General features: G+C 42.2%; 1 protein-coding gene across 2 annotated transcripts; it reads right to left on the bottom strand.

Annotated features, from left to right (window-relative positions):
• Positions 1 to 43,709: 43,709 nt before the first annotated feature.
• TFAP2B (transcription factor AP-2 beta) lies at positions 43,710 to 70,879 on the bottom strand. Of its 2 annotated transcripts, XM_041426157.1 has the most exons (8): positions 70,799 to 70,879; positions 66,954 to 66,980; positions 65,121 to 65,579; positions 59,721 to 59,781; positions 51,477 to 51,696; positions 48,840 to 48,958; positions 46,017 to 46,158; positions 43,713 to 44,013 (listed from the first exon to the last, which is right to left on the bottom strand). In XM_041426157.1, the coding sequence occupies exons 1-8, from the start codon at positions 70,877 to 70,879 to the stop codon at positions 43,713 to 43,715; spliced, it is 1,410 nt and encodes a 469-aa protein (XP_041282091.1). The 2 variants fall into 2 exon arrangements, with proteins under 2 accessions (XP_041282093.1, XP_041282091.1); XM_041426159.1 differs by lacking the exon at positions 66,954 to 66,980 and having other exon boundaries at positions 43,710 to 44,013.
• Between the last annotated feature and the right edge of the window lie 1,210 nt (positions 70,880 to 72,089).

Here is a 72,089-nt window from a genome sequence, read left to right as displayed (position 1 = left end):
TTTCCTTTCGTCATAAAAATTAAAAGCAATCCTAAAATATTAGTATAAAATATTTAATATATACACTGATTCCACAGGCTTTATAATGAGCAGGTTGTTTGCAGGAGTAAAACTTGTGTATGTGAGATTTTGAGGCTGCATGCTTGCTTTAAAAGCATATTTTTAATTTTCATTTGGGATTGTTTGAGTTATGAGGCTGGCTTTAAAAATATTCAGGTCAACTTGTCTTTTCCTCCAACTCTCAAAGGGTTAAGCCCCTGGCTGATAACTCCCTTTGCAAGCCAGATCCTTCATTACAAATAGAATCCTTCGAAGAGGACATATTTCATTTTTTAACTGGAGCATATCTAATGATCCAGGGGAAAGCCCTGCCTCGTAACATTTGATGTAGCCTCATACAAGAAGAGCAAGGTGGCATCAGCCTCCTCCTATTCAGTCATGAGCCAAGGAGCTGCACCAGTGTACAAGTGACACGCAGAACACATGCATCAAAGTAGCAGCTCAATCTGTACGGCAAATAACCCTCTTTGGTGGCTCAGCATGGTTGCTGGCCCTGAGCTGTACTTCCAGTAATTGACATAGTTGCCCAATGCTAGAAAACAAACTCGGAAACTATTCTCATTAGACGTCCCCCTGGTTTGCTACTCCGTTATTGTAAAACCCAAACACTGAGCTTCCTACCAGCGTGGCTCTGTTTTTAATTAGTTCTGATGGCACTGGGCGACGCGCCAAGGAAAAAAATGAACTTCCTGTGATTGAGGTTTGTTGCTCAGTATGTTGCTTCCTCCACACAGAGATTGTTTTCACAACATTTTCTGAAAAGGAGCTACTGACAGAAATAATATAAGTTTTTACTGCTTTTGATATTTTTTTTTTTTATTCTGCCTTCCATGGTTATAAAAGGCTACTCAAAGTCAAGGTTCCCTAAAGTTACTGTGCCATTATTTTGCCTTTGTGTGACTCAGCTGATTAGAGACATCCTAGCAGATTAATTTTTTAATAGAATAAGCACAGGATCCTGTTAAAAAAATTTAAGACCAAGGACTTTTTAATGGTTTAAATAAATTAATTTGGATATGTTCAAGCATGGACTGGGGAGGGACTTGAGGCTTATATTCAACAGCATAAGTTGTCACAGTGTGAGTAGAGGTAAGGGAAATAGCAGATAAATGTGATTCAAAAGCAGAATTAGTATCTCCATGTGGGAATGTGATGACTCCTAGCAGTCTCCTTCACTTCTTCTTATGAGGCTTCTCAAGTGAATTTGTTATGAAAGGCTCAAACATGATCACTTTGTTCCAGTGAACTGTAGGTGGGATTCAGAACCAGACCCTTACATTTAAGGGTCTCAGAAGGGCATGTCTGTGTTTGTGCTGTCCCTGATTTCAGTCAGAGGAGGTGAAAATCCAGTTGATACCATCACTGGAGTCCAGAGAGAAGTTGACCTGACCAAATGCATGTAGGTAATCCTTGTGTGAACTGAATTGTTTGCCAGGCTCCATTGTCTTGTCTGAGCAGAACCTCCACTAATCATGATGGGTTAGACAGAAAGAGCAGATGAACACATCCAAATTTCAGATTCTTGACTGCAGACCTACATAGGAGTAGGCATCTGCCTTCAGGTGTGTGTCTGCTCTCCAGACTCCCATTGACAATACTGATAAATGCTTGATTAACCACCCACACACAGGTATCCAGTGCTGTCTGAGGTGCCCCCAAGCCTCATCCTGCATCCTGCTGTCTCTAGAAAAGCCTGGCTCTCCTGTAAGTCCAGGGTTATATCTACAAATCCTATATTGGTGTCTCACAGTGCCTTGAATGTCTCAGGTGGGCACCAAAAAACTATGTCGAGTCAGATTTGAGCTCTCAATTTTCAGAGACAGCAATGAGAAGATGGGCACCAAGTGCACATACAAATTCCCATGCTACAATTATCAGAATTAAACAGCTGCAGCAGGGGAGGTATCTCACCTGCCATGGAACTTTCCCTGGATTGGTGCTACTTTATTTGATACACCAGTAATTCTTTCATAACTAATTCTGTGCTTTACAAATTTCATATTAAATGATGATTTAGGAGAACAGAGGAAAACTCATCCTGAAAGCTTCTTGAACCTGGTTTGTAGAGTTGGATGTCAGCTGTGACAGCCTGATTGCCATTGCTCAAGTGCTTTGTGGCAGCCTCATTTCTATTGGTATACAAAGAGATAAAAGAATCAATCCAGCCAGTCCAATTATAATGTCAGTCAAGTCAGAATAAAAACAGAAAGAGTGCTTTTCTTTGTCTGTGTACTTCTGGAATTACTTGTTTTACTTTTTTTTAAAAAAGAGTATGAATTGCATCAAAGCACATTAATGTATAGGGATCACTCTGTTGAAAGCACAACATGCCAGGTTTCAGAAATGACCACTACTACAGTGGGTATAAAATGGCATCTGCACACCATGTAAATAACTGGAGCACTAAACAGGATAACTTATCTTAATACTATTCCTTAGTTCTGCTTATATTTAATTAATTAATTAATTTTTAGGTAAAAGACAATCTCTCAGAAATACGACTGCAAATATAGAATATAATCACCTCTTCAAGTAAATTTTCTTCTCCTTTGAAAAAAGCTTAAAAGGATGTTGTGACATGTAGGAAAATGTATAAAATTCTACCAAAAACTAATAAATAAAAAGACTACAGAAATTCCTAAGGCATGGATCATGAGAAGCAGGAAGAACTACCTAGGAATGAGTGCCCTGTACTTGGCACATTATACAAGTCCTTATGCACCCTTTATTGAGCTCAGTGAAACGCAGGACATTTCACCAGCAGACCCACTTTGCATTCAGCCCATACTGAGCTGACATTTTCCTCATGTTCCTTGGGAATATTTTCTTACCTGATTTTGAGTAATGGCAGCTACAGCTGAGACAAATGATGCTTTCCTTCTGCCTTTGATAGTCCTGAAAAGATCACCAGTCAGGATGAGGAAAACTCAAGTCCTTCATCTCAGATCACTGATTTTGGATTCTGAAGGAGTTTAAGAATATGGAGAGTCTTGAGAGAAAATTCTATGAGCAGATTTTTATGCTTTTCAATATTCCAAGGCCTACAAATACCAATACAATTGGCCTATCAGCCATATTCCAAAATATGGTTCTTCCTACTATCCTTATACAAAAACGTGAGCTTGGCTTCCAGCCACTCTTAAGGAAGAAAATTTGAGGATACAGAATCACAGAATTGTTGAGATTGGAACATCTGAAGATCATCTTGTCCCATATATCTCTTCAAGCAGACAAGCAGACACCGGCAGCAGGCTGCATATTATCAAATCACAAAAAAAAAAAAAAGTTGGCTCTGGTTGAGTAATGTCCCAATAATGGGACATGTTGGCATCCCACATCCAAGGCAAGACTTTGAGTGCAGAAGTCATGAGTCACAGGATGAAGTTGCTTCTGGACTCAAAATCAGCATATTGGTTTGTCTTGGCACAGGCACCAAGATGTAGCTAAAATCAGATGCAAGGCCAGCTGCTCTTTTCATAGTTTCATTCATTTATGGGTAAAAGTAAGGGGGTATATTTAGTCTGGGTTTGGAAAATATAGCTTAAGTCCTACCTGGAAAAGCAAATGTGAACTAGACAGGATACCAACACCTTATTTATCTCAAAAGCTGCTGGCCCTGTGTCTGGGCAACTGAACTGAGCCCAGAGGGTTCCCAAAATCAAAGAACAGCAGAGTTTGGAAGGGATGTCTCCACATCATCTAACCCATCCCCCTTGCACAGAGCATGGTCACCTTGAACAGGTTGCTCAGTGCTGTGTGCAGTCAGCTTCTGAGAAGGGTCTGCTTCCGTCTCATTTTCCCTCACCCAGGAACCTTCTCTTCTCCAACCCAAATAACCCCCATTTTATTCCTCTGTGTGAGAAGTTAAAGAGAAGGTTTTGAATTCATATCTTATTATGTCCCGTAGCTACATCTTGAGTTTGGTCTAAACTTGAGATCCAGGCAGTGATGAGTGGGACACACCAAGGTCCTGCTGTGCAGAACTCATCCATGAGCCGGATTTTCTCTCCCAGTACCACTCTGGCCATTATTTACCATCCCTTAATGGTAAATGGTAAACCCTTAATGGTTGTGAAATGGTTTCTCTGTTCTACTGTAGCTCCAGCAGGAAATCAAGCATAATGGTATTTCAAGAGCAGAAGGCTCCAGGGAAGCCTTAGAATCCCTTCTAATAACTAAAGGATCTCCAAGAGAGATGGAGAGGATCTTTGGACAAGGGCTTGAAATGACAGGATGAGGAGGAATGGCTGTAAACCAAAAAAAAAAAAAAAAAAAAAAAAAAAAAAATTTAGATTAGATATTAGGAAGAAATTCTTCAGTGTGAAGGTGGTAAGAAACTGGAACAGATTTCTCAGAGAAGCTTAGGAGGGTTAGTAGGAGCTGAGATTTATTGTCCCTTCCAATCCACACAATTCTATAATTTTTGCAGTATTTTTTAAAAGAAAACACTTCTGAGCAAAAGCAATCCAACCATAAAACCTTTATGACTTTTTTATTAAAATCTTGTGCCTTTGTTCTGATATTTTTCATTTTCCTACCCTAGTTTTGGCTCCTTTTCCTACAAGTATTTCACAGAAAAGCCCTTTCAAATCATGCTTTTTCTGTTTTAGTTCTCCAAGGACTTTGCTGAAAGGTGGTATTTTATCCTCCTGATGGTATTTTATATGCCTAACCCCAAAAAGCATGTAATTCTATCAGCCTCCTTTATAAATCTCAATTTTCAAATGGTTTTGCAGGAACTATACAGGTTGGCTTAATTTCCAGTGTTCTGCCCCAACTGAACAGGGTATCTATCAGAATCTAGTCCTCAAAACCTGTGCATTTAGGTTTACTTGCACAGAGCAAGTCACAATCTTCAGTGCTGAAATTCTGAAGCAGGCACTGGAATTACACAAGGGATTAATTTGATTCTGTATTTAGATTAACAGTACTTGTATAAATACTGAGTTAGAGCTGATGTCAATCTTTTATGCTAATTGCTAGTTAGACCCATACAAAGACAAGCTTTGCTTGGACCACTTTTGTGAGATTGCTATCTGTCTACTGTGGAGAGATTTACATTTGCTTTCCATTAACATTAATAGGAGCTGTCCACATAAATCACTCATCGCCTGTAAGAAAAGATAAAGTCCTACTAAGTTCAGAGAACACAGGCTTTCCCAATTGAAAAATCTATTAATAGTAAAACCCCTACCATGTAAATATCTGACATCTGAACTATATAGTAAATAAAGTGGTCCATGAAGTGATTGCTTCAAGGGGAAGCAATGCTTGACTAGTTCCAAACCATTTTTAAAAACTCATATAAATCCTCTGGTATTGGTAAAAACATAAATAAAGCAAATAGCTGCAGAGAAAGGAGGAGGAGCAGGAGCATAGTAATTTCAATTGTTATTTTTATTGGCCTTTATTTTGTTCTACGAGGTAGTGACAGATCCAATAAAACACCTTGTTTTACACACAGAGAGGACAAAGATTACTAGAAATGATACAGAAACCTCTTAGCTAATCCAGATGTAACAGGCCATGAGCTCATTTAGGCTGAGAAGTTAAAGGTGAGCAGATGCAACGCTTGCTGCTTTTCTCCTTGTTGCTGCTCCTTACAAAATTGATGCAATTTATCTCACTAGGCCAGGAAAACACAGAGATCACTGGCCAGGACTCCCTGGTACTTCACACTGATCCAGCCTCCATTATAAGCTGTGTAATAACTCTACAATATGATGACACACAAAAGACAAAAGCAGAATTGTTTTCTCCTTTCTGGTGATGTAAACCTAGATTGATTCTAGTGGGGTTAGAGTAAAGTACCAGTGAATAATCAAAAGAACCAAGTTTTGTCCATTGTGCTGCCATCATTTACTTCTCTCTGCACCGAGTGCTGTTTTTCCAAGGGATTCTATAAATGGATTGCCAAAAGATTTTATCTGTGTTTTAAAATATACTCACACACCTATTGTTTTGTCTTTCCTTCCATCCTTAAAAGGGCATCATTGAGCATTAATTAGAAGATGGCACAGCACTGTGCCACTAAAAGTCACCTATTAGAAGGCAAACTGGATGCAACATTACATTTTGCAATTAATGCCTAATCACTTGACACTAATGAAATGAGCATAGTGAACATTGTGGGCATACCTGGTGTGTGAGAGAGGGGAAGTTTCTCTTCAGAAAACACCTTATTGTCTGAACTAAAATACCTTATGGGAATATAACCATTTAAAAATACACTTTTTGAGTTTCACAGGTGAGTGTCTATCAAAATTATTCTGGTTATTTATGATTAATGTCTTGCAGAGAGCACATAATTTTGGCCAAATATCTTCTTGGAAAAGATAAGCAACCCTAAAGAAATAAAATCTTTAGAAGCAACTGCTTCCCCTGAAAAGTTACCCTGATGGATCCAGGGAGCTTTTGGCTGGAAAACTGAGATTTCAGTTTATTCAACCACAAGATCTCTGGATCTAATGTCTCTGTCACAATAAAAAGCCTTCCAGTGTGGCATGAAACCTCCCAGGAGAGGCAATTCGGGTTGTGCTGATGCAGTTCATGAACTGATTTACACCATTTGGGGTCTGGCCAAGGTTTTACCACTGGCCTTGGTTATTAGGTGGAGAGGAACAATTCCTCTCTCCTAAGGAACACTGTGGCAGCCAAAGTTTAGATTGATTTTGGCTGCCATACAGCAACATCTTTCCACTTTATCAAAGGCCTGATAAGCTTGGATTCACTCTTGATACTCAGTCAAAATATCCATTAGGTTTGTGAAGGAAGTTGGTTGGAAAGAAGCAACCAGAAGTGTGATAATTTAGGAAAACTTGTACACCTCCAGGAATGGATGGGCAGGGTGGGAGTGAAGTGTTGCACTTGGCAAGGAAATGAGAGGGGAAAAAAGGAGAATAAAAATAAAAGCTGGTAAATTCTTACATATTATGACTTGCAACATAATATTCTGAATAAATTGCTGGCCTGCACTCATATTTTTAGGGGTTTCTGAGGTCCTCACAGAAGAAGCATTGCTGGTCAGGATGCATCATAAGGAAATAAAGATGGGCAGGCAAAGAGACAGGTAGGCACCCTAAATATCTTTGTAGTCTCCCTTTTAGCACAGTCCCACAATGGGATTTATAGCACAGTGCCAGAGTGCAGAGCCCTAGATGTTATTTACACAGCTAAAATGTAAATGTGAAGAAATCATGGTGTAAATGCAAAAAGCCATGGAACTTGTTCTTATCTAAACAGAAGTATATGAATGTATTTCTGGTAATAATAATTTAATTAGGAAGCTTTATTTGTTACAGATACAGGTCATTCTTCTGGTGCACAAAAGGATTCAGCAGACCAAAAATAATAAAAATAATGATTACAATAAACCTTCCAAAACAGAAGAGGCTGACTATGAAAAAGAAAGCTTTGTCCTGTGAGTGCTAAAAATAACAATACACAGCGCCTTTAGTAAAAGTGTAGCATTGATATTTTACATCTAAAGGCTTTCAACCAACAATGTTGAGCCCTTCCATAAAAAATAAACAAAAAATACAATGATTGCAAGTCTATGTAGACAGACAGGTGTGTTGAAAAAAGTGATGTTGTGATAGAAGAAGAAAATCAAAAGAAGAATGGAAATGGCCGATTCTTTCTTTGTGACATATTTTCTCTCTCATCCTTGCATATTTGCATTAAAGTGATTGTGAATAATGTACATTTGACCAGTGCTGTCTGCGGAACTAATGCCTATTAAAGTGATGGGAAGTAGCATATGTTGTGCCTTGGGCAGAGAAAGTCCAATCACCCCCACTGTGTGCAAGTCTCCAACTAAAATGCAGGACAGCCTGGGTTTTATCCTAAATGAACCCAGCAGGGAGAAGCAGGACATAGTCTCTCATTCCACATTTAAGCTTCTAAACTAAGGCTTAAAGAGTTAGATTTGGAAAAAGGGAACTGTAACATCCATCATTTAATTTACTCATGGAGCTAATGCTATTTTATCTTTTTCTGGTGCTAGGAATACAAAGGAAAGTGGTGAGGTAGGGAAAGTGGATGTGTATGCAGGTTGTTTCAAGAACTGAGATGCATTTTCTTTATTTGTAGCAAGGGAAAGAAAAAAGGAAGGGGGGAAAAAGGACAAAAAAGAAAGAAAAGAGAGGGGGAAAAAACCCCCTTCTCCATTCCTGTTATGCTTTCACATTTTTTTGCCAGTGCACGATTTTGTCAGTAATTGCAAAATGGTTTGGGTCTGTTTGGTTTCATTTTTATGTTCCTGCACTGTACTAGAAATGTTCTATTATTTGAACAGTTTGTAAAGCTTTTTTGAGTTGTATTACATAATCTTCCCAACGACCTCCAGCATCAAGTTCAGATCTAAAGCAGTCTTTCTTCTACCTGTGTGATCTCAATAGCTGGGGAAAAAAAAAAAAATGCAATTACAGAGCTGTATGAGAATAACAAATTCAGCTGAACTAAGGAAATAAAAATTGCCGAATTGTCATGTTTAGATCTGTAGTAACAAATTTTTCTTCATTACCTTCAGCATTACAAAAAGGAGAGGGGGCAGGGGGTAGAAGGGAAAGGAGGTAAAACCTTTTTTTTTTTTTTGTATATGTATATAGTATTCATAGAAGGACTTAATTTCCCTTTCCCATGAAATAAATCTGTCTTAAAAAGAAGTGTATCTCTTAGTGATGTGGAAAAACATTTGCTGCCAATGTAAATCAGGAGCAGTGGCAGTGAAATGAATGGATTGGCATGAGATCCCAATTACAGCAGTGCGCAGTCTGTCTGTCCCACCCAATCCAGACTAGGGCTCAGAAGAGAGATCAAAACTTCTTTTTTTCAGTGTAAAGGTAAACTGAAAAACTATTCAATCTATTTTGTAATCTTGACAGCAGGTTATTAGCAGGTCTTAAACATTAGTTATAGCTGGGTGAGAGTTTTGGAGTTGATGCTTTCCACTGTCTCTTCATAGGGTCTAAACTAAAAGTTCTGACATCAGCTAGAGTCAAACCCTTTCTTAGAACTACCACTGAAATTCAGATGAAGGTTTGAAGTCTGAAATTCAATTACATCCCAGCTTCAAAATCCAAAGTGATCTGCTTATTTGCACTTCTGCTCAGCTAGTGACTGTAGATAGAAAATATCTCCATTTTTTCCTATTTATTGCTGATGCTATTTAACATAAAAAGGTAATGGGTAAAGAGAAAAAGAAAAACAGAATGTATTGCTGAGATAATTGCAAGAAGAGGCTATTCCCATTAACAGAGCTTAAATGATATGATTAGATTTCTTTTATTTTCCTCACTGTTGCCTAGGAAATGTACACTGGTTTTGGAGGAATTGTTCTAAATTTTATTTCCTCCTTTTTCTTATCTTCCCTGAATAGTTCTTTAATACCAGCAATAACAATAGCCCTACTGAATGTTCAGACACTCAGCTGTATTCCAGCACAGTGAGCATCCTGCATCCACACTCTAGGGCTCAGCATTGCTTTCAGCTGCTCCAAGCACATTTGCCCATAAATATTGGCCGTGTCATCCAAGGCTTTTCTGCCCTTTCCCTTGCTGTTATCATCTGGGGCTATGGAATTCCACCCTGAGCTGGATCCCCAAGCTATGGAACCCCACTCTGATCTTGCTAAAGAAGATGAAGAGAGGGAGAAAATGAAAGTTCAGGCAAATAATTCAGATGATTGCTCAGTGAAAAACAACAGTCACAACAAAAGAACACAAACCCAACCAAACAGCGTGAAAGGGAGGTGTGTGTCTTCAGGTGGATGGTCTTCATACTGCAATACAGAAAGCAGTTTAGTCAGTTAAGAGCAACTGTGAGATCACAGCTCTGACAAACAAATCTTATTCAATCATCTGCCAGACTGAACAGGCCAAGAAAAGTGCTGTTTTACCCTTGACAGGAGCTGAAGCACTTGCTGACCTGAGCCTAGCCCTGCCTGGCTGTGTCCAATCCTGGTTACATTCACTGGACCTGATCCTGACTCCAGCTCCTGGGCTCTCGTTCCCATCCCCAAAGAGGTGCCTGGCGCCCTGGGCTGCAGGCTGCCCCCATCCTTCTCCAGAGGTGGGATTCAGCTCAAGATTAAGAGACTCAACTTTGATGTCTACAAGCAGTGTCTAAGCAGGCAAGAGTTGTTTCTGTTCCTATCATCAGTGGAGATATAAACAGTATAGTCAGTAAAGTCGTGCCACAGTAATTTTGCCAACAGACACATTTTAGCCAGAGTATGGATTTAAACTCTCCCAGCCTCCAAAATGAGATGGGCAGATTCAACCTCTGTTTAGAAGACTTCTGTCTGTGGCTGTGCCTATTCAGCCAAAACCATTTCCACCCTTGAATCCTGGCAGTGTTTTATTTCCTAGAATAGATATTGCTTAGATATCTGGCTTAAAAGAAGATGAATTGTTCTCCAAGCTCCACTGACTGTGTTAACTAAGAGCTGGACTCAAGTGCTCAGCCATAGGTGTCTAGTGCCACTTGTAATAATGCGGGATATTTAATCAAAAGAGTCCAGGTCTCTTATATGTCCTGTGTCACATTATAGGACCACAGACTGGATGGGCTTGGGAGAGACCTTAAAGACCATGTAGTTCCACTCCCCTGCCATGGACAGGGACACCTTCCACTAGAGCAGGTTGCTCAGTAGCTAATAACCTCACTGGGATGTAGCCAGCAAATCAGCAGCATCATGGATTCAGATGACTCAGTAAAGCTTGGTTTGGGATATAGTTATCTAGAATAAATTTATATAAATTATTCAGAAAGGGAATCCCACATTAGAATTCCTTAGTTCACCATTCCCTCTACCACCTAAAGAAGATGGCAGTGAAGGGACACTAGCTCCTGATGCAGTTGGTGAGAGTAAACTTGCAATGGAGGAGAAATTCAACACTGCAAAAATTTCTCTCCTTTTACACTGTGAGTAGGGCTTAATCCTTCAGGCCTATAAAAAAATCTAAATCAATCCATCGCTATTTTAAGTTAATATGTTCTCATAGTCAGATTAGAGACCCAAAAGTGGCTATTTGAACACATCCATCTCTTTCTCTTGCTTATTCCCACACAAAACAATACCTAAATATGTTCCTATTCATCTTGTGCCTCTGAAACTAGTGGAGAACAAGGAGCAAAGTCCAGAACCAAAGGTGCATGAAATCTGAATAATTCTAGGCATCAACTTTGACCCCACTTAGAGGGCAACCATCCTTCCCCTGCATCACTGGATGCTCAGGTTGGATACAGACTGTGGCTACTTCAAACCCATGATATAATGTTAAGGCACTTTAAATACAAATGATTCAGGTATTTAAGACTTAGAGTTGAAGACCCTTCTTGCTGCAAAAGCCCAGAGGGAAAAGATTTTAAGATTTCTGAGTGATGAGAACAAAAGGCCAGTTGTCCCTCGCAAAGTTAAATCACTTCATAGGGGCCTGTGCCATTTCTATCTTTGAGTTTAACCTCGATGCTTTAAGTGGCCTCATTCCCTAGTTTATTTTGACTGTCTCTTCCCAGTCTTTGTTTTTATATACTTACCCATTATTAGTTCACTTCTCATAATTACAGCTGCACTTTGGGTGGTATGTTTTAACTGCTTCCCTGGCACTGGTGTTGCAGCATGAAAGAGTCTCTGGGCACCCTCTTTGGTGTATGTCCTCCTTAAATATTTTTTCTTGGTTCTGAGATGCACTCACTGCTGCTTGCCTTATGTTTCTGTCACGTTTCTGTCTTTCCCTCATTCTGCAGACGTTTTAGTTTATATTTAAGGACTGGGACAGGAAGAAAAAAAAAGGAGGATGGTTGTGAATTACAGCCTTAAACAAAGAGGTGGCTAAGACAATAAAAAATCCTTACAATTATCCAATCTGACTTTACACATACATCTGAAAGCTATGTAACATGATCATTTATGATAACCTTCTCCAGACCTATTAAGCTATGTAATGATGAAAACAAAATTATTAAACCAAGATGAAGGGTTGGGAACCAAAGCTGGTTCAAAATTTCAACTCATACTCCACCCTAAGATAATTAAGCTTTTTAAGAACCAAATTGATGAAGTTTAGGTGCTTCAATTCTATTCACAATTGCAAAAACTGTTCACAAATGCATACCAAAATTGAATACAGCCTTGGAGCAGTGCTCAGTGAGTGAACTCTTGTATTTTTTGAAGTCAAAAAGACTTTCACCATTAACATCAACTGTCCCAAAATTTCTTTCCTGGTGCTTTTTGTACAAGCACTGCTACAGTTTTGAAGAAAGGCAACTATTCTGTGACAAACTGAGCTCATAGCTTGGTAGCTCTTTTGCCCCATGGGAATATTGTACCTCAGTGCTAAAAATCTTTATAATAAAGTGTAGGAGATGGTACACATAGACTCAGTGATGCCACCAGGTCAGTAGAAAAAAAAACTAATTCCTTCAAAGATGGCTGGACAGTTCCACGTCTTGCATGGATTTTTGGTCTTATTTATTGCTAATTTCAAAATGCATCTATTTGTCCTGGGAGTGGATGTGTTTGGCAAAGAAATTACAAGCAGCTACCACCGAGCACAGATGTTCATTGTCATCATTGATAGCAACAAATATCATCAGTCCAAACCAAGATCACTCCTCTAATGGGAAAGTATATATAGCTATCATTCAAAAACCTCAGCCTCAGATCCTTGATAGTTCAGTAACTCACAGTTTTGCCAGTGGGGATGATAGAAGTTTCTTTGTTGTGATGGATGCATTTGCCATTACTCACCATACCGGTTCTCCCCTCCCCTCCAGCTGTTTTACTGTGGTATAATATCCAAAACCCATGAATCTTGCAGTATCCTAGCAGCCCGTTCCGTAACATTCCAGCCTGACAAAATTGGAGCTAATAGTTCAAACAAGCTGAAACATCAAGTGGGAAAGGGTCAAAATAGACTTTTCATTAAAGGCATTGACTATTGGGGAACTGGGAGATAAATGGTGATCCAGCAACCGTCCTTGTCTAATCAGAGGGTGTCAATGTATTGATTTCCTCATTGTCACTGAATTAATTATGGCTCTATCTCTCTCTAGATATTTAACTTATAGCTTGACATTAGGACTTGCTTTCCTTGACAAAATGGTGAGGTTTTGTTTCAAGATTCTCTGAAGTTTTAAGTTTGTATTTGTGGGGATTTTTATTGGTTTTATCTTTTCCTTTCCAACATGAATTGTATGTTTTGCAAAAGGATGGTGACCTGGAAAATTAATCTCTGCTTATCCATGCAAACAGACACAATATCTCTGCAAATTTCCAGTCTGCCAGCTCCTTCTGAGATATTTCTGTGAATCTACAACTAGAAGAAAAAGGACTTTAATCTATTTCACTGGAATTGGTATGACTCTATATTGACAATGTGAGGGAGTCCAATGACTGTGATGTGCCTGTTGGTAACAAAGGGACTGCATTAGGAAAGCAAATTTAGCCCATGTGATCAAGCAGGTGGTCACAGCTCTACAGAAAAGTGAATTTCAAAGACCTCCAAACAAAGCACCACTTCCTGTTTATATGTATATCCAGTTTTTGCAAGATCAGCTACCTTCAGTCTGGGGTTCTACCAAAACTGAATTGTTCCCACTTAAAGCCAACAGCAGTAGGAAAACTATTCAAGGTCTAGAACAGGCTGTCCAGGGCAGTGGAGAATTCACCATCCCTGGAAGGGCTTTAAGCCCTTTAAGATGTGTAGATGTGGCACTTGGGAACCTGTGGTGAATTTGGCAGCTCTGGGGGAAGGCTTGGACTCAATGACCTTAGAAATCTTTTCCATCCTAAACAATTCTATGTTTCTATAAGATAATAGTGCACTGCATTAAATGTAGCATTTCAGAACAGGAGTTCTGTGTGAAATAATAGTTTGTGAATTTTTACTTCCACTTTTTTTAGCAATTTTTCTTTAATTTACTTGGTTAGCATTGTTATATTTGATAGAAACGATCTGATGTGTCATCTCATCATTCATTTTATTTCCAAGTGCCCACGTAGACAGATATGGGAATACTGGCATGGGAAGATTAGGTATCTTTTCTAAGTTCTTTCAGGAAAATAACCATAGGTGCAAACCAGCTTGGGTGTCTGAATAGACAAGGCAGCTTGGTTTTCAGTAAGCTCTTTTCTCTTTCTATGATATTATCAAACATCACTTAGGTGTCTTATTTATGTTCTTATTTTTAAATTATTTATTTTCTACTTTGATCTTTGGAGGTGTCATAATGAATAGGGTGAAATCTAATATTGAATCATATCTGCAGGTACATCAGAGCAATTGTTAAGAAATCCAATGGTGTTAGACTTTGCAGACTCATTTAATTTTGTTTTAATACTGTAAAATAAACAGTTGGAGAAGAAAACAAAAATACATAATTTTCTAATGTGGGAAGGTGCAGGACTTTCATGGGTGCTTATAATTTTGACTGTTTTTACACAGGGGATACAATTAATGCGTGATTAGTTCTTTCTTTTTTTTCTGGTTTTTTTTTTTTTGGTTGGTTTTTTGGTTTTTTTTTTTGTTTGTTTTTGTTTGTTTGGTTGGTTTTTGGGGGTTTTTTTTTTTTTTTTGTGGGTTTTTGGGGTTTTTTTTTTGTTTTTTGGGAGGTTTTTTGTGATTTTTTAAGGTAAAACTGTATTCATTGTTTGATTTCAGGTCCAGAGTGAAAGACAAAGAGATACACAACTTTACTTTCCAGGTTCAGCTGTGGAGATCATGTTGCTGAAGGAGAACCAAAGAGGGTCATAATTGGCAAACTGTCTCAAATCACTCCTTAACTACACATTCCTTCATCTGGGTTTCATTCACAACTTCTTTCACCCCAAACATATTTACAGCTTTTGGAGGCTGAATCCTGTTAAACTGCACCATTGGTAGCTCCTCCACATGCAGAAACCATACTTGATCTTAGCTGTGTGCTGCAAGAGTGCAGAAACCACAAAATCTAAATTGAAAAACATCCCTTTCCTGCCACTTTAAGTGCTGGACAATCCTGCTCACTGGCAGAGGAAGAGAGGGATTATTATCCTTTGAAGGAAGCAGCCTAAGAAACCATGGCCATGCAGCCTGAGAGCAGACAGACACTTGTTGGCTGTGTTGAATTTTTATCTACAATTTGCATTAGGCTTTGTCTGTTTAGGAGCAATAGTAAGGGAGACACTTCTTAATCCAGATCTTTACTACAACACCTCCCATCACTTTCATCCATCTCAGTATCTGTGAGTTCTTTCTTTTCTATAATCAAGTACAACTTGTAGAATAATAATTATTACCTCAAGAGACAGATATGAAGCTTAATTAAATAAAAGCTGATTATCAGAAACTTGGAGCATGTGCAGAGCCTATTTGCTATAGCTTTTCTATTGCTAAAGCTTTTCTGCAGATCAAGCCTGGGCTGTACAAGAAGTGATATGAATCATCTGTATCAAAAGAAATATGACTTATTCAAGGCAGAGCCATCCAAGATCATAAACAAGACATTATTTTGATAATGAGAGATTTATAGAGGAGACACAGAGAGAAGGATCTCCTGGTTCTTTTAACCCAACCCCTATTCTAGGCCCCTACACAATCTCCTTAAAAATGCAATAATCCTCACTTGAACATCTTGACTGAGAAGGACTAGCCAGCAATTCATACAAGATAGAAAGCAGATGAGCCTCAGTCATTTTTACACCTAAACTCAAACCAGACTTCATAAAGTTCCTCTGTTCTTTTACTGCTGGTTGCAAGCTGAGACTGGAAGTGGAAATGCCAAAGCATCCCAAAGATGGACAGCATTTGTGATGGGATGAGAAGCAGATGTTGAAGAAATCTCTGAAGAGATGATCTTCTCACAGAAATTCCAATGTTTTTTTGCACAATTCAAGCCCAAGACTTCAAGAAACAGGTGTATGCAGCCTCCACTCCAAAAGAACTCTGTTTAGAATATTTTTTGTGGCATATCCAACAGCTCCATAGTCATTGGAAATATCCTGGTGCATCTCACAGGGATGAGGACCAACATGTGAGTCACTAACCCAAGTCATCAGTGTATCATGATTTTAACTACCCAACTGAAGATAAGTTAAACCAGTCTGGTGAAGGCACCCTGCTCATATCAGGGACATGAAACAAGACCATCTTTAAGCTCCCTTCAAACTCAAAGCCCCATCCAGCCTGGCCTTGAACACCCTCAGGGATGGGAATGTGTCTTGAGTTAAGAACAGACTGAAATCCATCCCTCTCCTGTACCATTGTCTGTCTTTGTGGTATCAAATTGGATGTTGGGTCAAAATTCTTACTACATTTTAATTTCCATGGAACTTAATTGACTTACTGGCACCCAGTTGTGAAGTTAACTACACTGAAGATTGGTCAGCTTCTGTGGTGAGACACTTAAGTAACTATTGTGACTCAAACATGGTCAAATAGAGAAATCCATTGTATTGTCTCATTTTAAAAAATGGAAGCCGTAGGTGGGATTCATCTTACCTGAGTGTGTTTAAAGTCGTGATGACTTTAGTCATGCTAACACACCTAAAGGTATAGTGGTTACTTGCAATTAAAATTGTAGGTTTCCCAACTAAGAAAAATAGACTCTTTCAGCAAGTCTTTCATCTCAGCTATGTTAAATGCATATTTTAGGTCTATTGATCTCAGAATTACCTCTCTTCCCTACTGCATACTAAGGGAATCCATAACAACCTCCCTAAATTTAGACTTTGAAACTATAAACACCTAAATTACATCTGAAAAAAGCATTGAGGCATAATTTAACACCTTAACTCTAACCAAAAACCTGGCTGCAAGCATCTTCTGCCAGGATATTTACAATAAGATATTTGTTCATGGAAAACTATTTTTTTAAGAAAAAAAAAAGAATGAATGAGTTATATTGAAAGTTTTATGGGTCTACAAGGAGCTAACACAACATAACACTTTTACTCAAGGGTTTTTAAGAGTGATCAAACCAAATGGGTATTAAGTGAGGATACTGTAAACACATTCATAAAATATTATTTCTTTCTATGTGTGCATTATCTTTATGGTTACCATATACCTAAGTATATTTTTGCCTTGAATTCTTGCAAAATCTCAGAGTGCATTATAGCAATTAATTGATTGACTGATTGGTTAAGTATAGCTCAAACTCATTCTCTTGGATAGAAAACCACTTAGTGGGTTCCCTAAAGTATGGAGTCCCTTATGGTTGGTGAAGAAGTGGGGGGAAAAAGGAAATCTGTTTTCCTCCTGCTTTGCCCCCGGGAAGACACTTTCACTGTGCACCACAGGGCTCAGGCTACAGTTTTTCATCCCAACCCTTTTGACCAGTTACCTGTGAATATCTAAAGCTGCTGGTGGAAGGGTTCATAAAACGAAGAGCAGCTTCACATTCCACCAAGCACATTGTTTTAAAATAAATAGATACTTCATTCCCATTTATTAAAGCCAAAAGGGATTTGGGAACAAATTTCATTTCCTAAACAACTGAAGATTTCTCAATAGATTTGAGGTATTTCTATCTCTGAGGGACATGTGAAGCTCATCTCACTAACACCTATGAAAGGCAGCACTAAAGTCAGTGTTAAGCGCTTGGACCAAGCCAGTCTTCCAGTTTCTGAGTATGGATTCAATGCCAAAGAAGTAGGAACCTCCAGACAGTGAATCACTCCATCCTAAAGCAGGTTGCTTGTTGATTAAACATAGCTAGGAGTCTAAGCTATATACAACCAGCATGAAGAGAGCTTAATCCCTTCAAAAACAATCAGCTACTGCTATAATGTAAGTCCTACCCAAATTAAATCAGGCTCTTTTGGTACCAAGTCAACCAGACCACTTGTTTCAAGCCCAAATAAGCATCTCCAGTAACAACCAAAACCAAATGTGAGAATTACCAACATAAACGCTCATTTTGATGAAAAAATAAATCCTTGTATTCTAAAGCTGTTTGGCTTAAATCAAACCAGCTAACCTTTGAACCAGCACTGGGAAGTTTCCATTCCAATGAGAGATTTAGGAATCCATGCCAAGAGTCTACACTCCATCCCCAGTTGGCAGGAGGTTGGCCGGGATACAAAAAAACATGTTAACAATGCTGCTTTTTTTCTATATATACAGTAAACCTTATGTGTATCAACACACTTGTTTAAACAGCTTTTTTGAAACTGACTCACAATCTTCATGAATACATAAAAAGTTCCAGATGTTAAAATGTCCCAGGACGTGCATTTTAACCAAGTTTGTTCTGCATTTGTAGCCTGACATGCAAAGAGGGCATATTGATTAGAATTACTGGCATACTTACTGCTTCAGCTTTCCTGCTTCCTACTGAGTGGTATTTGCCATGGGATGACTTGTCTTTGTGCTATTTATTCCTAGCACACTGCTCTTGGGATCCTGGATGCTTTGGAAATTCCCTTTTCAGCAGCAGCTGGGGAGTTGTAAAGGGAAAAAATAAAAAAGAAAGGGGAAAAGCAGTCTGAGACTTCACAGGTGCAGTAAGGGTGAGGTTGAGGGGAGGAAGAGAAGAGGGTGAGGAGAAAATGTGTTTTCCCTTCTCTGCCTTTACAGGAACTGACCAGATAATGCTCATGTCTGTGCTGAGCTCAGCTCACCATTGGCATGTCCATGCCAGAGCCTTTGCACCAGTGCAAAGTCACTGTTTACTTTAACTCTTACCCATTATTAAATTTAAGACATAGAATCCCCTGTAGCCATTTGCTTTCATTAACTGTGCACAGCCAGAAAATCCATGACCTGGGAGGAACACAATGCAAATATTACAGCTTCAGCAAATACCCAATAGAAGTGAGGTATGCTGGATGATTTGCATGAGAATTATCATAAAGGTTTAGTGGAACTTAAAATCAGATTTTGTGATTCTTTCTGACCTTGCTTGCACTGGCACATTTCTGATTTTGGTTTAGCTACTTCCGAACATGAACAAATAAAATTTAGGTGGATCTTTTTGAAGTGTCCTAATTATTCGGTTATTAAAAAGGATGAAGCACTTAGCTCAAGACCTGTAAAGGGTTCATGAAGCTCCTCTGTACTTGGAGTGACATCTTAGAATCTTATCCTGTTCATTTATTGCAAACACCCAAAAGAGGCACCACAGAAAGCAGCAGGTACTCACTTGGTGGAGTAACCCAAATGATGATATTTCAGCTCCCTGATGAGTCAATGGCACCATCAGGACTGACAAAGAGCTCTCCAGGGACTATGTGCATGTTTTCCTCTGTGACTTTTCAGTTAATAGTGCATACAGGATGACAGGAGCAGGAGTCTTCCATCCCAGCACACAAGCCAGCTGCAAAGTAATTTTGTCTCCTTTTCCCCTGGTCCCATAAAATTTGCATTCCTCCCTGCAGAACAGCCTGTGCCTCATGTTAGGAATGAAGGATAAATCTCTATTTCCTTCATTTTCCTCCTTTTCCCCAAATCTCCTGGTATAGAATAGATTTTGATGTGGAAGATGCCTTCTGGGCAAGGCAAACCATGTGTTCTTCAGGACCATGATGTTTTAGCTGAACTCTGGCAGAGGCAGGAACAGCCTGTGCAAGCCTGGCTTGGACACCTGACTCCATGGATCAGGCACAGTTGCAGCTGACTCAGCAGGGACACACAGCCCCAGGTACAATTTTGGGATAAATAAGGGGTGGGCAGGTGGGAGGAGCTTCATGAACTTGGCTACAGCTGTGAGTTCAGGGTCAGGGGTGGGACAAAATAACCTACATTCATCCTCTCAACTTGAACTTTTTGGGTTTCTGATTAAAATTAAATATAAATGAGAGCTGGCACCCTCTCTCTTCTTCACTGGCAGTGTTGGCTGTTTCCCATAGCAGGATATTTAATATTTTGAGAGCCACAGGCACCTGTATGCTGAAAACAACATTGAAGTGCCTTTACTTCTAACTGAAACCCACTTCCCTTTATCTCTGAGTGACACTTTATGTATTTGCTTGTTTGACTTCATCTGGCAGTACCAAAATGCAGGCAATAGGATTTAGATGTTATCCAAGTGGTGGGAATGTGGCCTCCGGCTCCAAGGTTTTTGCCTAATAGTGGCAGCAAAAGGACAGATGATGGAGGACACTGTAGCAACATCAATAATGCTTAAAAACTTCAGGTATACCCAGGCCTGGGCAGGTCAAAGCCCTTAGCTTCTTAATATTTAGATTAGCAATCTAAAGTAATGGATCTCAAGTGCTGCAAAAATTTATTTGGATTGGAGGCATTCACCACAGGAAGAGTGAATTTACCTCACCCAGGTTTAACCATCAGAAAGTCAGACATTCATTTGTGCTGTTTCATCAGTTCCTCTTGCAGCCAGTGGAGAGAGACACAAACCTCTAGAAAGGGCCTAATCCATCCCACTGTAAGTGAGATGAAGTGCTCTCTGGAGGTTCCTGCCTGCTTCCATTGACTACTGAGAGATGATCAACAGCTTAGGCAACCAGCTTGGATTTGGAACCTGACATCTAGACATGTGACATTCCATAAGACTCATCTCCCCCCCAGATATTCAGGATTCCTTTAAAAATCTCATCATGAGTGTTGTTGCAGTAACAAGTCTTTTTCATATTTATGCTTCCCAGAAGCAAGTTTTGGTTTCAAGTGCATCTCTTTTTCTCCAACAATGATTCACTGTCATTCTCCTCTTCTCCTGTTTAAACATACATATATGTGCATATATATGCCTATACACATTATATAGGTTAATTAACTGTATTTCATGTGTAATGCAACACACGTGCATTTTATGTCATTTGATTACAGATGAACAGAGAATTCTGACAAAGTCTCCAAATTTCTGCACTGAATTCCAGTCATGGAATACTTTTTGTATTAACTATTCATGGAATCATGGAATGGTTTTAGTTGGAAGGGTCATTAAAGTTCGTCCAGTTCCAAATCCCCTGCCATGGGCAGCAACACCTTCCACTTGTACAGCTTGCTCAGACCAGGGCAAACTGCTGGAAATAAAAGCCTTAAAAATTATTATTTATTGTATATGCTTGAGAGTTATTTTTAAACCACCTTCCCCCTGTTGCTGTAGTTGGCTTGTTCTGGGATACTTAAGTAATATAAAATTTGGAACCACTCTCATCTTTTCTTCCAAACTAAAGTCAGCTGAAGCTTTTAAAGTTCACACTTAATTTTAACTTCTTGTCTGTTGAGTCTTATAAATGTTCTAACTATAGCTTGTGCTTCTGACCTATGGACAATGGCTGTCAGATGCACATTTTAAATAATCAACTTTTATCATCATTTGAAGCCAGAAAGAAAAACAAAACAAAAACAACAACAAAATCCATACAAAGACAAAACGAAACCAAAGCAACTCCCTCCCCCCCAAAAAATACATACACATACACACTCTGTTTAACAATATCAGATGAATGATTTTTTTGGTTTTGGGGTTTGGTTTTTTGGTGTTTTTTTGCTGGAAAATAAATTACCAGATATATAGCTTACTTGGATACTAAACACATTAGACCTTCATGCCATTTAAAGGGAGAAAACTACTTTGTAACAGGAAAATTATTTTTATATCTCCTATCTTACCTGGTGCATTTCCCTTCCATTCTACTGATAATCCCAACATACTTTTTATTAAGAGCAATTCCAGACCCCATTATTGTTCCAAGTTCTGACATTCACATAGGAAATGAAAAACTGCCCTAACCTTCCTTCCTGCTCATAAAGTCCTGGAAGAGGTGGATAAGACCACAGAATCTTTTGACTTAGGGTAGAGGGTTTTTTTTTTTTTTTTTTGCATTTGCATAAATCCCCCAGGCAGGCAGGAAGAGACAATATTTCAAACCCAATCCCAAATATTTCATTTGGAGCGGTTATCTCATAATTACAGAGCTGCAGTCAATTAGCAAAAATAGAAACTTGTGGAATAATTCTGTGCTGTTAGAGATGGAGGAAGGGATGGAGCTTTTGGGCTTTAACATGTATTATATGCAGATCTACACTCCTGGACAAAACCAGGCAGTCCCACAGAGTGACCAATGATTCCTTTGCCTGGAGGGTACACACACCCTGGACACATTGATCCAAACACCTTTCCTTGTGGGGAAGTTTTCTGTTGTGACACAACTACTGCTGCCATGGTGATTTAATAAAACAATGAAATGTTATGGGCAATCTGAGGCACTGGCTTTATTTGCCCACCAAAAATGCACAGAGGATTTGGAGAGAATATAATTGTCTTTGGCACGGAATTAGCATCCACATGCAGAACTTCCCTGGATAATTGCATGGGGGGAAAAAAGCCTCTTTTTTAACATCATCTGACCCTCAGAATCTGCAATAACAAGAACCCCCAGTGTCATGTGGGCCCAGAACACAGTGAGATGAAGATAAAACTCTGGGTATCTGCATCTCCTGCTGGGAAACTTCCTTTGAAACCCCCTCAGACTCCTTGCTCCTGCACCAGCAGGTTGGACTTGGTGGTTCAAGGTTATTCCTGCCTCATGTCTTAATCTTGAACATTTCCAACCCATTAATTTGCTGCACTGCTTATTCGACTTCTGTTTGTAGGACACAGACTGCTCAAGTGTTGAACAGGTGAATAGTGGAGGCCATGGTGAGGAGGGGATGGAGGCAGAACTTTTCCATCTTCATGACATATTTATCATTTATGAATCAGATATGTCCTGTGGTAACTCTCCAAATAAGCAAACCTTAGGAGTTGAACTTGATAATCCTTGTGAGTGCCTTCTAACTCAGGATATTTTGAGATTCTAACCTTTGCAGCATTTTTTGCAAGTGAAAATTTGGTTAAGTTTTACCTCACCTTAAGATCAGAAACTGAATCCTGAGTACAACAGCAATCACAGGGTTCCTTGTGATGAATGGAGTTTTGGCCAAACAAAAGTGTAAGGGATTATCTCATACAGTCTAAAAAGGTCCCCTCCCCACTTCCCAAGCTCAGGAATGAGTCTCAAAGCTTGTCTGTGTCTACAGTCGGTTACAAGCAGAGCTGCCACAAGCACGGGATATTTTCTATTCTCTGTGCCATGCAAACAGCTCCACTGAAAACCTCTTGTAGACCACTTATAAGATCTCTGGGGTGAACTTAGAGCACCTTCCAGTGCCTAAAGGGGCTCCAAGAGAGATGGAGAGGAACTTCAGACAAGGGCCTGGAGTGACAGGACATAAGGAATGGCTTCCCACTGGCAGAGGGAAGGGTTAGATAAAATGCAGGGAGAAATTCTTTGCTGTGAGGGTGGTGAGGCCCTGGCACAGGGTGCCCAGAGAAGCTGTGGCTTCCCCTGGATTCCTGGAGGTGCCCAAGGCCAGGTTGAACGGGGCTTAGAGTAACCTGGGATAATGGGAGGTGCCCTTGCCCATGGCAGGGGCGTGGAATGAGATGAGCTTTAAGGTCTCTTCCAAATCAAACCATCCTATAATGCCATGGCTAATGTCTTGAAATGCCTTTCCTAAATCACATACATGCAGGTATGTGGATCCCAGCTTTGCACAAAGATTCTGTGTGAAAGGATGAGCAAATTTACCCTTCTGTGTCAGCTCAAGGCCAGCTGAAAAGAGCAATCCAAATCATCAGCTCTTTCTGTATGAGAACCCTGATGTGGTAGTGCCATGTCACCACTGCTGGCAGTCAATCCCTCCATGTCTCAGTCCCCTTGAAATAAGCTGGATGTCTGGATGCAGTTGGATAAGAGGTAGGGAAAGTTTGCAGTTTCTTGAATACTGTACAGTGTAGGACTAAATAGATTTATTCCTGAAATGGGTAAAGATGCTGAAGGTCATGTCCAGTACAAATTTGTCAAAGCAGGGAGGATAAAATGCTCCTGCCCATCAGCTTTCCTCAGCTGCAGGAAGTCCACCTGTGGGTGTTTCCAGCCCTTCTACACTGATGGTGTTTCTGCCTACTAACAAATTGGCCCTGTGTGGTTATCATCAGAATTTGACTTGGATGCTTCCAAAATTTGCTTTTTTTCCACATATATGTACTACAAGGAAAGTTATTTACACAAGGCTAATAAAATCACATCCTTGAAGGAGGTCCTGTGTCACATTGGTTCTAGCCTATCTCAAAAGGAATATTCTGTGTTGCATCAAAAGGTCAAAAATGTGAATCAACTACTTTCCAGTGGACAGCACTGAAAAAATTAAGGCCAGGCCCTGTTTCTACTGAATCAATTATAATTTTGATGTCCTGATTGACATAAAAACTGAATTAGACTTCCTAACTACTTCCCTGAGTGCTTTAATAGCCAACCCTGTGTCTTTATATTGCCTTTATTTATATGGCTTATTCATTTAACTACATCCTTTCCCCTTCATTTATGTTACAAATAAACAGAAATCGCTGAGCCAATGCCTAAAAAAAAAAAATGTAAATATTTGCTAGAGCAACAACCAAAATATAGGATTCTCCTCTGGCCCTGCATTTATTAAGGATAAATTAGTTCCAGTAATTTTATTACACTCATTATAAAACAGACCACACACTTGTTTCTTTTAGAAATATTTTGTCAGGGTTTTAAAATTATTGGCATGGTTCCTAGGACCTGTAGCACCTTGGGGTGTACAGAGGGTATCTACTGAGGGGTCTCACCATTTCCCCTCCTGATTTGCTCCAAAAAAATACATTTACTAGTGTGATTGCAAAGAGGTGGATATGGAAGCATTGTGTGCTGCAGCCTGACACCAGAAGGTGTGATATTGTCTATTTTTGCATCAAAGTCACCCAAATGAAGAATAATCTGCCCCATATGGATACTGATATGACTCGATTGTGCCATTTGGGCCAGATGCCAAGGAAGTGGGGTCTGATAGCTCCAAGCTGTCTGCTGTGGAGGATGGACTCATAACTCCTTATGTTACAAATGTTTGAGTTTCCCACCGTTTGAATCTTCTTTTTTCTTCTTTTTCTGAAGTCCAGGAAGGCTCACCAGAATGGACAAAACCTGGCATATTTTTCTTCTTTCTTGTGAAGCTTTTCTGATGTTCCTCCCACACATTTTCAAGCAAAATTACAGTTGGCTAAATGCCACTCAGCTTTTTGTTAAAAAAAATAGAATGTGAAAGCAAATAAAAAGTGAAGCAGATTTTAAAAAATACAGTAGAACAATGAAAAACTGGGAAAATTAAGATCTAGAATAACATAATTAACAAAGCGAGAAGATTCAGAAATTACTAGAACAGCCTGTTATTTTTTTCACATATAATTTTAAGTTAGTAGAAACAAAGAGGAATCAAGGCAGAAAGGCCAAGTAATTCTTACAGCTGACCTTACTGGTGCTTTTCCTCAAATCCAGGTCACACTTCAACTCTTCCTTGTGCACTGCATCATGTCATTCTGCTAGCTGGCAGAGCAATGAGTGAGTTGACGTTTAAAAGCAGGCCAAAAAGGTGCTGCTCTACACAAATGCTAAATGTTGCTGTTACCACTGAAAACTGCTGCTCCATCGATCCCGCAAGGTGAAAAGGGAGCCTGGTGTGCCTCTGGCTGGGGACACAGCCAGACCAGGCTGAAGTCACCCAGACTGTTATGTAGGTGCCTCGGGACCCTGCCAAAACAAGGTCTATAAATGCAATATATGTTTTCAAACCGTGGATCATGGCCAGCCCTTGGAAAACTTGCTCAGGTTTCAGCCTGCAGGTTAGCCAGGGAGATTTGAGGGAGGGAGGGACTCGTGTCCCCGTTTCTGGTGTGGCTGCCAGAAGCTCCTGCTGCACTTTACACCCCCAGAGACCATGGGGAAAGGAAAAAACACCTCACCAATTTTCAGCTGGTGAGTGAATCAGGAAAGCCTCTCCCTCTTTCGCTGCCACCATTCATGCTCAGAGTTACATTGTCTAATAACCTTTCACATGGCCTGAGAAAGGCCTGGCCAGTTCCTCACTTTTCCCCATAATAAGAAAGAGCAGAAGAAACTTTGCAGTTTATGGATGCAATAATCTCATTAAAGCTTCACCATGGCTTCCAGAAGTTTTAATAAACCAGCTGGCTAATCACAATAATCTCCCTCCCCCCCTCCACTTTATGGAAAGATCCTGCGGTCAGGAAATATAAAACTCTCAACACATTGACCACAGCAAGGATTACAGCCTCATGCAGTGACACTTTTCCAACTGGAGATCTTGTGTGCTGCACAAACCTCAAACAACCTCATAAACAAGTTCGAAGCAGACCTAAAGCCAGGCCTGCCAAGGAGAACATCAAGAGTGATTCTGTTAATGAGGTCTGGCTGGAGCTGAAACACCTCTCCTAAGTGTGTTATTTTTAATCAAGTCATTTCCAACAGGAACCTTTATGGGAGTGTGCACTGATTCATTCCTTAAAATTTGCACTTGAAGGCCCCTGTCTTGGGCCACTGATGTCACCAAAGGCTGTGGCAGTGGCGGGTGGGTGTTGGAGCAGACACCACGCTCGGTGACTCAGCACCCACAGCTCAGACCTGAATCCACGTCCTCAGACTTTCATACCTCAGAGAAGGCTGGGAACATAATCCAAGAGCTTGCTTCTATAACAGAGAGCATTAATCACAAATCAGAGAGCTATCAAAGGGATGGAGACAGACTGGGAGAGCTGTTCAGCCTGGGGAAGAGAAAGCTTTGGGATGAGCTCGTTGCAGCCTTCCAGTACTTGAACAGGGCTTATAAGAGAGAGTGAGGGACTTTTCACATGGACAGATAGTGACAGGACAAGGAGGAATGGATTTAAAACCATTATCTCTCCTAAAAGATGAGAGATGATGTCACTTCCAGTCCATAACCACTTCTATTCAAAGCGTACCTGAACTAAGAGTTGTTTTTTCCCAGAAAAAAAAGGAGATTTAGGGTTCGTGTCCTGCTCCACTTGAAAGATTTCAGACCCCTGTCACCCAATAAAACCCCATAAACCACCAGCCTACTTTAGGAAAAAAGAATCTCACCCCCTCATGCTGCAATTAAGTGAAACCAGGAGTGAGGAAATGGGGGAGTCTGAATTCCCTTTGGACAGCTACTGTGCCCCCCTAGACCTGTCTTTGTATTACAAACAATAGCAAGTGTTGAAAGCGCAGATCACATCCAAAGACTCTCTGCTGCTGGTAGACCTCGTGTGCTCCTCCTGTGGCAGCAGAGTGATGCCAAGCACCTGCAACAGTGTCAGAACAAAGTGTGACTCTAAAGATGCTGGGAAACTTGAGTTCATGTCTTACCTATTGGGCCTCAAAAGCTGAATCCTCCTAGGTCAAACAAGTTAAATCCTCTTGCACAGAACACCACAGCACAAGGAAGAAAATTCTGCAGTGGTGACAAGACTGCTAGGGAAGTGCAATTATTGTCTGAAGACCTCAAAATTCTTCTCAGCATAAATTAAGCCGCAAAAATCATCTTTTTGCCACTTTTCTCTGCCTAATTTAGCAATTTATGAGATACAGCCTCTTAGTTCATTGAGGGCATCACTAAGCAGAAAAGACAATTCATAATATCTTCTTTGAGTCCTCTGGGTGTCTGTAAGGGCCACTGAGAGAGAAAGATGTAGAAATTATGCTCTTCCAGCCAATCTGGGTACTCAGGTCAGGGTGACACAAGGCACTCACTGGAAGTTCTTTCTATCCATGTAGAGACAACCTTTGCAATATTTACAGGTGTCTCCTTATAGTCAAGTAAAATCTAGAGACATTCTAGTGAAGTTAATCTAGTGAGATTAACTTCAGCCCTTAGCAAACAAGCAGAATATGGTTCTCTGTCCCCATTCATGGACATTAAAAATGAGGGTTAAAGCAGCTGTTCAGGTGGAGCTGAAAAAATACAGCATTTTTTCTTCATTCCTATGTCATGTCTCTCACTCAGCCACATTCTTTCTCTAAAGGTTTTCTACTCCTGGAAATTTACTATTTCGGGATAATGGTTCCCAAGTAGTTGCTTAATTAAAGCCCCCATGTAGCAGGTTTTATTCCAGAATTCTGGAATAGCTATTCTGGTAAATTCTGAAGTGTCAAGAAGCCCTAAGGCATGAGAAGAGAAGTGTGTGCCTGTCTCAATGAGAAGCTGTTAAAAGGAAGGTGAAAATAATAGGAAACTTTCATATATCGGTAAAAGCCAAAGAGTGTGTTGCTGGTAACATCACTTTAAATCATTCTGGCACCCAAACAACTGGAGCTGCACAACTAGTTTGGAGGGGAAAAGAAGGATTGAATTAATGCACCTTTTTTTTTGATTCACACATGGTCTTCAAGGCTGCAGTTTAGTCATTATCTGAATTAACACTCCAAATAATTTCTTGGAGGCATCTTAGTCTCAGGTCTATGAGCTGTTGATTGTATGTGTTTGATACATGAAAATCAAGCTGTGCTAATTAGTTTTGATTTTACATATAGTTTATGATGTGTTAGCTCTTTGCCTTGATTGGATTAATGCAGCTCTTAGAAACACATGTTATGCACAAAAAAAAAAAATTTTGAGTACCTCTGACACAAATATCCTCTAACAGTCATTGGAAATTTCTTGTATGTGCAAATTTTCCTTCAGTAAACCTACAGGTTAAACTGTACATTAAAAATTATAGAAAAAAAGGGGAAAAAAAAAATACATGAAGTTATTTTATTTGAGCAAGAAGTCAATGTTTTGTAGATTAGCCCAGCACTGTTCACCACTGGGTTCATTAATTGAATCCACTAGTTTTGTAGCCCTTGTTCTGGGCACTGAGAGTCCTCTGCTCACACACCAGCCCCATCAGACACACACACTGACCTTCAGCTTCAATCACGCCCTCCTGCCTGCACTAACATGTACTCACTCAGACACTTTCACATTGGGTTACGTGCCCAACTCCTGGCACTCACTTTCGGTTATGTCCAGAGCGTTACACCCACACTTAATTACAATCACACCCTCACACTCCCCATCCAGTTACACCACCAGGGCTGCCCACCTCCCCCCATGGTCCATTATCATCAGACGTGATTAAAACTGCAGTTTTGCACCTATAATCCTCTACTGGCATTCACATCCACTTATGTTCAACAGCCCTCCCTGGGATGCATGTCTGCTCGTCACATCCATGCACACATGGAAGCACCAGGTTTCTTCTTTCATTCTGACAGTGGAGTGGGTTTTTTTTTTTAGTTTTTCTTTCAGTGGCACAAAGAACACCCACTTCCTACTGAGGAACAGAAAGACTTGCTGCTCTGTGGACTGTTGCCCTCTCAGAAAATCACCTTGAATCCTTATTTTATACCTCCAGAAGTGTGTATGCTGTGGTGGTTTTTATTTTAGTTTCTGGGTGGGACTTTAAGTCAAGGCACCATTATGCAAAATGCTGTGTACTTGAAACAAAAGGCAGTACCAGCACTGTAAATTCAGGCTGTATCTTTCATCTGTGGAGACAGAGAGAGCTTCTTATGGAGGAATGCAGTCACCTCCTCAATCCCCTGTTGCACCCATGGGAATGTTACAAAAGCAAATTCCTGATGTTCCCTGACACAGGGAGCCTTGTGGACAAGAACCCACCAAGCAGCCTGCAGGCACCTGAAGTGGTCCATAAAAATAATCCTCTCTGCACGGTTGCATGGCCTTCCTGAGCAGCTGGTGATGAGCAGGTGAAATCCTTCTTCTCCCAAATTCAGCAAAAGGGTTTTTCAGTGATCACAGACCCAGAGGTGTCCAAGGCCAGGTTGGATGGGTCTCCCAGTAACGTGGTCTGGTGGAACATTCCCTGCCCATGGCAAGGGAGTTGGAATAACCTTCAAGGATGCTTCCAACACAAACCATTCCTTGGTTCCTTGCCTCTATGACCTCACTCTTAAGCTTATCATGTCTTCATGAAGACAAGACCCGCTACAGAGGTGTGTGAAGCCCACACAAATGTTAACAAGAAATCTGGGAGGCAATGGGACTGGTTTCACCAGGTCCATTCAATTCCAGGAACACTAACCACAGCCATGAATATTAATAAAAGATCAGCAAGAAAAGAAGATAGAAGAAAATGTTGTGTTTAGACACTTCAGAGGCATAAAGAGAGAGGGCTTATCTGTACCAACCCATATGCACCCACATTGCATAGACATCACATTATTTTTTTCAGTGTTTAAAACCCACAGTCAGTCTGAACCAGACTTAAGAGGAAGCTCTGAGAATCTGAGGTAATTTCTAAAGCAGGTTTTGATTTAGGAAGATAAGCAAAAACTCTGACTAGGAAGCCAAATTTCCAGTTGTATATTTCTGACAGAGATTTGGACTGGAGTTTTTATTAATCAGGACAAGATCCCAACAAAATTCACTCCTAGAAGTAGTGGCAGGTGGTGGGAGAAAGGAAAAAGAAGAATAAGAAAAGAAAAATAACATAACCCAAACCATCCAAACCTAAAAAACCCTGCAGGACGAGACAGAGTCTATGGATAAGTGCCTGCCACCACAATAGGATACACATGGCCTGTTCAAAAATGCCTTTGCAGGAAGCCAGGCCACAAAATAAAACAAGACGTGGTGTAGGGTTGAATTGGCCACTTTTTATTAAATAAACAATTGATCCACATTAAGTAACTCTAAATCATTTAGGACATCTTTGTTGATCCTGACCAGAACTAACATGTGCAGATAACCTGCACTTGGCATTATGATTATCATTCCCTGCACATCTACCACCCACCAGAAATCCCAATTCTGTGTGTCCCAGAGGGGCAGGAGAGTAGAGGAGAGAGAAGCTAGGGAGAGGCACAAAAAGAGGGAGCAATCTCTTTTCATTATCCAAACATCTTCAGGACTATCCAGGCCTGAAGAGATGAAAACCACAGCGGGGGAACACACCTGTGTCAGTGTCACAGGGATGGCACCCCCATTCCACACCCACCACTGTGTGCTCTGCCCAGCATTCCATGCAGGGACTAAAATACCATGACTGCTCCTGACATAATTCTTGGCAAAGCCAACAGAAGTTGGGATTTTAAAAATATGGAGGGTTAAATGCATCCTGCCATGTCCTCCTGGAAAGATTAAAAGCCAGATTTTTGCCACAACCTAATAACTTTAAAGATATAACAGAAATTGTAATACAGCATAGAAAAATCAGAAAGTATTTCACCACAGCATTGTCATAATCAAAAAAGATCACAATCACAAGACAGAAAGAATATTTTGACCAAATGCCTTGCAAAGCTCTTGTGTTTGAAGAGGGTGACATTCAGGTTTGGCTGCTGTGAATACTCCAGGTTCACTCCTGTGGTTATTATGGCTCCAGATAAGTTGTCTTGCTGCAATGTTCTTGTATGACTTTTATAAGTCAGAGGTATTTTGATCAACATTTTTCCAAGCTGCTGTTGGCTGCTTGGTCCTTATTCTTTTTCAGGACTCTATCTTTTGACCACCATTATTTTAAAGCCATGCTAAATGTCACCACTCCATAGTCACCACTCTCACTCATCCTACAGAAATGGATGCATTTTGGAAAATCCAATCCTGATGTAACTGAGATAACACCTGTGAGCTTCTGCCATACTTAAGGCAAGGTTAAGGTCAAGTGGCAAAGATCTGAGTTCCAAAGAATGAAAAGCTTTATGGTGACAGTGAGGATTACAATTCAATTCTTTGCTGGGAACATTAAAAAAAAAAAAAATGTCACTCTCTAGGAGGTGCATTCTGCTTTTCAGCTGATGATCCATCACTGCCTATTTTGATTTTTCATCAAAATATGAAAAATGTCTTCAGAGTAGAATTTTTCTGGAGGCTTAATCCTCAAAGACTAGACCCAGCCCTGAGGGTCCATCGGGATCTCAGCTGAGTTTCTGTGGCACTACTGGCATCCCAGTGCTCAGTTAACTTTCTCTTGAGAGGGTTTTTGTGGATTTACACCCAAAATTATCCATGTCTGATGTTTGTAGATGGTTCATTTTCTATGGAATAAAGGAAAGGAGAAAAATCATGCAGCACAACATATGCTATTATTAAAACAAAAACTACTATCAGGATAGAGCAGAGAGAGCAACTTTGCAATAAAAAAGATCCCAATCCACATTTTGAGTTCACACCTCTCAAACAGCTTGTGGGAAAATAGTAACAGCGACAACAATAAACACAGGAGCAACAAAAATGTGGAATCCCAATGCCTGTGCCCACAGTGAGAATAAAAAATGCAAAGCCTGGGCCACCTCGCCTTTAATTTCCTAACTGCTGTTTTGTAAGGCTGTGTCATGCTTCTCAGTTCAAACACGCTTTGGCTCTTTATTATTCATGGGCCTTTTTCTCAGTCAGTGGTGTTGAATAATAAAACAGCCCAGGATCAAATGGGCCAATTCTCCACGCCTGACACCAACTGCTACTGTTCGCTGGGCTCTGCCAAGCGTTGCCTCTGATAATGAGTGGGATTTGGTTAAACAGTAAATTAATGAATAATGAAATATCCAGGTTGATCAGTTAGAGAGCACGCTTGCTTTGCCCCAGGCCAAGTGCTCGGGGCAGAAATTACTCTCAAACGGCACTTGCCTGTGTGCTGGGCTGGATAACTATTTTACAGCCTATTGCTTGACAGGATGTTGGGAAGGGGGCGAGGGGAAGGGGGGAAGTCGGGGAAACAGAGCGGGCAGAGCAATCTCCTTATCACCCCGCATGGAGGGGAGAAGGGGCCGCTTTGGGGTTGTGCAGACCCCCCTAGAAAGGGGAGAGAGTTGCAGTGTGGAAGGAGGTGGTGATGAGGCTGGGAAAAAGATCCCTCTTAGGTCTTCCTCCCTCTTCTCCTGGCTTTTTTTTATTATTATATCTGTGGTAACATCATCATCATTATTATTATTATTTCCTGGTCAGGATAACCGATATCACTGAGGTTAGCCCAAATTTCGCCCTTTCCCCATCATTGTTAATTCTCGCTTTCCATCAGCCCCGTCCGAGCGTGTTTCAGAGCGGGGCCATCCCTCCCGGCAGGGCTTGGAGCCCAGACTGCAGAAAGAGCCTCCCGGAGCAGTGTGTCAGGTGTTTTGGGCAAATAAAAGAGCCTGTGAAAGGCTCTGCCTGCACGGGATGGGGCACTGAAACAGAGGGATGGAAAAAGCAAGCGCGGAAAGGAGGAAACAGCCCTGAACCCTTCATTTTAATAACCCCGTACCCTTCATTTTCTGCATCGGAAGAAATAAGTAGCTGTGAAATATTTCCCGCAGGTCAGTAACACAAGCACATGTCCGTACACAAACAGGCACGATTTTTACCGCTGGAGAAGGGGAAAAAGCCCTCCTTGACTCTCACAAGCCGCGCTGTACCCCAGCCCAAGGTGTTTATTTGGGGCGCAAGTATTGCTCCACATCAGCGAGAAAACCACTGCAATTATCACCTTTTATCCAGACGAGAAACTGTCTCTGTGATCAACTTGCCTTCTTTTTTTTTTTTCTTTTTTCTTTTTTTTTTTTTTTAATGTTATTCTTCCCAAACTTTCCAAACAAGCCCAAACTACTCAGCCAGCGCAAGGAGGGTGAGGAAAAACTATATGTACATACTAAAATAAAAGAAGGGAGTAGAAAACCCATCTCTTTCCAAAACACGAGTTTTCAGGTCAGGGCTCAGCTACTTTCGCTGGTCTCATGTCACCCCTAAGTTAAAGTTTAGAGAAACCCGTGAAGCGTAAGGAGAAGGAGGTCCCGTCTCTGCCTCGGCCATCGCCCCCGTCCTCCCCCGGCAGCTGCCGGGCGCAAGGAAAAGCCTCCAGGCTCCGGCTGCGATGGCAAAGTCTCGGGAAATTAGGATTGGAGGGGTTTAACCACAGCCTCCTTCAGACTCTCAGTCTCCATTCATCGGCGTTGTGTGAATGCAGGGATGAGCAGGCGGCTCTGGGGCAGGTTAGAGCCGGTGTTTACTTCATTTCTCGAGAAGAACCACCGCTCACATTCACCCTCTCGTCTTAATATCAAAATCCAGAACTTTTCGTTTTCAACTATTTCGCTGCGTTCCTTCCTGCTCTCCAATTTAAAATGCATTTTTTTACTCTAGACTATTTCCGTGAAAACCATTTACCCAAAAAAATGTTTTCTAGCCCCGTTTGCATTTCTTCCACCACCTCCCCCCACCCTTTTCCCATCATTACCGGTTATTATACTGTGATTTTCTATACAGAGCTGTAATCAGGCTCCCTTTTGCCCAGCCAAAGCAGGTTCCACTCTGCACTGGAATGAAGTGGAGTTTAGGGGTGTCCGGTGCTAATCTCACCCCAATCGTTGGTCAAAGCTTTTTGAGAAAACTGCAGCTTTCTGTTAAGTTGCTGGGAGTTTCACATGAGCAAAAAGACTGCCAGGTGATGCTTTGTGCACGAAGATAGACTATTGTTAGTGCTGATATCAGGAGGCAAAAAATCTTCCCTCGTACTTTGACGGATTTTTACAAGGAGAATTAATGCCCACATGCATTTCATTCACGTTGGTGTTTTAAACGACAATGGATATTGTCACAATCGTAGAGAATGCTCTTAATAAATCTCAGTGTTCACGGATTTATCACCTGGAAGGAGCCAGAGGTTTTTGTTTTAAAGGAAGTGTTCCTCTGGACCTGAGGAAAAATCCTCCTCTCACGCTGTCAGGAGATACATGAGATTTCGCTGTGTACTTAACAGGACTAATAATGACCGCACAGCACTCCCTCACGCTGGGGAACCGTGGAGGTCCAGTGTTCGCCTTTGTATTAAAAAACACTTTGCAGATGTTAGATTTGGGTGTTTTGGGGGTTATTTTGGTTGGGGAATTTATATACGTTTGCTCCATTCAGGGCCAGAGGGGGTAAAAAGATTCTGAAAATTCGGGTGAGAAATACATGCACAAACACACACACACACACTTAAAAAAAAAAAAATTAATGTTGTTTGGAGGAGGCTCCAAGTAATTGCAATCATTTCGTAGTTGCGTGAGATTCTGAGTTTTTTTCTTCTTCATATAAAGCAGAGAGTATAGAGACACTCTTAACTCGTAAACCCCCAGAGATTTATCCCTCCCTGCCCCAGGAAGCGTTCGTAGGCAGAGGGGGGATTTTGCTGGAAGGGTAATCAGGACAGCCCTTCCTCCGCTGGGACACCGGGATGTGAGAAAGCAGCAGAGCCCAGCCCTGGAGGAAGAGCTCCGGGAAGGACCGGCCCCTTGCACCGGCTGGACTCTCCTGCAAGGGTTAAATTCCGAAGGCAAAGACAAGGCGCATTTTTGTTTTTCCCTTAACTCCTGAAAGCCGGTAGTGGAACCGACTCTGGAGCTACGCGAAGTTGTGACACAAAATGTAACACAAAGTCCTGGTACAGCTGTGCACAGACACAGATACGCTTCCAGCTACAGGGGAAAAATATGTGCGGATGCCTGTTTACGAGACAGAGAAAACGAAGGAATTCTGTGGATATGTTGGTCCTGGGGATTATTTAAGACATTTGACTAGTTCCATCATAGGGACACCAGATGTTATTTATGAGGTCTCGTATAAATGTGGGCCATACCATGCAGGTAGGGAGGGAAAAGGCAGAAACAAAGAAAAAAATAGCAGAAGGAAGGAAAGAAAGGAGTTCACCCCAAAGGGATGAAAGAAAAACCTGATGTTTATAACTATATAAATCACGCTGAAGTTTTGTAATGGAAACTAGAACTACCTGGAGTTTAAAGGAAGAGAACGGGGCAAGGCAGGAGAGGCGGAGGGAGGGAAGATCCCTGCTGGTCATGGCTGGAAAAGCAGATGAGAGCCCAGCGCCCTGGGGAGGGGAGGTGGTGCTGAGCTGGGGTACGGCCGGGCTTGCTGGGGTTACTGTGGCTATTCCTGGGTTTGCCCTTAGCTGGGGAAGATGCCAGGAGGAAGATCAGAGCATAGATGGATAGGCAGGAAGAGAGACAAAGAGAGAAAGAGAGGGAAAGAGAGAGAAAGAGAGAAAGAGAGGGAAAGACAGAGAGAGAGAGAAAGAGAGAAAGAGAGAAAAAGAGACATCAATCTGATCTTGTCTTGTTGAAGATCTCTGGGAAAATATAGTGAAGAGGAGATCATCAGGAGCATTCCTGCTTTCCTGACACCACATTTCCAGAGCCCAGTGTTCCAGTGTCCGAGCTGTCTGCACGGCCAGGGAGGAGGCAGGACACACCACTGCCGCCCGAAGCAGCCAAGTGCACTTTGTTATAAACAGACACAGAGATGTGCATTGAATTTGCAACCTTGACACAGTCACCGGGAGCCTGGGAAACTCGGGGTGAGCCCTTCCTCGTTTCGTCGGGTCCCGTTTTAAAGGGAACCCTCGGTTTTCACAAGCGGGTGCTGCTGCTGAGCTATAGGAGAGCTTTTCTCAGTGCATTTGGTTTTGTTTTGGTTTGGGGGTTTTGTTTTGGATTTTTTTTTTTTTTTTTGGTTGGTTTTTGTTTTTTTGGTTTGGTTGGTTGATTTTTTTTTTTAATTTTTTTTTTATTTAACCCCTTTTTACATAACTGTTGCACAGTTCCCGAACAACAGAGAAACTTCCTGATCCCCCCCTCTCCCTCCAAACAACCTCCCCCAGACTCCGCTGGGAACGGCGAGGGCTCTTTTGGAAGGCTTCATGCAAAACATGTGCTCTACTAAAAATAATACCATCGGTGCGATTAAAACAAAAGCAAACAAAACAAACTAAAAAAGCGTGGCATGCAGCCCGGCTTTAGGGAATCAGCTCCAGTGCCGCTGGCATTCCCAGCCCACCGGCATCCTTACCTCCCCACCTGCCCGCAGCTGGCTCGGAGGGCCTGAGGAGGGGAGGTTTGGGGGTCCCCGCCCTGCAAAGTCCAGGGAAAAATCAGGAAAGGGAAAGCGGGGGGATTCCCTTTGCTCTTTCTCCCCCACCTCGTTTCCCCCGTGCTCGGACCCCGGGCGCTGCTGTCCTCGTCCCTCCATCCACCCGCCCGCCCGCTTCCTCCATCCCGGGCCCCACAAACTTGCTCCGGGCGTTTTTGCCATCACACTACGGAGAGAAAGTAGGTCACGGCTGGGTCCAAGCCTGGCTGAAGCCGAGGCAGCCGAGCCTCGAAAGCTTTCCCATAGAACACACTTTGGGGTCGTCGTTTGCAATGTTGTTTGGTTTTGTTTGTTTTTTCGTTTTTTTTATTATTATGATGAAGATGATGATTTATTTTGGACACCATGGGCGATCAGCTGAGCCGGCTCCTGTAGTCCAAGCTGGAAGGAGAGGGAGAAGGGAGGTAGTTTGGGAGATGGAGGTGGGGATGGATTTAATTTTTGCTATTCCCCCATCCCCTCCGAGAGATATATTAAGTTGCAAAAACCGATCCACCGCCTGTCAGGGCTCCTGCACCTCTCCGTCTGCCCTCTCCAACCACCGACCGCTCTCTAAGAACCAACAGATAAACCCCAACCCAGACGAGCCTTCAGACCAGGGTATTTAACTAAAATAGTTCACCGCAGTAAAAAGCGAGCCTTTAAACCGGTTTTCCACCCTCAGGGCTCCGTTCGAGCACACGTGTGTGTTTGTTTTCAGGGTGACTGTGAGGAGGGTTAAATTGACAGTCCTTTCCAGGGAAAAAAAAAAAAAAAAAAAAAAAAAAAAAAAAAGTGTTTTCTACAAGATCAGTCAAAAAACAATTAATTAAAAAAAACCTGAGGCCCTAATCTGCTCCCTCTCCTCCTTTTCCCAGCAGCAGGGTAAACCCAGAGTCACTCCAGAGTGGCTCCGGGTTTGCCCTGGGGATCCGGATCTCCCCTCAGCTCTGCGGTGATTACAAACCTAAATAAATCCGATTTGGGAACGGAGGGGAAGGGAAGGGGGAGAAAGAAGTTTTCGTTTGAGTATTTCCTTTTGCTAATTGCTGGCGCTGCAAATGTACACCCAAAGGTAGAAAATAAACCCGCATTGTGAATACGAACATCACTCCCGATCTCTCTATATATAAATATACACCAATTTACAGACATCCAGGTATGCATAAGCGAAATGTACAGTTACAATGACACAGCGGTGGGAGGGAGAAAAAAGTTTGCTGAGTTGCAGGCTTACATAAAATTTTCCTTTAATGGCTCATACTTTAGAAAGAAAAATATTTACTCTGAATTCAGCTGGTTAAAGCAAAATGAAACAAAAGCTCACGTTAACATGACATGAGGTTTATTATAGGTCTGCTTAGAATGAAGAGGTAAGAATGGGAAAAAAATATGGACACTTTTGAGTCAGACAGAAATAAAATACCAACATTTCTGAGAAGCAATATTTATTGTCTTTTTTTTTTTTTTTTTTTTTTTTTTTTTAATGTAGAGACATGTCCTGAATTTCCCCAAAGCCTAGACTGGGAAAATAAAGACTTCTTGGCGTTATAAGTAAATCCGTCTGCAGAATCGAAGCAGCACCAACATTCAAAAAAACTGAAGAGGAAAATACAACAAAACACAACAATCTCTTTTTTTTTTATTCTTATTCTTATTATTTATGTAAATCAGGTCATCACTGGACAAGAAACCAATTTCTACCCATTACCATAACAGCTTGTCTATAAAGAACAGAAAAGATTCAGATAGGATACTATCTAGTCAAGCGGGATTTTTTTTTTTGTTGATTTTATTTTTTCTTTCTTTTTGTTTGTTTTTTTTTTATACTTTTCGTTTTTAAATTCCCCCACCCATTCACAGAGGTATAGAGTCACAGATAAATAACCCAAAAACTACTTGCTCGCCATATTTACACATTCCCGTTAAATTAAGCATAAATAAATATATACAAACTCAATACTGAATGCCTCTCCGCATTTCTTCTCAGGAAGAGTCAATAAACTGATATTTTTCACTGCATGGTCAGATTTTTCAAGAAGAGGAGGTGAAAAGGATCGTTTGGGGTATAAAAGGAGAATTTTTATTATTTTTTTTTTCTTTCATCTTTCCAGTTTCTCATTTGCTTTTTCATAGCTTTGCGTTTGTTTGGGTCTTTGTTTTTTTTTTTTTTTCCTTTATTTCTTGCTGGCACACAGTGTTTCGTCTCTCTCAAAATGTTCAGGCATTTGCCAGTGTGTTTGGGGATGTTTTCTTTTACTTTTTTTTCCCTTTGTATAAGAAAATATACTATTTGTAAAAAGCCTACGGTCTCTCTCACACAGGGAAGCCGGAGGAGAGGGGGAGGTTGTCTGGGTCGATCTGGTAAATGCTTACGGCAGCTGAAACAAGCACCAAATTCTCCGAGAAATGTATTAAAACAGAGCCGGACAGGTCTGTGTGACAAACCGGTCAGAAAGAGAGGAGCAGGAGGAGGGAATAAGGCCTTTGGGCACAGCTAAAGGTCTTAAAACCATCCTTCCCCCGCTCCCTCCCAGCCCCAAATGCAAATTTGGGGATTTGGGGAGAGATTGGTCTGGGATGCCAAGGGACTTTAAACAGCTTCTCACAGAGAATTTCTATTAGGTGGGACAAGACACAACCCGATTTTAAAGAAACCATCGGGTTGTAAAAGGATTCCCATGAAATTGGCTTCTTGTTTCCATCATATCTTGTGTGAATAACAACCAGGAAAAAAAAAAGTCTGGGAGCATACGAAAGTAAAGATCTTTAAAGATCTTTTCAACGGCAAATAAAGACAACCAGGATAAAAAAAATAAAAATAAAAAAAAAAAAAAAAAAAAAAAAAGAAGTGAGACTAAGAATGAAATAAAATTTACAGCAACCCACCTGTTTGGTTTGAAAACAAACTTTTCATGGTCTCTCCTCAAACTTTTCCCTTGAGTTACAAAGCAAAGCTGCCTTGTTAATCCTCCTGTTTATTGATTCATGATTCCGAGGAAACCAAATCTTTTAATAACTCAATTATCAGATAAACGTCTGAGGTGCCCCGCCAACAGAAGTAGTCGGGCTGGGAAAGTGGAGGAGAGCAGGAAAATACCTTCCAGAAGGAGGCTGAGTTTAGTTTGGGGGGGGGGATCTCTGTGCTGAGCACTGATAGGAGCCACCAAGCAAGGGATAATTCCCTGCGGGACCACCACTAGGCTGGGGGAAGGACAGAGAGATGTGCTCCTCTCCTGTTTCCTGCCTGATTGCATTAAGCCATAAACCTCGTGAATTTTGTCTCCATATTTTGGAGAATAAATGAGGGGAGGGCATCCCACTGCAATCTGTGGGAATTTGGCCTTATTTTGCCTGAGCACGGCACAGTCTGGCATCTGCAGTTTGTCTCCTCCAGGTAGAAGGAACAAGGGACAGACTGAAACTCCTCCCTCAACCTGCTCAAGGTTTAGGTCATGGTCCAGGTGAGCAAACCTGTGCCTAGGGAAATTTCAGCAGCAGCAGCAGGATCACGTCCTCACACATGTAAGTCTTTCCCCAAGAAGTTCCAAGGGTTCCTTCTCCCCATTAACCCACAGTGGTGGTGGGACACTATCCTCTGCAGTTAAAAGGCGAATCCCCAACATTTCCCCAAAGACAAGGAAAGGCCAATCCCTACATGGCCCCAAAGCCTCCAGCTGGAAGCTCAGGGGCAGCAGGGACAGGTTCCCATGTCCCTGCACATGCAGCTGGGGATGTGGAAGACTGAGAGCAAACTTGGGGTCTCCCCACACCCAAAAGCCCCACTGGGCTGGGTGATGCTGAAGGGCTGAACCCACAGGCTCCTCACAAATCCTATTTGCAGGGGGAAGACAAGGCAACATCCAACACTTGGTGCTCTGCTCCAATAAACAGGATATTCCCATCAGGAAGAGAAGGGAACTGTGCTTCCAGGTGGGGCCACTTTTTCCTCTCCAGATCCCCTCTTTCCCTTTCCCTTGCATCACTGCTGGGCCATGCCCTACAATGGAGCCTGGATTGCCCCTCTCAGAAGCCTGATGTACTTTGGGGTGGTTGGCAAGGGGTAAGATTTGGAGGACTGGAGGTTGCCTGGATGTTGTTTTTCAGTCTGAAGGTCCCCAGCCTGCTGGTGGGAGACCCATGGTTTGGCCACCACACTTCCTCTGGTGACATCCACAGAGATGTGACAATCCCTGCCACTACCAAACCCATGGCAGGGACATGCTAGGGTCTAAGACTGCCTCCAACTCGTCCCAACAATCCATGGAGAAAGCTGCCTGCCTCAGTTCCCCCATTTTCTCACAAAAGAGCCCCCAGTGCCCCAGAAGAACCAAAGGTACATGAGCGAGGAGCAGCTCGGGAAGGGCTGGATGATCCCTGGATTTCTATTGCCATGTGTGCCCAAATCACAAGCAGAGAACTGCTTGAAGATTTGGCTGCAGGAAGATTTGAAAAGCAGAGCAGGCCCTCAGCTGTAACCATGTCTCAGAGAGCCAAGGGCACTAAAGGACACAAGAGGATCGTTTGCTCTTTTGTTTGGAGAACATTTCACCAAGGGATGTTGAGAGCTTTGCAGAATTATTTCTCCCTCACTATACACTTTGGAAGGTATCTGAAAATAAAGGAAGGCTAAGGTTTATATCTCTCTCTCTCTCTCTCTCGTTTTGAGTTCAGGTGTGCCTGCTTGGGACGGTGGGACTGAGTCCTGCAGCTCTCACAGGGATCCTAGGGGGAGGCCTGACCCCACTGGAATTTTGCCAGATACTCCAGGAGATTTACCCACACCCAGTTCTGACATAAGTAAAAAGTTGTGTTAGTGCACGAGCCCTACCCCACTGAGAAACACATGCAATTACCCGACACGACAGAATCCAAACTGAAATTCATATCCTCACACTTCAGCATTATTTTTACCACAGAGGACAGAGAAATGTATGTGGAAAAATGAAAAAAAAAAAAGAGAAAGGAAAGAAATAAGACTTCCCCTTCACCCCCACCACCCAAATCATATGCATAAGACATCCTGTCAGACACCAAATCACCAAGAAAACACTGGAGTTAAGTTTTTGCCCCCCTCACCACAGTGACTTGTTCCAAAGCAAGAGTCACAAAAACAACGAGGGGCAACAAATTAAAAAAAAAAAAAAAAAAAAAAAAAAAAAAAAAAAGCTTTCTAAGAGAAACAGATTTCCTCAGACTGAGCTCAGAAATCAGGATATTCCCTGGCAAACCCTCCCCACTCCCATCACGAGGAGCCAACTCACGTGGCAACTCTTTCTTCCCTGGGTACAAAACCCTAGTGCCAAGCAAGTGCCATAATATTCAACACAGCTCTTATTCTCTTTGCAACAGTACACCTCAATTTCAACTTATATTTTCATCTTTCAAATTATTCCCTTTGAGCTTCTTTAAAGAAGTGCACCTACAGAATTCAGTAACAACTGGCTTTGATTTGAAAAAGCAAAAAAAGCAAAAAATAAAAAATATCAGAATATCAGAATTGTGGATTTTTTTTCTCTGTACCTGATATATTGTGTAGGGATCTCTAGTCCTCTTTGAAGAAGCTCATAAGCCAAGCGGGCAAAGCTTTAGGAAACAGAAGAAAATAAAATAGTGCATACTCCTGAGAAAGAATTACATACTCATATCACTCATTTTTTGTTGTTGTTAACAATTCTTTAAAAATGGGGGCAGAGCTCTCTCTCACACACTAGTCAAGGAAATTAAGGACTGAAACATTGGCATAGTTAGGAATATAAAACTCCCTAGAGAAAAAGAGGAGATCTCAGAAAATTAAGAAATCAGATAGCGCTGACATTGTACCAGACCTTACTTCCAAAATTTTGCAACCCATTATAGACCAGGCATTTTACCATCAAAGACAACATTTCTAAATTACAAAGGTATGTTTGCATGCATTAATATGCGTGGCTAGGCACACATATTTTCTATATATATATATGTATATATCCACATATATACATATATATCCACAAACATACACGGGATACCCGCGCCCCCCTAGGGAGTGGGGTGTGCACATACACAGATGCACACACAGAGGCACACACGCACCCAGACACACCTGTAAACGCTGCCAATCTAAACAGAGAATCTGTCTAGACCAGGAAAAAAAACACAAAACAGTTCTTAAAAAACAGAGCTGGCAGATTCAACTGAGCCACGGCGACCCCGAACGTCCCTTCTGGTGGCACCTAAAGTTAAGTTCATGCTGCTGTGAATGCAGCTGGTGTTGATGGCTTGGTGAGGGGTCTGGGAGCTCCCCTCCTTTCCTAGTCTAGACAGAACCAGGGTGGTGAGATGAGGTGGGAAGAGCTGAGGGGAATGAGGCCATGGGGTTGCTCAGAAAGGAACAGTCTGGAAGATTGTTTTAGTCTAGGTGGAGACAGGACGTTGTTCAAAACAAAAAGAATAAAAGGAAAAAAAAAAAAGAAAAATAACAGCAAGACAGACCATGCAGCTCAAGAAATCAAAGCACTGACACCAAAAATGTTTCTCCGATTTCTTCCAATAAGTTATTCATTTCTTTCTTTTATTATTATTATTAATTATTATATTCCCCTCCCCCCCAATCATTATTTAAAAAATGTGAAAGAACAGAAGTGGGGAAAAAAATCCTGGTGGTTGTCTTCACATGTTCCTGGCAAGAGACTCTGAACCACTGGTCTTGCGCCATTGTGCTCCTCTGATCTTAAATTATTGTCTTTCTTTTATTATTATTATTTTTATTTTATTATTGTTATTATTTTGTCCTACCTAATAGAATTCTTCCAAAGCCCAATCCAGTACTTTTAAAGCTAAAATTAAGACGGTTTTGTTTTAAAAGATTATCTCTCTCTCTCTTCTCCTTTTATTTATTTAACTTTTTTTTTCTTTTCCTTTCTTTCATTCTAATTTTTTCCTCTCTCTCTCTCTCTCTTTCTCTCTCTCTCTCTCTCATTTTCTGTGTTTCTCTTCCTTGTCTCCAGTTTTACTACCTGGTCCTTCGCCAGATGTGTGCCTGTTAGCAGTGTTGTTGTTCAAGAACATCTTGTCCATGCCTTTGAGAGCTTCAGTCAGGTAGTTTTGGAGGGCCGTGAGGGCAGCGCAGATAGCGGGGGCCCCAAAGCCATGGGTGATGAGGCTGAAGTGAGTCAAGCAGCTCTGAATGCCCGGTTCCAAAATAGGGGTGGGCCGGCTGTTCCCAATGGGCGTTCTGTCCTGGGCCAAGAGATCTGTAAATTCTTTACAAAGTTGCCTGCGGGGAAGAGAGAGAGGCAAAGAGAGGAAGAGAAGAGCTGTTGTTAGGCTCATCCAACAATTCTCTGACAACCAAAGGGCAGGTTCAGGCCAAAAGTTATCCCAAAACACAAGATGGGACCTTTTTGCCACCATCCTTTCCCCCAGAGGTTCTTGGGGTCCAGCCAGGGTGAGCCAGCAGCTCCCTGCTCAGAATGATGCTCTTCGGGGGATAACACCAGTTCTGGAGATTAAAATCTCTCCAGCAGCCACAGGGGTGGTTCTGAAGCACTGTGGGAACCCAGCCCTGCCTGGTGGCTTCAGAAACAACCAGGCTGAAAGGGAAATCTGCCAAGCACCCATCCTCCTGGAGGCCTGACCCTAGCCCAAGGCAGCTCCCAGCTCCTTCTTCCTGAAGGAAAGCACAGCCATGCACTGAGAGCTATGGGTGGCACAGGGACCTGGTGCAGCTAAGGGCTAAAACAGAGACTCTGAGACTGCTCAGGCTGGGCCATCTTACTGAGAAAAATCAGGATTTTTGGACTCCATGCTGGCTTATTCATGGCATGAGGAGCCAAGCAAGTACCTCCCATTTTATTCTGGGGGCATGACACCCCAATTACCACATCAGAGTTGACATCTGGCTCTTGGCTGCTTGTCTGTACCTTTGAAAAATCTGATGTGATTTTTCTAATGAATTCACATGCAAACATTTTATTTTGAATTACTCTGGTCCAAAAGACCTTCAAGTCAACAGGTGCCTGGGCAAGGCAGAAACCCTGGAGGTTGGTGGGGTTCCCACAGGAATAGCTTCTTTAAGGATACCCAAAGGAATCAGGTTTTTAAAGACAGGTGCCTACCCAGGGACTGAAGATAAAATGAACCAAAAATAAAAGAAAGGGAAAAAAAAAACCAAAAAACAACAAAAAAAAAATCTTAAAAAAGGCATTCAGCTCTCATCCTCTGAAATTCTCTGAAATTCCCAGTGGGTTAAAGGTTTCAGAGGGTGAGGAAAGATAAAGGTCTACTTCTATGTGTATTATCCATTAAGAAAGTGCAAGAGAGGAAACTTTGAATTTGGAGAACAAACAGTAATGAGTCCAACATTTTACATCTTCAAAGAGCAAAGCAGGGTCTGTGAGCAATTAAAGTTCTGGGACATTAATATCTTTTGACCCTGCGGAAAAGGGCAATCAAATTCCAATCACGTCTAAGAAACATCTGGACAAATTTGAGCAAATGATTTTTCAACCCTCCATATATTTCTTTAAATTACACTGTCATCGGAGGCAAGCCACGTCCCAGAGCATGAAATAAATGAGAGCTGTTTGGGCTGGGATTTTATTTTATTTCCTTTTTTTTTTTTTTTTTTTGCCCCCTTTTTATTCCTGACAGACAAAGATGTGTGAACACTCAGCACCCACTGCCAAGTACCCGAGCAAACCATGAAGTACCCAGTGAGTAGCCTGGGAGGCACAGCCTGGTATAAATCATCACATACAGAACACCCACCGAGGAAGTCCCAAGGGTTGGGGGGGACCAAATCGAGAATCATTAGCAGTGCATGGTGTTGGGCTTTTTTTTTTTTTTTTTTTTTTTTTTTTTTTTTTTTGTATATATATTTAATTAAATCATATGGGAAAGGCATTGCAATTTGGTAGCAGACAGACAGGTGTGTGTGAGCAGCAGGGACAGAGAAACATACTGTGAAAGCAAATTATAAATTTTTGGTCCACTTTACATAAAAATTATTTAACTGGGGATGGCTTGGAAGTGATGTACAACAGCTAGGGGAGCACCACCTGTAACCCTATAGGGGCAGGGTCTGTTGGCAGGATCCCCACTACAAAGGGGTGCAGAGGTCCTTTGGGCGATTTGAGCATCCTTCCTCCCCGCGGGGCTGCTGGAATATAGAGCCTGGAAATTCCGTCTGCTTTCCAAACGGGCTCAGAGGAAGGCTTTGAGGACAGGGAGGATTTTCTCTGAGAAGGGCAGAAGGACATGAGTTAACTTGGCACTCACTTTGTAGCAAGCAGCATGTTTTTCCTGGAGTGGAGGTCGCTGGGGTCCGTGTGCTGTCTGTTCAGGTACTCAGAAACAGCTTTGGCTGGGAACTCCGTTTCACAGATGTACCCAAAATCCCGAGCTAAATGAACGGCCTCACCTGGAGGGAAGGAGACGGGAATTAACTCCTCCGGGCACCGCCGGCCCCGGGCTGGGCTGGCTCCGACCCGCGGGACACCGGGCGGAGCCCACGGCTCCCCTGGGGGACACCAGCTCCTCTGAGCCGTGTTTGGAAACCTTTCGTCATCCCTTCCACCTCAGGGACAGGCTCCAGCTGTGTGTTTTCCCCCCACCAGCCCTACTTTGGGGACAGAAGTCGATGGGACAGATTTCGAGCTGATGAGATTTGTCTTTGCTGCTCTGCACTCCTGTGGGTCTGCGCCCATCAGCTGCTTGTGCAGAGCAGGGGGAAAAGCTCACACACACATCCACCACATACACATACACAACCCTTTAAAGTTAACTGGACCACGGAAAAAAGCGAGAGGAAACTGGTCAAATCCCGAAAAACTAAGGACCCAAACTTCTCTAAAGAGCAGAGAAACATTCCTGTTTCAATACTTAGATCATTGTCCAAAATTTACAGATGTGGATATATTGTTAATATTAATGTTAATTCTTTGTGGGAAGTTATAGACGCAATTTATTCACACACAGGGCACTTGCATCATTATCACAGTTATAAACACATCTGTAAAATTATGGAGATAACTGCATTTAGCCGGATGGCAGTTTAAAAATCTGCATTTTTAACTGACCATCCTGCAATAAGAGCTCTTGTCTGCCGGGTAGAAAGATAACAGCTAATGACAACTTTTTCTGTGAACAAAATAATTATTATTCTAACTCTAATTCTAATTCACTTTTCCTGCCTGCCTTGGTTTCAGGTTTCTTGCCTACAGAAGTTTGTGTCATCCAACTCCTACTGATGTACTTCATGCCACAAGAAGAAGACAGTAGCTGCAGAATGGAGGAAAAGAGGAGGGGGAGAAAAAAAACCCCTCAGACTCTAGAGGGATTCCGCCAGATTATAGCTCAGCCCCTCTAGAATAAAGCGTTAAACCCTTTAAAGCATCGCCCGAGGGACGAGGGGGAAGATTTCCAGCAAGCAGGTAAGTCTAATAACTCCAGGACCGCGTTATTTTTAACTTTCAGGAGCTGCTTTCCAACGTCACCTCCTGCTCTCCAATGGCTCTCGCTAATCATCAAACCGGTTAATGAAGGCGAGGGCACCCGGCAGAGCCCGGAGGGGGGGTCCCGAGCTGGACACGGTCCTCCCAGGCAGCCTTGGGGCACCGCGGGCCGGGACCGACCGGAGCGTTCCTGTTCCTGGCGATGCAGGAGCAGCTATGCTAAACCTGGCTGCTGGCAGGAAGGAGGGGAGGGGAAAAAAAAAAAAAAAAAAAAAAGGAGATAAAACTCCACCAGGTGCAGCTTCTTCCAAAAGGAGGAAACTCTCTGGAGGCAAACTGTTGATTTGTAAGGGAATCAGGGGAGAAGAGGAGGGGAATGTACACCTTACTGCACACTTGGCACAGATTTTAGCATCACTACACAATCCCACAGGCTTTTGAACCTCACACCAGCGTCGGGGAGGGGCTGGAGCTGCTGCCAGCAGAGCGCAAGGTGTTCCACACACACCGTGGGGTCTCAGGGGCACTTGTGCTCCCCGAAATGCTTCACACCTTCTATAGCTACACCTGTAACCCACACTGAGCCTTGCACTCTCGGCATCACCCGCATGTTGGTGGAGGAGGAGCTCCCCCCCCCTCAGCCCCCGTCTTTTTGAGAGCCTTCCTCCACCTCTGCAAGCGCCAAGGTCTTGTCACTCAAATAACTCCATCAAAAGAGTGGAAAAGTTAATATCCAGCGCAAATATTTGTGCTCGCTTTATAGGCAGAGGAGATAAGTGGATTATTTATACGCCTCTCGGTGTGTGTGTGTGTAATGCAGATACATATAATTCATAATTGCATCCATACTATTCCGGTTAGGTTTTTTTTGGAGAAAGTCCAACTTCTCTTAGCATAAACACGCACATAACCTTAAACTTATTAGTGGCTCTAACTTGTCCTTGTCGATACAGTAACAACAAATCAAAGTGTCTTTAGCTGAGTTGAAATTACTTGAAACTTCAGTCTGCCCTTCCTTCCCTCCTTCCTCAGGAGTAGCTGGTCTCTTTGTTCAGCTCCAGCCACCTTAAGGGAAACCGAGTTCTGCTACTCTTAAATTGCTCTGCTTTCTTACCAAAAATAAAGGGGGGAAAAGTAACTTTGTGTTATTTTTCCTCACTGAGCATCTCGTAGTGCCCATAAATCAGCTCAGGAAGCACGAATTATCAGGAGGACGGAATAGACCTGGAGTCGGAGATCACAGGGTGGAAATTAATAGGATGAGGAGTGGGACTGCCCCGCAGAGTTACACATGCACACAAATGTACACCACATATCCACACGTACACACACAGACACACTCCCTCACTCTTGCCACCAAGAGGAATCAGTGATCCTCCAACCAGTGACTTCATTTTTGGGAATGGGATCCTTAACCGTGACGGTGTTCCTCCTAACACACCCTGATTTTCACCTCTACAAGGTTTTCCCACCTGATCCCGAAAGCTGGTGGTTTTTTGGGGTTTGTTTGTTTGTTTGTGGGGAGTTGTTTGATTTTTGGTGGTTTTGTTTGTTTGTTTGTTTTGGGGTGGGTTGTTTTTTTTTTTTTGTGAATGTCAGACAGGAGCTCAGAGCAGAGGTGTGAAGGGAGCTGCGACCCTCGACTTACCTTCCACCAGGGAGGTGAGTAAAGTGACATTTGCGGCCTTACGCCTGCCGGCTGGTAAATTCAAACCGATTTTTTCTAGCCTTTCTCGCAAAGATCTCCCCCCGTTTTTCGATTTGGCTCTAGAATTGCAAAGAAATTAACATCGTGATTAACCCCGCAGTGTTCCTGGAAGAAACGTTTAGTCTGTGCAGTCAGCGAAGCCTGGGAGGGTTTTTACTCGACGTTAAGGACTCTGGGGGTGTTGATTTCTGCTCGGCTTTGCTGGGATTTTCTTAATTTCACCCAAGGGGTGGAAGTGGGGATGAACCCACTTTCCCCCCGATTTTATCCAGGGAAATCAAACAACGCTAAACAGCAATAATTAATGAAAAGGTTCTGATCTAGAGAGCAAGTGGGTATGACACCAGCTTGTATTAAGATGTAGTAAAGGGATGGGCAGGAAGGTAGAGGAGGAATAAATCCCCTGTTATTCCAGGAAAGAGCCAGAATAAAACGAGGGGATTAAAAAAAAAATCTGAAAGGTTCGAAGGGAATGTGTGTGCGCCTGTGGATAAATTGAAAAGGAGGGAAATATTTATTAAGCTGTTTCCAGCCTGTGAGTGTTTTCTCGTGCGAGAAGGCGATGCTGACAGGAAGAGCTCACCTGAGGCTGGGTGCGTTATAAAGAGGGAATGGATTGCCTGGGGAAAGATTGGAATATCTGTCGGAGGTTACTGATAAGGGCAATAAAAGGGTGAATGAGAAATTCAGAGCTATTGTTCGAACGCCCATACATATGTAAACCCCCAGGGATGAAATCTTGCCACCTGCGAAGTTAGGGAGAGTTTTGGCACCTAAGAACAAAGTCTATCCCAACTCTCTCCTAATTCTTACTTAAAATTTATTTAAGAATTAGAAGTCCCACTTAGAGAAAGGAAATCGGGAACTACAGGGAAGCCAGACTGGCTTCCCACTATTTTATATCGAAGTAAATAGGGGGCTGGATGGCAGAATTGCAAGACAGCAGCTTTCTACGTCTCATCTGCTCTGAAGCAAAATCTTGTTTAAAATTTAGATTCAAGATAGGAACTGAAGTCAGCAGCAGCCAATAATTATGGCTTGGGCCACGTCCAGAAATCTGCTGAAGTCCAATAATAATGCTTCTTTACCTTGGTAATTATATTTTCTACAGAGCATCTCTCAGATGTTCTCCCTGCTCCATTTGTAGCTGTACAGAAGGAGCAGGCAGGTTAGCATCTGTAAGTAAAAATCTCTGCTGCTCTCCCTGGCAGCTGAACAATGATTACAGACACTCACATGGAACAGCAGCTATTTTAGGAGACCCAGATTCTCACGTGGATATTTGGGTCTCACCAGATGTAGCAGAACTTTCCCCCTCATCTCCAGACACGGAGCCAGAGCCCTTGACGTCACCGCAGAATTTTTTTGTGGGGGTAACCCCAAACATCGACTTTATTTTAAAGAACCTTAGAGCCAACATATTTCAGCTGCTGCTTTAGGAGTTTTCAATATATTTCCTCCTCTAAGATTAGCAACTTTTAAACATGATCTGAAATTTTTCATTGCCAGTTTGCATGCATCTTTCCCTGTCTAAAAGTTATGACTTTTATTCCAGTCTGGTGTCTACCTCACAGACAGAAAATGAAATCCTGTAGCCTCTCAGCCTGAGTATGTGAACTGGTAGCTCATATTGTAACCTCGTGGCTTCTCCCCTGTTGTGACTGGAGACAGAGCCTGAGCTCACCTTTCTCACAGACAAGCCGAGCTGACAATTCACAGTCCCTCAGGCACTGCCAATAAGAAAAAGCCCTTTCTACCCGCTAGCCTTTCCAGCTAATGGCCTCAGAGCTTAAACTCTTGCTGCTTCTACTTAAAAGCCCAGTCTCCCACTTGTTATGATGGAGTGGCAACCGAACCTCAGGGTTATTCCTTGCTCCCCACTTTCTTCAGTACCAGCACTGCCAACTATTTTGAGGTCTTCATCAAAATCCACCAGGACGTTAGTGGGTGATTTGCACAAATATTAAGCAGCAAAGGCCTCGAGACCTGCAGCTGTGAGCTGCAGCAACTTTCTCTGTGTCAAGCACAAAGTTTCTGACTTTCAGAGCTACCTGTTGGTGGCTTTTCTTTAGTCAGGTACTTACCTACCTTGCAGTTGGCTTATCAGATCCCTGCCAATTTCTTGTGTGACACCACGTGTCATAATTGCCATAATTATGCCTGATCGTTAGGGCAAACCTCGTGGGTTTATCTAGGAAATCCCTAGAAATACATCAGGTCCTGAAATACTTGCAGTTCCGCCTGAAACACGCCCATCAGGGCTTTTTATTTTGTCCACCTTCTGAGAGAGAAGTGTGAGGAGGAGAAAAGAAAGAAAGTGTGTGCATGGACAAGGAGAAAATCTTTCTGTCTCAGTTCCTTCATTCGTGGTTAAACAAGGCCAAATATTTCTATTCTCTCCATATATTCATCCCAGCGTTTGAACACAGCATATTTTTGCCTTATCACCAGCATTACACACACAGGCTCTGACAGTAGGATCAATGCACATTTGGAATCATCTGTACTGTTGACCAAGGGTTTCTGGTGCATGCATGGAGGCCCAGACACATTCACACGTTTGCCCCAGCCTCTTACCTTCTAAGTACTCCTCCTAGGAGGGATGCGTTCAGACACTCTGGAGGGGAAAGGCGTCTCTGAACTTCTCCCACAGTTACTTTATATTTTGAAGTTGAGCTAAGCAAAGACAAGCGGCCAGGTACAGAGCAAAACACCTCTCCGGTATTGACTGAAATTCCACCCAGGAAGCCATCTTTATTCATCATCAAAGAAGTAACAGATTTTGGAGGAACCGGAACTGGAGAAAGAAAAGGGGAGGAGGGGAGAGAGAAACCATCACGCCACGAAGGAGAACAGGATAACCACAGTCTCTCTGACATGCACAGAACAGCAAAATGAAAGGGAGTTTTGAATCTCTGGCTACCTCCAGCAACCTAAAGGGTGCTGCTCCCCCAACCTCTAGGAAAGTGCTCCATGAATGATGGATGGAGAGAAGGGTGGTACAGTACAGCCTCTATGCAGGGTTTGATCATTGGGAAATAAAATACATATTGGCAAGCACCTGGCAACTTTCGGGTTTGAGCCTGTGTCTCACCCAGAGCCCCCCGATGCCTTTTGTACAACGGACAGCGCCTTTCTGGAGGGGAAAAAAAGAGGAAAATTTACTTTTTTTTGGCTAGTGTTTCCATTACTGCTAAGTTGAGCCAGGAATAAATTCACTACACAAAGGGAGTTGCTGTCTTAAATAAGTATCAAGGCTGGAGGATACAGCAATGAGAAGACAGCTCTGTTATTGCTTTGTGTTTTTATTAAGTCTGGTTTATGAAATAAAATGAGTCTTTTCCTTCAGAAAAATGAACACCAGGAAAAAAAATATCTGGTCTAACCATGGTGCTCTCCACTCTGATCATATTGTGCTGTCCGTGAATTAGAAAGAACTCTCCTGCCCCTAAATAAAACTGATTCAGCTACTGCAACACGTATTTAAAGGTAGTTATAGGGAAAAGTAAAAGGAAAATGATAAAGTGAAACTAAACAAAATAAAACCATGTTGTTCTCTTTCTCTCCAAGACAAAAATAAGTATTTATTTTCTCTGAGAAACCAGTGAGGTTATTTTGAGAGTAACCAAGGGATTATAAGGAACAAATTCCTATAATAGCAACCAGACACACTCAGAAATAAACAAAAAAAAAAAAAAAAAAAGGTTGAACTAAAACTGAGAGCAATTCCCCCGTGACATGAATTTTGTTTACAAATGAACTTAAATAACTCCCTCATAATTGTGTGTAACTGTTATGATTTACAGCAGGTGCTCTAATCAATCACCCAATCGCTTTAATTTATAGGGAGCCTCGCTGCATTTTCCCAGTTGTTTCATTTCTGCAAGTAATTGATAACAAACCATACTTAAGGTATGTTTTATGCAGGAGTTAATAAGAGCTGACAGCTGCTACTGCAGCTTCCTCTCGGATCCGAGGCAACACACGTTTCCTTATAGAAAATATACGCTGAAATTGGGGCTTTCGCTGGTGGGAGAGCCCTGGCAGTCCAGCGGGCATGTTTCAGAGGAGAAGACTAATTGATTACACACCCTCTTCAAGCAGATACTGCTCCACAATCTCCCGTTTCCACTCAATCAATTGCAAAACCAATTCGGCAAATAATAAGGTTCTATTATGCACATATGCCAGCTATTTAGGTAGTTATAATACATGTCAGTTAAGTCATAAAAGCCCTGTTTATTTGCAACATATCTGGAGAATCAAACCATTAGAGTTGAGCGGATATTTAAGTCGTCTGGAGCTGCTAAACAATAAGATCGGGTATCCTAATATATTACCAAGTGCTAACTACTGGGCAATTGCCAATTTTATAACCTCAGTGCATAGAATAGACACAACCGTGTTTCACTGTTTTTATTGCAGATCATTTCCTACTGCCAGACCAGACCCCCACAATAAAAGCCCTATAACAGCTAAAAACCAAAAGGCATGTCGATTTTAGATATACATATTGCTTCGTATGCCTTGTGTATAGTCTCCAGTATAAGCAAATTATTTTGAGTGGCTTGACTTCAGGGAATCGGAAAGTGAAATGGATTCCTATTTCTCTATTACTTTTAGTTAGGCACTTTATGCAGCTCATAAAGGCGGTTCCAAATAGTTTGAGAATGGCTCAGAAATAGTTATAAAAGAGTTAGAGGTCCGCTCCTGCTTTTGTTGCTATTATTAGGAAATTTTTTTTTGCCATTGATTCCATAGGAGTCTCGTTTGTATATCAGAGGCAGTGCCAACAGACAAAAAATTGTATTTGTATTTTTCCCCTCATTATACATAAATATATCTCTTATTTCATGCACAATGATCTGTCTGAGTGAAAATCAGATAGAAAAAATTAGAAATTTTTTAAAAAGTTGGATTAAAGCAGTGCCACCAGAGAGATTTTCATGACTGGCATTTTTTTTTCTTGGGACAAACACACGGGCTCTGTGGTTCGAGTACACCTTTACCGTGGCTATATTTAGTGACCAGTTTATCAGGTCACTGTCCAGTGAACTGAGAAATTAAACAAGAGGCAGCAATTCCACGAACATCTGATCTTAGTCCAAACTCACTAAAGAGAGAAGGACCCGTGCAATGCTTAAATGTACCTCACCCCGCTCGCTTTGGCCTTTTGGAGCACTCATTACATTAGTTAACCTTTGAATTATGGATTTTCACGTGCTCGGTGGTTTTTTTTCCCCCTCGCAAATTGCTTTTGGGAAGCAGGCTGGCTCCCTTCCCTGCTATGCTAAGAGCTCCTCGGTTTCTTTTCCTAGCAGTGTTTCCCTGAAAAGGACGGTATGAACAAAACCATCAGCTGGAGCCTAATATCTCCGAACCCATTTGAGAGGCTTGCCAGGCGGTGTAAGCATATCTATTGCAATTTCATAGCTTCAGAGAGATCTATTCTATCTAGGCTCTATATCTTCTGTAAATTACCTAATGCTGCCTCAAAAAAAGTGTTTGCCATGGAATGAATTATCTCTATCTATATCATATCTATATGTTTATCATGGCTGGAGCTTTTCAGACACAGCCCAGACATCAGCAGAGATAACAGAACGTGGAGCTTTTGTGGGTGAGGAGATCTCCACGTCCGTGAGTGCAACTGCATGTGTCAAATCCCTGCGCGTATGTAAATAAACCCGAATGCAGAGGGTATTTTTAGACAATGTCAACTTCCCCAGTTGGTCAGGGACTGCCACAACTGCTGAAATGACACAGGATAACACACACGTATCCACGCAGCGTCCCCACCGCTCCTGCTTTCACTTTATCCCATTTAGTTCTTGTCATCCCCAGCAGAAACTGTTCGATTTTCTTTCACTTCCAAACTCTACTTGCTGCGTGTGTGTGAGCACTCACAAATACATAATTCCCCCTTTCAAAATCTCTGCTTTCTCCCTTCTTTTATTATTCTTTATTTACCTCCTTTGTCTCTTTTCCCCCCTCTTCTTTTCCATCCCTTCATCTCTTTTTCTTCCCTCTTTTTTTTTTTTTTTCTTTCTCTCCTCCTGTGGTTACTTCCAGCCTCTTTGTCATTTCTCCCCCTTCCATTTCTCTTCAGCTTATCAATAAACCGGGAGAGCAACAGTAGCCGCTTGATTTGTTAGTAATTATAAGCATACTGTTCCTGCAAACGGGATCTCTAGATGAGTGAGATCGCTTTAGAACGACAGCAGGAAATGGTGGGGAAATGGAGCATGGCGAAACTCAGCGTGAAGCTTTCAGTTCTTTACATGTTTACAATTTTCTGTGCATACATTAAGTCTTAGGCTTTTTCTTTCCTTTTTTTTTTTTTTTTTTCCTTTGGTGGTGGATTTCTTTTGGGCTGCTCTCCACAAACGTGTGAAAATGCGCACAAATGTGAACGAGCAAGTAGAGATGGGGTGAAAAAAGCTGTTTTGACGACAGGAAAGCTAAAGAAATAATAGATTTATATCCTGCAAACAGCTGTTCAATAAGGGTTTAAACTATGGCTATCATTGCAATAACCCAGCTGAATAATATCGTAGTTGAACAGGCAGTTAAATTATCAATCAGAAGAAGTATTTATCGTATTTCTCACTAAAAAACGTCGTGGGTAACTTAATTACTAATAAACTATCAAACTACTTTCAAAATTTTTACTCTGCCTGGGCTTTAAGTGAGTAAGTTCTTTGTTCATGCTAAGAACAGGACTTTGCTGTAAGTGGTGATTCGGTCTGACTCAGTAGCCAAGCCTAAAACGTCCGGGAGCAGCGTCTTAGACGCTGAAACTTAAGAGACTCGGATCTTATCTTAATTTTAAGGGACAAACACAAAAAGTGCGAGTTCATCTCGCATTTCCTTCTGTCCCCTTCGTCCCCTCCTCTCCTCCAGCCTCTCTCCCACACCGCAGTCCCCGTTCCCCTAAAGCTGGGACTGAATTTCAAGGTGGAATGCATTCCCTCGAAACTGTTTTGCATTTAATTAAAGGGGATCCTCAGGTTCAGTGGGTAACCCGGGAATAAGCACGAAACCGAGTGGCATTGAAGCACCATCTCTTGAGCCCCAGATCTATCACCTGAAAAGCTGAGGCCAGAGTGGTTCTCAGTTAATCATTGATCAGCTGTTCCGAGGGCTGGGGAGGAAACTCATGCTGGATTATTAACAGCTAAAAACAAAAGGATAAGACACCTTCTTTCATGTGTTTCCTTAAAATAGGAGGGAGGAACAACGGAGCGTGTTTGCAAGACCATGAATTAAGGTCTTCAAGTTAAAATGGCCTTTCGTGCTAAATCAGATGTGAGTGTGCAGACGATCGTCAGAAACAGCTGAAAGTAAATAAATACATCAGAATAATTTTAAGGTCACTGACTGTGCCCCAGAGTCACAAAAAATTAACTTGGGACTCAGGCCACGTAAGGTTTTGCAGGAAGACAACTTCTTTCACCATAGAGAGTGCCAAGGAAATTTCAGATGAGCATTTGACAAGGGGACCCGGTCTTTTATTCCTGACACATGGCAAACCTCCTCTTCAGCAAAAATCGAGGCAAAGAGCCCAAAAACGTGCAGCCGGTAAGCTCTGAAAGCTGAGTTGAATCTGATATTAATGCTCTTGGTGATTATTATCATCTTGATGATTTATCTGGCTCGCTCCCTCCCACTTCCACCACCCAAATCTTAATGGAAGTGGGAGTTAAAGATGATTTTTTAATGTCTCGTTGGATTTTTAGACTGTTAATGTACCGCATCCTTCTCATTATTAGTTTATTGATTGTTCATTGACCAGCCCCCTTCAAATCGTATTAACCACCCTCTGCCAGTTTAGATTAGGGGAGTTTAAAAAGCACCTTTCATTATTTCAGCGCCACCACCAACACCACGGTGGAGTTCAGGCTTGGTAGCTTAATGCTCGCTCTAATGGGGCAGCTAAGAGACAAGGGGCCACGGTCCCTGCCTATTGCATTAATAGCTCAAAGGGGGCTAATACAGAAAATTAGCCTTAAACGAGCTCTGGAGATCTCCAAATGAAAGAGCCATTTATCACGCTGGCTACCTTCACTCCACTCGTTTGCTCTCTCTACTGGGAACAACTCATTTCCTCTTAACTAAATTACTTCAGAAATGTCAAGTAAGCTGGAATAGCAAACATAACAAGAGCCTGGGTATATGTAAGCTGTTGTGTGGGATCGATAGTGAAACAAATCAATAGCCGTGTATGAATCCCTATATAATTTCCTTAATATTTTGGCAAACCTTTTGCATAGAGAGATAATTCCCTCTGCAGGCCTCAGAGGCCATAAAGGAACAGACACAGCCTGGGTGATATAATTAAGTTTAGGCTTCAAGTCCCCATCATACTTTTCCCACTACTTTGCAATGAAAGAATCACAAGCACTGAACTGGGATTGGGTGGAGCAGACCCCCTGCAACCCTCATCTACAGAATATGAGTCACAGGAGTATTCCACTGCACAAAAATCTGTCAATACCTGTGTGTCTGTGTATCTGTCTGTGCCATCTGCCTGCAAGAAAGACTCACAGAGTTTAAAGAACTTGTTCTTGCTTCAAAGTACACCCTCACAGCTACAAACTGCAGGGAACAAAGCGAAATTGATACTGAATGCTGTGTTGCTCCTTCCCTCGTCCTGATTAAATATTGACTGCCACAAATGTGACCTGTTATTTATTACCCATTTCTCTTCCTCTGCACCCAGGAAACTCACTGTTAAAAAAATATAATTAAAAAAAGGAATGAAAAAAAATTACAATATTCCTTTATGCTGGAAAGTTTCTTGCAGCTCAGCCTTACTTCTAAGGAAGAAAATGCTGCTAACAGTGACTTTTAAAGAGTTGCAAATGCATCTCGGGCTCTTTCTTAGTAACCTTATTTCCAAAGGGCATGTGTCTCCTGTTCATCATGCGTTAACTCATAGTATCTCTTCTGGCTGCAAATAGGCACAAGTAATCCCACCTAGATGGGACTGGGTCTCTTCAGGCAGCAGCTGCTCCGTCTGGGGCCGTGCAATGCCCACACACGCGAAGCACACCTAAATATATGCCTAATGCATATAAAAACCTCTACCTAATACGTAATAATTGCAGGCATTCACATTCTAGTGCCATTCGCTGCCTAATTGCACCACCCAGCACGCACATGGAATGTCTCCGCTGTCCTCGTCAGCTGAAGGAGGGAGAGACACTGGCGTGCTGGGTGTTAAGGGAAAAAATAAAATAATTTTTTTTTTTAATAGAGTATTTTGGATTGTGTATTCTGCTTAAGACCATCATGGAACAACCTTAGGAAGGAGTCTCTCGACCACAAATCAAGTGCCAATTAATCAAATACACCCAAGAGGGAGTCTATGAGGTGTCAAGTGGGGGTGGGGAAGAGGGAGGAGAGTGAGAGAAAAAAAAGTTAAAATACAACCAGAAACCATCAGGTTACAGACCTTGGGGATAAACCCCACCAAACATTCAAAGTGAACCAAAACAGCAGAAACATACAACTTTTTTTTTTTTCTTTTTCTTTTTTTTTTTAAATTAAAAAAATTTTTTTTTTTTTTTTTTCCTTTTTTTTTTAAAAATAAAAAAATTTTTTTTTTTTAAAAAAAAAAAAAAAAAAAAAAAAAAAAACCAAAAAAACCAAAACCTTCGACCTTTCAACCAATAGTCATAAATGGTGCTGTCAAATGGTCTTCAAGTTTTCATTAGTCCTCGCTCAAATAACTCAAATAACCAGACCTGGATCTTGTGTGTGAAAGAGAGACCAAACAACTAACAACAAAACAAACAATAAATACACGGAAAGATCTCATGCTGCCTTCAACACATTTTGGATAAACACCCTCCCTGTTATTTTGCTTTACATCCTAGAAAATCGTCGCTGTTAAACTATTTGTGCGCATTTGACAAATAACTAGGTCCTGGAGATAAGTGCCGTTGATAGCAAGCATAAGGGACAGCGTTTTTAAACCTCATCTCTGGTACTTAAAATTGAATCTAGAAATAGAAACTCCTTAGATAATTAAAGATAGCTTTCCCTCCATTTGCAGCGCGTGATCTGTTTAATGTCTATCAGCATAACACAACACTAATCGCCAAGCATCTTCGAGTGACTGTCAGAGAAATGTAAAAAAATTAAGCAGCTGCAATACGCCCAAAATGAGTTATTGTAATTACATTTAATTAGTTTAATTAGTTAATTATTTTGCTTACAGCTGTACAAGAGACTGCAAACATTTGTTAATATCACATTCGCTTTAACAGTATGGGGTGATTCTGCAGTTACACTAAATCATGGGCGCATATGTAGAAAGATGTAAAAAATGGGCACGGGGAAGGGGGGAATCTTGGGGGAAGGGGGGAATCTTGGAGGGAGCGGGAAGGGGGCTGAGTCTGCCTTTCCATGGGCATCTCTCTCTCTCCTCTCCGCGTTTGATTCGCCTGGGAAATGCATTTAAGCCCCAAAGGGAATCAACCCCTTCCCCCATTAAAAGCCAAGGGGTCCCCACCGAAGAGCATCGGGGGGAGAAGGGGAGGGAAGGGGGGCGGTGGAAACTGCACTGGAGCACGGGGTGCCCCATTAGAGAGCATTCGTGTAATTAAACCCTTTGAAGGGCGGGGGAGGCGGGGATATAAACTTTTCCTTTCTCATGTCTTATCCCTTCACTCTATCTGCTGATCCAATCAACTATTCATCTTGCTGCCATGAGTGCCTGCTTCCCGGAGAAATTCATTGCCCCAAAGTCAAAATATTTCATGAAGATATCGCTACACAGTAAAAGTTTTTCTAGCTTGTTGGAATAATCCATACCTTTTTTAATGACAGACTGGTCCAATAAGTTCATACCGCTGTTATTGGCATCTTCAACTGACTGTGGATATAAAAACATCACTATTCAAATTGACTGGATATTAAAGAATCGCGTACATAAATCATGTCATTCCAAACTGGAGTCCCTGTTATTTCCATTTATATTAATTCACTAGGGGAGGAGGGATTTTTTTATTGCTGTTATTATTATTATTATTATCATTATTGTTGTTGTTTTTGTTATTATTATTTCCCCCAATCGACAAGGAAATTAAATTCTTACAAATTAGGTAGTCTTCTAATAAAACAAAAGGAAGTGTGAAGCATATGGGGTGCAATACTGGTTTTGTTATCTTATAAAACATAGATATCACATAGACTTCTTTGCATTCCATAAAGGTTTATATTTCTTCCTTTGAAAATGTGGCAATTTGGCAACATCTGCAAGATCTATTGCATGACATAAATGAACACGATTAAGGACAACTTAAATGCTCCCTCCCCTTTCCTCCCCCTCCTCCTTTTTCTTTTTTGTTTTTTTTGTTTGTTTGTTTAACCCTGCTACATCTTACTAATTCAAGGGCCATTTACGTTTTATATATCATAGTTTACATTATGGACTTTTAATTAAAGCCTGAGACTTTCGGAGCGCAGTGCAACGCCCACATCATACAGGGGACGAGCAGAAAGAGATTTACAGCTCCCGAGGTTGCTTCCATGTCCTGAATTAGTCGAGACGGGGAGGGAGGAGCAGGAATACACATCATCAAAAGTATGAACCATCAAATTGATTGCCTAGGAAAAAAAGTCTCCGAATTTCAAAGCCTCGTTTCCCCCTTTTCCCCCCCTTTCTTTCCAGCCTGCCGAGGAGCACACCTGTTATTATGGCATTAACTTCTTTAGCAGGGAAGAGAACAAAGACGGGCACAGAGGACACAGCAAATGTTGGGTTTCATTTCTCAAAACGAAAGTGGGATAAACAAACCCCCCCCCCCCCCCCCCCCCAACAAACCAAAATTACTGCTGAATCTGCGTTCGGCACAGTAAAGCCATGTCCGAAAAAGGTGTCTTAAGAACAATTTATAGCAGAATTCTGACAGGTTCCGTTTTAGGGTAAATTCTGAGGTAAAGGGGGACCTTTGTGTTTCTTGGCTCTATTATTTTATTTTTCCCATTACTATTACTAAAGAGTTTGGGTTTTTCAGTGATATTGCACATTTGGGGAGTTGTCACGTTTTTCCTTGATAAGCAAAGCACCTTTCCAGCAAAGCAATGATTTCCTGCACCATGATTTTAACTGTATCTTTGCTATGCCGAGAAGCTGAGCTTATTAGGATCCGGCCCTTATCTCCGTCTCTGTGCTCAGCGGAGACATTCCAGATGGAATGCGGTTTAGGAGAAAATTACATCTCCCCAAAATACGATGGAACAATATTTTCTATGAGAGCTTTCCCTTCATTTTCCTTGAATCCACCCTCAAACGAGCGCACACACGGAGCGGTGCCTTATGTGCTGTGTTTGGGCATGGCTGTGTGTCTCTCTCTCATAATCAATAGGCTACATACCTAAAGGGCACAAAATAAAATTACAAAGTCTTCCCTCCTTTCCCTGAGCAGCTCCCAACGAGGGATGATGAGCGAATCCTGCAGCCTGCTGGAGTGCAGCGTGGCGCACTTCGATGGCACAGAAACGGAGGTAAACGTGAAACATCACCTTCACTTTTTCTTTCTTTTTTCTTCCCTTCTTTCCTCCTTATCTCTGGAGTCGATGGTTGCGCGCACCCTTTATGCGTGTGCGTGCACTCAGCTCGCTCCATCAGCAACGTGGGTTAGTTGTTGTAGTTAATGAGAAGACTCCTGTCTGATTTTCTATCTAATTACGCCCTCCTGCTGGGTTTTTGTACAGGATATTCGCTCAGCATGCTGGCAGTTAATAGTCACAGAGAGGATCGTAAAGATTTAATTAGGACTGCATGCGGAAACGTGGAAAAACAACTCAGACTTTTAATTACTAGACTTCTTTAGTTAAAAGTGATACCAGGGGTTACTTTATAAGAGACTTGGGTGTTTTGGTGCAACTTAACTTTCCGTGTCTCTAGCTAGTACGTAGTAGCAGCGTGAGTGAGGAGGAGGAGGAGGAGCAGCGGAGGTGTGTGTGCAGGGAGGGGAAAGGTGATGAGTTTCCAGATATACTTGGAAAATCTGGAGAGGAAGATTCCCCTCCCTTCCCTCCTCCAATAATCTGATAGCGTGAAGCTTCCTAAGTACTACCTATAACCACCTTATTCTACTTCTGCGGATACATCTGGCTGAAAACCTTAAAACTGAGCTCTCTATTTTCCTTCAAAGGGTCTACAGAATCTGAATTTTTCCCTCCATTTTTCCTTCATCGAATCCTTTATCACTGTAATCCTACTTTAACCCAGCCGGTGGGAAAAATATCTGGTGGATTTTTTTTTTTCAGAGTTCCTATTAGATGATGCAAATTTTTGTTCAATAAGTAGGTCTTGGCTTTTCTGTTCCCTGTCTGAAGGTTGTAAATCGCGGGCTGAAAATTCCTCTCGAGAGGGGCAGCAATAGCAATACAGTGTGTCCTGTTTACAATAACAGAGCGCTATCGTGTTACAATCACTTAATTCTAGCCCTGGACAATGGCTCACACATGGACTGGATTTGGTGTTTATAAAATAACCACTGTTTCTTTCTGTCACGCACTCTCCTTCTCTGTCTCTTCTCCTCAGCCCAGCCCATTCTCATGGCACATATTTATTCAGACATGCATAAGCTACAGCAAAGAGAAACATCTTTATCCAACTGTACATCTGGATGCCCCTTCAACTTTTTGGACAACAGAAATAAGAAAAAAAAAATACCCCAGTATCTGAAATCCTTCCTGAAAATTATGTCTAGTGGTGGTGGATAATGAGTATACATAGCCTGAATAAAAATTCCTGTTGCTGGAAAAGGTTCCTCGAATCTAGAATAAATCCATGTTAAATATCAAGACAGAAAAGTGCCCAACTTCGTCTGTCACTAGTGGAGGGACAAGAATAGAAAATGCTGAGTGGCAGCAGCGAGTTTTGGGCTGCTTTCCCTCCTGCCTGCGTTAACTTGCAGTTGGACACCTCTTCCTTCACGTGTTTCTCCTTGGGATACCCTCCTCTCCCTCTTTCCCTCCTCCCCCAACCTGGGAACAAACTTTCAGAAATAAAGGGCCTGTTTAATTTCCTGGTCTCTCAGTACCCCAAACCCAGAACCCCAGCCCTGCAGGTCCCAGCCTCGCCTGTCCCATCCTATCCCCACCCCATCGCGCCCACCCTGGCCCTGCCAGCCACGGCCAGCAGGTCGTGGGTGGCCGCGGGTGGCCCCGATGCTCCCAGAGCACCCGGGGGAAGCACTTTCCTCCAGAAGGGATGTTTTATTGGGAAACTGATGGAGAACTGCTTTATTTGAGCTCCTTCTTTCCCATTATTTCTTCTCTCCCTTCTCTGTCTTTCTCTCTTTCTTTTCCTACCTTTTCCCCTCCTTTTCCTCTCTTCTCTATCTTCTATTCTTTTCCTCCCTCCTCTCTGCATTTTATATTTCTCTTCTATTTTTTTATCTCTTTTCTTCCCTCTCCTCTGTTTTACTCTCTTTCTCACAAAAGCACAACAACTGCCGGCTTTGGGGAAAGTGTAAATACCCGGGCACATACAGTACCTAAACCCTATCGGCTGCAGAGAGAAAGGAGGAGAGCGATCTGCTTTCTGCATTCACAGAGGTAAAACTCGCCTTGACTTGCAAACCATTTTGTCTGAGCCAGGAATGCGAGACGAGACCTGCGCATCGCACCCCCGGCTGCCAGGGGCTGCCCCCAGGTCTCAAAGCCACCTCGGAAACCCGCAGAAAGCAGCGACCCGACGGTCACTGAGCTCGGAGGCAGGAGCAAATCCAAACAGCAAAACCTTTCTTTTTCTAAAACATTTCCCCCCAGCAAAGCTCGGAGATTTTCCCGTGCGGCCCTAAGACAAGCCTCAAGCCAAAGCAATGCATCCGCTCCGTTTCTCTGCCGCTCATTCCTCTCATGTTCAGCAGCATCCTTTAGGGGGAGGGTGGAGGGGAGTGGAAGATGAGATTGCATGGGAAATAACTGGAATTTGAAAAGCCAAGCTTGAACTCTGCCAGCTTTTGAAACACGTGGAATATTTAGAACAGCATGTCTGCCTTCCCCCTGCACTTTGCTGCTTTGCCATGAGGGTTTATAAAGCAGAGCCTGTGCGTGACAGCGAGGAAATAAATTTTATAAAAAAGAACAAAATAGAAAAATAAAGGAAGAGGGAGCGGGAGTACCACAGTCACGTTCAGCAGCATCCTTTTTCACGGCTAATTTTTATCTTCCCAGCTCCTCTTTCCCCCTTTCTTTTTCCCTTTTTGTAACTTTGAAGTCGTTGTTTCATTCCGTGGTCCATACCTTTATCTATCCCAAGACTAAATGCATATACAGATATGATATATGATAAAGAAATTTTTTTGGGGGGGAGAAAAAAAGAAAAGATAAAAACGCATGTAAGGGATCCCCAAAATCTCGATTAGGAGAGTCTGAGGCAGGACTTGGACCCTGGAGGCTCCAGCCCCCGCCTCAGGGGTCCCCACGGGCTGGCCATGCTCTTCTCCAGCAAGGTGCAGACCGCCCCAGCAGCGAAGCTGTTAAGGGTCCTTTCTGTTTTTAGGGAATAACACGTGATGATGAGTTTCGCGTGGGATGGAAGAAAGCTGGGAAATACTGTGCTTTGAGCCCGGCGAAACTCCTTTGTTATCCAAAAGAAGGAATGAAACTATTTAAAATCAGCGCTATCTTACCAAGCACACTTAACAAATAAGGGGGTGGGGGGACGGGCAAGGGACTTGTTCCTGCTCACCAGTTATTGCTTTTGATTTGGGTTTTGTTTATAATTTCCCTCCCTCCCGGATGAAAAATGTAGTAATTCGACAGTTTCATCAAAATCTCTGAACGACGGCAGGAAATTGGTTGGGGGGAGGAGGGGGAGGGGGGAGGGGAGTGGAAGATGAGATTGCATGGGAAATAACTGGAATTTGAAAAGCCAAGCTTGAACTCTGCCAGCTTTTGAAACACGTGGAATATTTAGAACAGCATGTCTGCCTTCCCCCTGCACTTTGCTGCTTTGCCATGAGGGTTTATAAAGCAGAGCCTGTGCGTGACAGCGAGGAAATAAATTTTATAAAAAAGAACAAAATAGAAAAATAAAGGAAGAGGGAGCGGGAGTACCACAGTCACAAAACCGGTGTGGAAAAAGAATGGCAACCCACAGCAATATTGCTGGAAATCCCTCAGTGACCATTCCTAGCCCAGGGACGGGGCGTCCCGCTGCACTGCCCAGGAGAAAGGAGCGCGGTGCCTTACCTGGACCTCCTCCATGCCCGGGTGTCCGATGCCATGCAGAGAAAGGCTGTCTCCCATGCCGGAGTCAAGGCCATGGTGAGCTGAGTGCAGGAGGACATCTGGCCTCCGTACTGAGTGGTAGTCCCGCCTGGGGTCCAGTCCCGAGAGCTGGGGCAGGGCGGCCCGAGGCTGTGGCAGCAGTGACCCGGTTTCTGATCCCACCTCTTGCCTCTGCCTCTGTCCCCAGGGGTGCTGCTGGGGCTGATGCAGGGGGTTTAGGGAGTAGGGGTCATTGACATGGGAGTAAGGGTCCTGGCTTTGGTGGTAAGGAAGAGGCTGGTAGGGGGGTGGGAAATAAGGCGGCTGGAAATCCGAGGATGGGGTGTGAGAGAGCGGAGGAGCGCTGGAGTAGGGTCCCTGCGAGACGGATCCCAGCTGGGACAGCCTGGAACTGTGGCTGGGCACTCCATCATGCCGGTCCTACAAGCGGAACGACATACGAACAACAACAACAAAAAAAAGAGGAGCTTTTTTTAGGAAAAAAAAAAAAAAACAACCAACAAAACCAAAAACAACAACAAAAACCCCCACGAAATATCAAAAGGGGCACAAACCCACCCCGGAGTTAAATAAAATAAAATAGGATGTAAACAGCTGGAAAGTGGGATTCAGATGTGCCCCCTTCTCCCTCCACTTATTAGAAATGTTCCAATGTTTTGCACCCACCTCGTGTCTATTCCCAGGAACTATCAAGGAGGGGGAAGGGGAGGGGGTGTGAGGGAGAATTGCTAAATGTCATAATTAAAAATGTAGGACTAGTGCTCCAAATACATGTACGATCTGCAATTTCTGACCAGTAGCATAATTCCCTATCCACAGCCCCCTCAAATCAAACCAAAGGGGAAAAAAGAAAACATTTAAAAATTAAGAGCACCAAACCACCCGTCTATCCAGACAACCCACCCTTTCTCCTGCCTAAAGTTTCCCAGCATCTGTTTATTCCCCTGCTCAAGTCCTGTAACTCAAAATCACCAACCCATTTCCACGTGGAAAAGCCCAAAAAGAAAGTTGCACTTCTCGGAAGACTCCGAGGTGAGAAGTTGTGTAAAAAATAACTTGGGAAAATGCAAAAACAAAAACAAAAACAAAAACAAACAAACAAACAAAAAAAGCCAAAATAAAAATCACAGGGAATCTTTGCTTAAAGGGAGTCTACCCCTTAAAAATAATTTAAAAAAATCAAATAAAATAAAAATGAATCATCGACATTGAACATCCAGGCGCTATGATTTCTGCAGCAACTTCCAGTGTCTTTTGTTTCCTTTTCCAATATTATATTCAGGAGAACGGGGTGGGGGTTAATTGTAATGAAAAGTCTTTGGGGTGTGTGGGGGGGACAGGGGGTGGGGGGAGTGTGTAGCGGCTTCAGAAAAAAGGTGGGAGAGGAGTTTTGTCCAACTCCAACGCACTGAAGCTGTGAGGTTAAAGTAAACAAGAAAAATATCTATTCCACAAAGTGTAGTTCAAACCCCCACAAGCAATGGCACACATGGCTTAAAAAAAAAAAAAAAAAAAAAAAAAAAAAGAAAAAGAAAAAAAAAAGAAAAAAAGAAAAACAACACGGAAAAAAAAGTTATTTTCCCCCCTGCTCTCCCCCCCCCAGACTCCCCTAGCTCAAATCGGGAACACACAATGCAAAAAGGGAGAAGCAGCTGCAAGCCTCCTCCAATTATTGTGCTAAATTACCAAGCCAAAGGCGTTTAAAAAGACAGAGAGAGGGAGAGAGAGAAACAACAGATCGAGAGAGAGAGAGAGAGAACATGCAATTCTAGTACAACATGGATCCAAACTCACCATGGCGGAATAGGTGTGGACTAACATCTGGAAATAAAAAAAGTCTTGTAATAGCTAAAAATAAAATAATGGTGATAATACTAACAATTGGAGGGAAAAATATCAAGGAGATCTGCAAAGGGACGTGTTGGACACAGGAGAACAGCTTGAGATATTTCGAAGTCTATCCATCAAAAAAAAAAAAAAAAGTTTAAAAAAAAAAAAAAAGACCAGTGCCCCCAAAACCGAGCCTGGAAACCTCTATCTACATATATGATTTACCCCTCCCTCTCGGGGTTTTTTTCCTCTTTTTTTTTTTTTTTTTTTTTTTGGTTTTGTTGGTTTTGTTTTTTTGTTTTTTTTTTTTTGTTTTTTTTTTTTGTTTTTTTTCTTGTTTTCTTTTTTTTTTGCCTTTGAGCTCCCAAATACAATCCTCTTCAACCCAAGGCTAGGCTCAGACTGCTCCGCTACCCCTTCCTCCCTTTCCTTCTCTACACCGCCTCATAATAATTGATATTCATGACTATTAATATTACACGACTACTTTAAAGGGAGAATGCAGGACCAAATGGAGCGTGAAGCTGGCAGCCAGCTCGAGAGCTCCCCTACTATTGTAAATGACGTTCATTCAGTGGAGAATTACTAGATGTAATCAGACGAGGGGGGCTGGCAGAGGCAGAGTTTGGGGAGAGGGAGAGGGGGGAAAAAGTTTCGCGAGGAAGAGGCAGAACTTCAATTAACTCGAGCGGAGGAAGATGCGGAAAGTAGAGACTGCTGAGCTGGAGCAAGGAATGAGATGAAGCAATGCTTGAGGCGGAGAAGAAGAAGAAGAAGAAGAAGAAGAAGAAGAAGAAGAAGAAGAAGAAGAAGAAGAAGAAGAAGAAGAAGAAGAGGAGAAAAGTATATTTCCTTTTCGTTTTAATATATATTTAATGATATATTCCTAATATGAGTAATTGATTGCCTTTGGTGCTTTTGTTCTTACAGTTTGGTATTGGGTTTTTTTAGCAAATAATGAAGAAAAAGAGGCTTTTCTTTTTTCCTTTTTTTTTTTTTTTTTTTTTTTGTTACTTTTTTAAAGGAATGGAAGAAGAAACGTGCAGTCACTGTAACACACATCTATTTACAGCGAAGATGAAGCCTTTCTGGTGCGTGTTACAGATCATATTTATTCACAATAGCCAAATAAATATTTCAATCTGCATTGTTGGGCTCAACTTTTTTTTTTTTTTTTTTTTTTTTTTTTTTTTTTTTTTGTCTGAATCATCTTTCTGCCGCCTGATATGAAATATATATACATATACGTATATAGCTCTCCCGATTTCCACCCAAACGTGAAATGCATGGAGTGAATTTTAAAGGATAGTAAATTTATAGTTTTGAGGCAAAGCCAGGGGCGATATAAAACCTTTTTGATGTTGCAGGAACCCGTTCAACTGGACTGTCTGCCATTTCTGTTAAAGTTCAACTTACGTTCCTTCCTAAATAGACTCACACTTCCCAGAGCTGCCCCCCCTGCACGCACACGCACACACACACACTTTTGTTTTAAGAACAGATTCAGTTCAAGTGGCTGGGACGCCTCTACCATCTTGTTGTTAATTATACATTGGGAAGAAGAGAGAGAAATATTTTTTAACATAGATCTGGAGGGTTTCAGGTCTTAAAAAAAAAAAAAAAAAAAAAAAAAAAAAAAAAAAAAAAAAAAAGACAACAATTTTTTTTTCTTTTTTTTTGGCGAGGCTACACGTTACAAAATACCCTGGAGCGCATCCCCAAGTTAGGATACAGCCTGCCCCAGGCCAAATCCCACCCAACCGCTCCCCCAGCTCTTCTCTCCCACGGCAACCTACAGACGTGGGTGTCTGTAAACCCCCAGCGCCTTAAACCCCCCATCAAAAGCGGGGTGGGAAAAAAGCCCTCATCCCTCGGCAGCAGGGACGGGAGATGTTTTGTCGCCTGCTGCTGCGGGCAGAGACAATGGCCGGGCTGCGCCGGGAGATGGGCAGGGAAAAGCAGCGAGGGCTTAACGGGCTGGGGACAGACGGGGACACACACACACACACACACACACGCACACACGTGTGCGCTCATTCTCTGCTCCTTCTGCAAATGCTGGCTTTTGCCCATGGTAATTAGCCTGACGGCAGCTTTTAGGAGTGAGACATTTCTCCCGTGCGGCCGGCGGGTCCCCTCCCCGCTTCCCTCCATCCCGTCCTTTCTCCGGCCGCGAGCAGCCGGAGCTGTACCTTCCCTCGGTCTCTTTCTGCGCTTTTCCCGGGAGTTTTCCCTCTGTAAGTGCCAAGGCTCTCCCGGATGGGAGGGCTGCGGGAGGCGCGGCGGGGCTGGGGACGGGGCGGCCCCGACGGCGCTTCCCCGGGGGGCTCCGGCAGCTTCCCGATCCCCAGCCCTGCCCGGCTCCTGCCCGTCTGCTTCCCAGTCCGCTGCCCGATCCCCGGCCTCTGCCCAGTAGCTACGCCTCGCTCTGTATCCCTTCTCTCCTTGGTACCCAGCCCCTGCCCGCTCCTTGCCCCTGTCCGGTTCCCAGTCCCTGCCCTGTCTCGGGTCGCTGCTCAGTGCCCGGTCCTTTCCCGGCCTCTGTTCAGTCCCCGCTCCCTGCTCCGTCGCTGATCCCTGCTCGATCCCCAGTCCCTTCCCAGACCCTGCCGCGTCCCTGACCGGCTCCTGCTCCTTCCCCGTCCCTGCTCAGCGCTCAGTCCATCCCCGGCCCTTGTCCTGTCCCCGGTCCCTTCCTTGCCCCGGTCCCCGGCCGGCCGCCTCCCCTCGGAGAAGCTCCCGCGCTGGAGGTGGCGGATTGCGCCCTTCTGAGAATCTCCCCCCATGATCGCCATGCAAATGCCTCCCACTCAATTAAAAAATAAAAACAACAGAAAAAAATTTAAAATATTTTCTGGAGCGCCATCCTCACTCATCTTTTCAGCTTTTTTCTTTTTTCCCCCCCGCCTCGTTTCTGAGAAAATCCCGCACGCCGGTTTAACTTACAAGGAATACACTGGCGGAGCCCGTTTGGGAAAGATCCGACTCAGGAAACCGTGCAAAATTAAGAAAGGTTTCGCAGTGTTTGAGCTGTGATTTTTTTTTTCCTCCCCCTTTGGTTTTCTTTTTGACCTCGAAAATAAGGTCTGGATAAAGCTCACAACTTTTCGTGTCCGCGGACTGTGCGGAGCCGCCTCTGACTGCACCGGTTCGGGTGTGTGAACTCACACGCACAAGAATGTATGTGCCGCTTAATTAATGCCAGTATATGTACACATGCACATCTTATCTGTTGGTGTAGAGGTATTAAAAAGTCGTAAAAAACGTATCCGATTGTGAAAACAAGAAAAAAACAATAATAAAAAAAATCCATATTCGGGTCGATCTGAGCTTGGAATTGGAAGATAAAAAATAAAAGAAAGAAATGCATTCAGTTTCTGAATACCGGATTGTGTTTCTTTTCTTTTTTTCTCTCTTTTAAAAATTTTCCTCCACATTTGTCCGTATTTAATCGAATTATATATAATTGGAGGTCTAAACAATCAAACTCTTGCTTTTAAGTTGCCTCATTCCAATCCCCAGATCATTTCTTTGATGTTTTAAATCTCATCAAACAGCTTTTCCGTAAAAAAAAAAAAAAAAAAAAAAGTTTAGGACTTGGCATGCTGAATACAAATATGCAAATAAATAAGCATTTAAGCATCTACTTTCTGTTTCACATCTCTATATTCCTGGTGTATATATCTATTTCTGCCTGGATGTATATGTAGAGCTATATATGTATTATATAGCCATGCCCGTATCTATATGCTAGATGTATATTTAAATATACATATACTCTCTTACTCATATGCATATTATATACTCACCTCGTAGATATCTTCATACTTGACATTTTCAACCAGTTTCCAGAGCATGATGGCAGGCTGTTCTCTAGGAGGTGAGTGCATTCATGTGAAGAGCAGATGTCTGGATTCTCAGTACTTCTCTGTCTGTAATGATCCATCTATAATTGGAAATGGGGGACAGACACCAAATCCGACGTTCCTCTTCCATCGCAACTTATATCTGTTGTCTGAAACAATAGGCTGCAGAAGTCTACCTCAATCGGATAGTAAAAAACATTCTCTGTTACAGAGTTACATATAGCTACAGACATATATGTGACTAGATATAGACATATACACACATATAGAGACTTACATGCAGGCATTTAAAATATATACATACACGGAGCTGCACCATCACAGATTTACACATACAGGCACCCGTACACATGTATATCTCTGAACAGGCAACTTTTCCCCGTGTATAGACATATTAGTTGCCACATTTAGATATGTAAATTTTATATATTCTTCCACATGTGGGCACATGGAGACTGCATGTTACATATGCACATGTGCACGCTAACCTGGTTAGTCTATATAGGAGTGTATTTAAATGCTTATATGTGAATCTAGTTATACATTTACACATATATATCTTGGTATAGAGGGATTAAATACACACATTATGCAGTGCACATATCTGCTATTTTAGTAGATGCATTGATAGATAGACAGATAGATAGATAGATGAAATTAAATTAATATTTTCCTATCCTCCTTAAGATAAAATAAAGGATAAGTTGCCTCTGCACTAAGTGATTCATCATTTACAACAAGATATGATGCTTTTCCCCACATGCAATATGCTTTTATTTATATGTCCAGAAATTTTCCTCTCATATGCAGTTTATCACCAAAACAGGGTCTCATCAAAGCATATTCAAACAAATCTAAAAGGAGCAAATTTAGATCAATGATTTCCACTGGAAAGCCTTAGACTTCAGGCTTGGACTGTATATTTTATAACTTAGAAATACTTAATATGGGGAAAAAATAAAGGGAAAAATCCAGGAGTTTTGCAAACCCTTCCATGCACACATTTGAATAGCATTTACTGCTTTCAGAAAACGATTAAAAAGAGAGTTGTATTTGTGCATTTCACAGGTAGCCCATGGTTTGGAAGGGGAGAGGAGGAGTTAGACCAGTTTTAACCTTTATTTTTTTTTTCTCCCCCCAGGCAAACCTTCCTTCGCATTGTCCGATTTTTTTAACACATTGCGCGGCAAAGAGCCGACACAGGCAGCAGAGAGCCCATCTCTGCCTTTGGAAG

Source organism: Onychostruthus taczanowskii, unplaced genomic scaffold (assembly GCF_017590055.1).
Source record: "Onychostruthus taczanowskii isolate IOZ18803 unplaced genomic scaffold, ASM1759005v1 scaffold90, whole genome shotgun sequence".
Lineage (NCBI taxonomy): Eukaryota > Metazoa > Chordata > Aves > Passeriformes > Passeridae > Onychostruthus > Onychostruthus taczanowskii.
Note: the sequence above shows the minus strand (reverse complement) of the source record. Positions and strands in the feature narration are given on the sequence as shown.

Bases quoted from the DNA above. Each gene is read 5' to 3' on its own strand.
- TFAP2B (XM_041426157.1), bottom strand. From the start codon at position 70,879: ATGCACTCACCTCCTAGAGAACAGCCTGCCATCATGCTCTGGAAACTG. The intron at 48,959-51,476 runs GTAAGAGGCTGG...TTGCAATTCTAG, and splicing joins CTAGGAGGAGTACTTAGAAG to AGCCAAATCGAAAAACGGGG. The intron at 44,014-46,016 runs GTGAGTGCCAAG...TCTTCCCCGCAG, and splicing joins AACATGCTGCTTGCTACAAA to GCAACTTTGTAAAGAATTTA.